The sequence below is a fragment of the Zingiber officinale genome, unplaced genomic scaffold (genome assembly GCF_018446385.1).
Source record: "Zingiber officinale cultivar Zhangliang unplaced genomic scaffold, Zo_v1.1 ctg229, whole genome shotgun sequence".
In the NCBI taxonomy this organism is placed as follows: domain Eukaryota; kingdom Viridiplantae; phylum Streptophyta; class Magnoliopsida; order Zingiberales; family Zingiberaceae; genus Zingiber; species Zingiber officinale.
The window spans coordinates 360,177-432,265 of NW_024589904.1; the positions used below are offsets into that span (position 1 = coordinate 360,177).

Here is a 72,089-nt window from a genome sequence, read left to right on the forward strand (position 1 = left end):
ACCAGTCGATTGGTGTTAAGACCAGTCGACTGTTCAACATGGGTTGAGTGAACAGAAATATTTTATTTGCTCCCAGTCAACTCCCCAGTCGACTGAACCCTACTAGTTGACTGGTAAACCCTAACACTAAGGTTTTACCCTAGTACAATCATTCATGCACTCGTCCTCATTCGCACAACTCTCGACCTTGCCTTCTTGTCATCTTCCCTTAGTCTTGCGTCCCTCGGATACTTTCCCATCTTTCATGCCTTGCCTTCAAGAGTTTCCGTTGGTCTTGTCTTAATTGTCAAATCTTTCATTGCTAAGAGGCTCCTCACCTCCGGGACTTCAACATTTGCCAAGAGCTCGTCACTCCAGGATTTCATCCTTACTAAGTCAGACTTGGACTTACGTTGCCAAGATTCCAGTTGGACTTACACTGCCAAGTCTCCACTTAGACTTCTCCTTTACCAAGATCACACTTAAACTTTGCCTTGTTATACTTGCATCCTACACATTCACAAGCGTATATCAAATATAACGAATAATCTAACTTAAATTTTTGCTTAAACATAAAATCTAAAGTCATACAGATTACACCAACAGAAGTTAGCCTATCAAAATGGGCATATAAAACACAAAAAGAAGAAGAAAATGATGAACTAGTGAGGTTGAGCTTAAACGAAGTAAAAGAACTCGGGTAGAAAAATCCTATGGTACGGATTTTATCACTTTCATGTTGAAAAGTGAACCCCATAGTTACTAAGACGTAGTAAGCTCTTCTAATGGATCTCACTAGATGAAGACAATTACATATAAGATAGCCGCTATCTTGTAAAGTCATACATGAGAACTTGTGGATCTGTTAAAATAGGTGTCCTGCAAGCCAACTGTTAGCTAGGGCTTTATTAACTCATGTAAATAAACATCGTTTATTTTAATATAATTCAATTAAATATGATATTTGTTTTATCGTTATAACCATACTAGATGCATAGATAAAGTCCTTGAATATACTATAGTGAGATGTGATAGTACATATGATGACTATCATGAAATATATCAATATTCACTATATATTCTAAACATATTTCTAGTCAATTAGGTCGCCTAATAAACAAGGCTAAAAGGTTGTTCAAGTTTGAGACTAGCATCTGTGATATAGTGTATCATATTTCATTGGTAAGGATATAGAAATGTTCAAGCATACAGATGGATGCTTATACGATGAGTTCATCGAACAACCCTCATACGAACTTTCCAAATGGTTATCATTTATCGAGTGGATAAGTCTTTGGTTGTAATTGTACACTAGCAGTCCTTATGACCCGAAATAATACTGAGACTATATATGTTGGGACTATACTTTAACTCATTTACCGACTTTATTAGGGTTATCAGGTGATGAGATTGAGTGTAGTAACAAAATATATTAGAGTTAGTGTATTTAGTTAAGGATGTATCACACACCCACAGGTGTGGATATCCTATATAATGTATTGTTTTATAGTGTATGAAGTCTTTGAGCAGAACTGTAAGATGTGCTTTAGGAAAGGAATTTCCTGGTTGCACATGTGATATCACTATAAGATACATCACATGACTGTCGAATTAATATACAACCCTCGATATACCAATGGTTGTAAATTTAACTGGGATATATGAGATGAAGGAACTAGACTGTAAGTTAACTATAATCGACTATTTTTACAAGCACTATTCAGTGATACCTAGAGAGTTATGGAGTGATGTTGTTAGACTCTCTTATCATGATTCGTTGGGTGCTAATCAGAATTAGTTCTGACATCCTATAATCAAGTAGGTGATCATTGGATGGGGTTATTAAGGGTATGCTCATAAAGGACGAGTATTATCCTGAATCATGAAGAATTGTGAACTCACGGCTAGCTGTATCCCTGAACTATTGAGGGGCACACAAATATTGGTTTCTATATTTTCTATTGAAAAAGTCAAATTCAAGTAGTTGAATTTAGTGAATAAAGTTTGATATGATCAAATAATGAATTAACAACTAAAGTTTGATTTAATCAAATATTATTGTTAATATTTAGAAAAGTTCTAATATCTAATTGGCTAAGATGGAAGAAAGAAAATGACTAGGTTTAATTTGTTAAACACTTATCTTTTCATCTTCATATTCTTTGGAGAGGTGATGAGACACATGTCTCTTTATCTTCCTTAGATAGATGAAGAGACACTTGTTTCTTCATATTCCTTAGAGAGATGAAGAGACACACATCTCTTCATCTTTCTTACAGAGTCGATGGGCTATATAAAGAGAGTGACCATCCTTGTGTAGGATCGAAAAGAATTTAGATATCTCCACAATAGCATGATATTGTCCACTTTGGGCCTAGGCCCTCATGGCTTTGCTCTTGGGCTCTCCCCAAAAGGCCTCATGCCAATGGAGATATCTTTCTCTTATAAACTCATGATCTTTTCCATGTATTTTCAATATGGGACTATGTTTGCAACCTTGCAACCCCAACAATCCCCCCCTCAAACAAAGGACCATGAGCTTCCCACGTCCGATCCTTGACCCACCAGGTCTTCCTGCCCCTCGGTCTACCCAACCTACTAGGACTTCCTTGCTTAGCCGCAACTAGGACTTCCTGCCCCTCGGTCTACCCGACCTACTAGGACTTCCTTGCCTAACCGCAACTAGGACTTCCTGCCTGGTGTCTGGTCCTCTTGATCCGAACATAGGAGCCCCCACTTTCTTTGTTCGAGGTCAATATTGTACTGACATGGTTCAATCAGACCATAGCTCTTGTGCACAGTCGGCGGTTAAACCTTGTGGCAGTCCGGGCTCTGATACCAATTGTAGGATCGAAAAGAATTTAGATATCTCCACAATAGCATGATATTGTCTACTTTGGGCCTAGGCCCTCATGGCTTTGCTCTTGGGCTCTCCCCAAAAGGCCTCATGCCAATGGAGATATCTTTCTCTTATAAACTCATGATCTTTTCCATGTGTTTTCAATATGGGACTATGTTTGCAACCTTGCAACCCCAACACCTTGGAGTAAGAAGAGAAGTGTTCTTCTTTCAAGTTGCCACCCCCCTCTCAAGAGAAAAGGATAGAAATCTTCCTTATCTTCTTGTGTCGCTACGAGCGTCTTGACAAAAATGACACTTGATCTCTAGTATGATTAAGTGTTGGAAAGGGGACTCTAATTGTAGACCTGATTAGACGGAGAAAGTACAAGTTCAAGATAAATAAAGAAGAGTTATTTTGCTAAACCCAAAATAGTTGGAGTCATCCCCAAACAAAGACTATTTGGAATGTATGTTTTCACTTATGTTTTGATTCATTTGTATATTGATGCATATATAAATAGTTTTATTTAGATTATACTTAAATGATCTAGTATGTTTAAATTAGATAGTTTTGCATGTCTAAATAAAAAATTTAAATTGACATTAGATGAATCAATCTGATGATACTTTATTTTTGTTATGCTTCAACGATCTTACTTGAATGATTATATTACAATGCATACTTCAAAGATCATGTTCATGTTTGTTTTTGAAAATACATATGAATATTCTTTTGATTTAATTGTTAAATCATAAAATAAATTTTAAACTTCCTTTGTGCATAGAGGTGTAAAAGCATGATACCCGAATTTTGCATTTGACGTTTATAGGATTTTTCTCAAGGAAGTAAATCACTTGGTTGCAAGTGGATTTTAAAGAAGAAAATGAAATCAAATGACATGATTGATAAGTAAAAAATCAGACTGGTAATTAAATGATACCGACTAAGAGAAGACCTTGATTACTTTGATACATATTCTCTGGTGTCGAGAATAACTTTCATTAGAGTATTGTTGGCTATCGTTGCTCTATAGAATTTGCTAATACATCAGATGGATGTAAAGTCAACCTTTCTAAATGGGGATTTATAAGAAAAAATCTACATAGAACGACCTAAAGGATTTTTTGTGCCGGGTAGAAAAATAAGATTTATTGATTGGTGAAGTCATTGTACGGCTTGAAACAGACACCAAAGTAGTGATATGAACAATTTGATAATGCTATGAAGGAATATGAATTTAAGATCAATGAATGTAATAAATATGTCTACATGAAAATCACAGAAAATGACTATATCATCTTGTGCGTATATGTAGATGACATATTTATCATTGAAAGTAATGATAAGATAATCAAATCTACTAAAGATATGTTGAACTCGAAATTTAACATGAAAGACATGGACCTAGCTAGTGTGATTTTCGGAATCAAAATTCTTAAAATAACAGAAGGACTTATTCTTAGTCAGTTTCATTATATGGATAAGATTTTTGAAAAATTCACTAAGGATGATACTGTATTGGCATGAATGTTGATAGATACTTGTCAACATTTATCGAAGAATCGAGGAGAAAGTATTGTAAGTACTCCAGATTGGTTTTGATCTGATTAACCAAATCAAGTTAGATTTTGCATTATTTGATACCTTATGTATAAGTGTGCAGAGACTTAGGAACATAGGAATTCGAGCGGAAGATGCAGCGAGAAATAAGGATGACACGGGAAGCGAGTCGACGGACTTGGTGCATCCGAGGATGAAGAGCTACGAAAGAGTACATTGGCAGACAAGAAAGAAGCGCGTGGTGCTTTTGAGGGATGAGAAGCAGGGGAGGAAGACTGCTTGAGGAGAAGGTCGGAGTTGGGTTCAGATGAGCTCAACTTTGAATGGCCAGAGAATCACCTAAGCGACTAGAAAAGCAACCGAACAAGTCAACACAAAGTTTACTTGTCCAGGCACTTAGACTAGGTCTAGGCACCTAGACCAGGTCTAGGCACCCAGACTCTAGGCACCCAGACTCTAGGCACCTGAACTAGGTTTAGGTGCTCGAATAAGCTTGGCCAAGTCAGCAAATGATTGCAGTAAAGATCACCTTTAGAGCCACGCCAGCAAGCCTCAAGGCACTCGAACCAGGCCCAGGTGCCTTGGTATCGATAAAACCTTATTGGAGAGTTGTTGCAGAGTGGATCGAGGTGACCAAATCCAAGCGCCTGGACCTAATCTAGGTGCTCTGAGCTGTCATGTTAGCTAACCGCTACACTCGACTAGTAGACTGTAAATAGAGCACTACACCTCATAATTCAATACAACACTCAGCAACAACTATGTACTTTCACTTAGTAATTTCATTTTCATCTTGTCTATACTTAACTACTATAAGAGGCTACTCTACCTTCAATAAAGGAGATTTTAGTGAGCTTTTAATCAATTTGGATTAACAACCTCCTCGGTTGTAACTAAGTAACTTTATGTGTTTCTTATTTCTTTTATACATTTATTTTTGTTTATCTAACAGGTGTTTGTCTTTAGTAATAATGATAGTAAAAGAAAAGTTTTAGATTGTGCTTACAAGCTATTCACCCCATCTAGCCGGTCTCATCAGGACTAACAAGTATCTCTCAGATAAAATACTCTCGAGTATTGGAAGTCCGATGTACCTGACGAGTTGTACACGATCAGACTTAACCTACACAGTAAGTAAACTGAGTAGATACATGAGTAATCCTAGTGTTGAGTACTGGAAAAGAATAACAAGAATACTAAGGTACTTAATAGTTTTTGCACACCCACACAATCCTAATCGCAACATCGCTCTATCTGTGGATCATACGATAAAGAAGGGATGTCAGCTTGCATGTACGACCTTGAGGTTGGAAGGCCAAGCTATGTGTTGTCGGTAATCGAAATACGGTCCTGGGTGGTAGCTACAGGCAGTGGCAGTGAACCGAAGAAGTGCATCGGAGTCATAGAAGCAGTCAACAGTCAGGAAGTCATGTGCCTGCATCTTAGCTGTGTGGAGGAGGAAACGTCATCTCTGGAGTAAACGGAGAAGACGAAGTGGACTATGGACATTCAACAATCTCGCCATCGGACTATTGTCTCATCCAACCTTGCAAGCCAATCAGAACACCGCCAACTACATGACGTGGTTACCCAGTTACCGAAGTTGGTAGGTGAGAGCTCAATTTGAATTCAAATCGGTATTGGAGCAGGTTAGCTGGAACGGGTCCAATAATGCGAGATGACCCATTTAACTTAAAATCCACTATAGCACCCTCTACAGTAGACCAGCTGTAGGGAGTGGGTCAACGGGGAATTAGCTTGAACTGAAGTGGACCCCCTTGAGCCAATCGGTCAAAACCCTTAGGGTGTGTTTGGTTCGGGATTATTCTTGATAACCTTGGTTATCCATTCAAGGTTATCAATAAAAACCTTGTTTGGTTTAGGTATTCGATGATTCCCAAGTAACGTTCCATGCTCGACACGTCAGCAAAAGGGTCATGCAGCCCGGAATCAGAAAACTTCAGAAAACTAAGGTTTTTGTTGATTCCGGGGTTAACGAATTTTTTTATCAAAAATATCCTCCTATAAGAAAAAACATGAAAAAAAAGAGAAAAAATGTAAAAAAATATTAAAAAATGTAAAAAATTAAAAAATGTTTTAAAAAATTTTAAATTTTTTTTTTAAAAAAATAAATAATTTTAAAAATTAAAAAATTTAAAAAAATAAAAATTTTAAAAATAAAAAATAAAAATTTTAAAAATGTTAAAAAATTTTAAAAAATTTAAAAATTTTAAAAAATTATAAAAATAAAAAAAAATTATAAAATTTTAAATTTTTTTAAAAATTATAAAAATTTTAAAAATAAAATAAAATTAAAAATAAAATAAATAAATAAAAATTAAAATTTAAAAAATGTAAAAAAATAAAAAATAAAAATATAAATAATATAAAAATTTAAAAACATTAAAAAAATAAAAAAACACATAAAAAAGTAAAAAAATATACTGGAAAAAGAAAAGTAAAAATAAATAAAAAAATAAAAATAAATAATAATAATAATAATAATATTATGTATAGTTGATTTTGTAACTGAGGGTAATACGGTAAAATATTAAACTAGGGTATTCATTAAATCCTTCAAACAAATAAGTTTTTGTTGTATTACCTAAGTTGAATCAAACAACATTTGGTTATGTTTTATTCCCTATAACCTTGGTTATGTGATTATCTGGTAATCACATAACCAAGGTTATACATGATGACTTGAACCAAACGCACCCTTAAAGTACTGTACATCTTCCTCGCCAGGAACCTTGTATTGGCAGGATGGCCCGAATGCGAGTCACGGGCTAGTCCACGGCCTAGGAGCAGCGAATGCATAAGGAAGCATTTATCATAGATCCTAGGGAGGGCCCTGTGAACCCTAGGCTTGTGAAATGTTGGTTGGACCTTTTTAAGGATACCGTCACTATAATGGTGACATGGCGCTAAATAGAGTACAAGCATAAGGAAACAGGGCAATTCTCTCACTGAAAGACATGGAACCTATTGAAAATGCCATGGGTCAATATCTTATTGGTCGATTCATTGGCCGATTTTTAGGATGGCAAGCGCTCATGGACCTCACATAGAGATGGAGGGCACCACACAAGATGTTCCATCACCACATGCCCTGGTTGGTCTTTAAGTTTGAAACAAAGGAGAATGTTGTTTGATTGCTGCAAGGAGGCCTATATGTGGTGCATGGTTGTCCGCTGTATATGAAACATAAGCCACCATGTTTTAGTTTCTAGATTGAATCACAAAGTCAGGTACCACTATAGATACAAGTATTTAGGTTGCCACTAGACTGTTGGACTACCTCGAGACTTAGTAAAGTGGCCTCAAAGGTAGACAATCCCCTTTACACGGATAGCGTCACAGAGGACAAAGATAAGGTTATCTTTGTAAGAATCTTGGTGGAAGTGGACGTCACTAAACCATTGTCTAATTGTATCCCTATCACCTTAACTGATTGCAGAGGACTTGATCTACAAATTAGCTTTGAAGCTATTCTAAAACTGTGTGTGGGCTACAATAAATTTTTAGAATTTGAGGGATATTCTAAGGCAATCATCTTATGGTTTTTACTAAATATATATTCATTATTTGAGTGTATATTATATGTTTAATTGTCTTAAACTCATTTACTGAATGTCCGCAATACAATTTATAGCATGAGAGAAATTATAATTGGATCACAACTAGAGATTATCTCTATATCTATAATTATAAACGTATTAGAATTTCCCTAGTAGTCTAATTGATGCATTCGGACATCATCAATTTTGTAAGACTAGCACAAGTTATACTTCTTAGTTCGCTAAGCAATTATTTTCTCATTGACTGGAGATATTGGGATGTCGAGAGTTAAACGTGAATGATAGTTATGGTAACTAGTTCATTGAAGTGATTCGCTGTAAGACTTCATATGATTATATATATATATATATATATATATATCTGTGAAGCTCTTACTGTAGTTCGAGTGCAAGTTTCCTTTGACTTGTGGTATACAAGTCGTTTTGGTCATAGAGACTTATACTTTGACATCTTAAACAAGCACCTCATTGAGGTGTGGACCTAGGATGATTGGATATAAGTCGAAATACCCGAAGATATTTGAATAGCCCATAGAGAATTCACGGCTCTTTGCGAGGAAATATATATCCTATGGTCACTCATTAAGATTATTATTCAAAGTGTATGACCAAATCATCACATGTTAAGAGTACGAGACTCTTGTACACATGTACGAGTAATTTGAATCCATAGAACGAGGATGTATTACTTAGGCTAGGTATGACGTAGTCAGTCTAGTGGAGACAGACATATAGACCATGTTCTGAACCAAGTGAGTATAAGATGAATGAAAGAAATAAGGTACGACTCACTGTAGCTATTGAAAGGTTTAGAATTAGTTATAAAATCAACTATAATTTTCTGGTTAATTGGGGATCATGATGTACTAGCAGGTGTCACTCATGATCATTCTATAATTAAGTAGTTAATTATGAAAGGCTAAAATAAACTGGAAACCTATTGGGTCACACGTATTAACGAGTTTCTAAAAGATGTAAGACAAGTTAAAGAATATGATTCTTAGATCAAGAGATAAATGTTTGATTGGACCATACATAAGACGAATATAAAAATATTTGTCATGATGGAAGCGTGGATGAACTACATCTCTTATGATAGAATTGAATCATATTTGGTTTAATTATGAATTAGTTATGAACTAACTTGATTTAGTTGTGAACCAAATTAAATAAACCGTGCAGCAGGCATAATAACTGATTGCAGTCAGCTCCAACTGTGTTGAGACAACTGAACAGCAGATACAAAAAGTTGCAGCTCCAGATTCCACTGCACAAAGGGCTTCAACTCCACAGCCGCAGCACTGTCAGTGAGTAGCATTTGGAATACGGCAGGTTCAAAGACCAGGGACACAACCAATTGGAAAAAAAACAAGATAAAGGACTAATGTTTGGGACTAGAAATGGAACAGGGAAGCAATAGCTACATGACACTCAGTCTTGCCATACCAACACACTTTACAAAAGTAGTGAGCATAGAAATCCATAGCGTGGCTACCATGAGAAGCGACAAAAGCAGCATTTCTGGCCAGTAATACAAAAGACTAAGTCCAGGGTGGGTTTCAAATTGCCCAAACCAGTGACCAAATCTGTGCATTAGCGACTTACCAATAGGAAGAAACAAAACCTAAACAATACCTTTGCTATGCACCAAGACATGATGCGAGACTTATTGTAATAATTAGTCAATATGCAGCCTTCACTCTCCCAACACAGAAACAGTGTATCAAAGGAACTGCCACAAGAGCTGTTGGGAATTCCAGAGAATGGGAATGACATTAGAAGCATTCAGAATGAATTAAATAGCAATGTGACATTGATACCATCAGAGAATGCAGAAACTGCAACCAAGGGCGAGCATGCCACTTCTGAACAGTAAGCAATGGAGCATCCTGACAAGCAAATTTAACTCATCAGATCATTGGAAATGCAAACGAAAATAAGGAGAATACTGAGCCTGTAGCCAACTTCATAAACCAAGCTGAAGATCTATCAGGGAGCAGCCAATCTACAAGGAACACAGAATTGGAAGATGAAAGTGAACAAGACAATCAACTTCATGCAATCAGAATCAGACTCTAGCAAAAATGGTGGATGCTCAACAGATAGCAGCAACATTGGCACTGGGAATGGGGCAGATCAAGAGCAACAGTGGACAGTGCAAACCTGGGCTAGAGCTGCAAAAAGACAGCTACCTGCAAGTCAAGCACACATCAGTATACCAGGGCAAATACTTCAACTAGTTTCAGCACTACCAGCATCAAGTTATCACCAATGCTTGCATGATCTGGGAGCAGATGACATTGAGCTGGACTCTACAGTCATGCATGGAGCTAACAAAGGTAATCTAGGGAAGTCACAAGCCAGTAAGCAAGTTATCAACAACCACCAAACCTCTGTCAGCCCAACGAGCTCATTGTCTAGTGGAACTTTTAGTATTATGGAATTTCATCAGTAAAGATAAAGGATATCGTCCCTTATTTTATGTAAAAATTATTTTTTCATATTTAAATTTCTAAATCCGTCACCACCGTATGATAATATTGAAAAAAAATGACCAAATTAAGATAAACGCTAACGAATTTCAATTATATATATAAAAAATACATTCCATGAGCTTGATTTATTTGACCAATGACAAAGTCAGAAAATCAAAGAAAAATAAGAAAACAAACAAGAGAGAAATTAATAATTACTTAAAATAAACATAACCAACAATATATTTAAAAAATGATAAATAGGACACAAAGAGTCTAAATCCGGAGAGCTGAGAAGCGGCATTTCGGCGCCGCGAGATCTCATCGCTACGAGTCGCGGGGAATCTTGGCTCGATTGACCGGACCGGACCGGACCGGTCCGGTTCGTCTAGAAATCAATCGCCTATTTCTCGTTTCTTCATCGTTACATCCCAGCGAGACGGAGACGGAGACGGAGACGGCGAGACGGAGGCGGCGATAATGGGTTCACCGGTGGTGTAGATGGGATCAGAGTTAGAGCTGTACGCTATGCGGCCTGTCGCTGTCGGGTTCGTGAAGAAGGCGGTGACGGAGAGCAAGGAGAGAAGGCGGCAGGTGTCGCGGCTGGAGGAGTCCATCAAGAGTTTGGAGGAGGAGAAGCGCAAGATCGAAGCTTTCAAGCGCGAGCTCCCTCTCTGCATGCGTCTCGTCTGCGAGGGCGGTCCGATGCTCCTCCCTTCTGTCCTTCCCTTATTTGATTTCGCCAGGATCCTTTTAGGTTAAAATTAGTGTTCTTTTGTTTGGGAATTTCGATCGCAGTGATCGAGGAGTTGAAGAGGGAGATCGATCGGTTCCGCGCCGAGGGTTTCGGGCGTGTGTTCCTGGAATTCATGCCGATTAAGGGCAAAATCAACGAGAGTAGCTCGGATTTCAGAGATAAGAAGAACTGGACGAGCTCGTTCCAACTCTTGATCTGCGAGGAAAGTAAAGATTCCAAAAACATGATAAGATGAACTTTAAAGAGGTCGGAAATACATAATTCTTTGCCATTTATTTGGGAAAAAAAATTGAATCTTTGTTCATTTCTCGGAGGATTTTTGGTCTTAATGGATTCCTTTGGTTCCGATTGCAGAAATCAGTATGTGATTCTCGGAACGGCGGAGACGCGTCCCTGCCGGTATTGGAACTATACAGCTCCAAGGCGGAAGATGAGTTTGCCGCTGTGTTGTCTGACCTCTCTGTACGCTCTACCGCGATCACTCATGGCTTTGTGACTCCGGCCATCAATAACCATCCAGTTAGTTGCCGTAAGTGTACTAAAGAATCCCTGGAAGCATCTCTGGTGGCGGCGCCTGGCACACACTGTGGCTTGAATTCGCAACAGAAGCAGCCTAGGAAGATGAGGAGGTGCTGGTCTCAGGATCTGCATCGGCGGTTTGTGCTGCTCCGTGGTGCTCATGGTAAGACCTCAGTTGAATCAATTGCTAGGAGGCCGATGGATTATTCCTACGGGTTGATGTTTAGTCCCACATCTAAAATTTCCAAATTCTTCGATCAATATAAAATTTAACTATATGACTTAGCAGTATACCCATGAGATGAAGTGATAGGATTCTAGGATCCAGGAAAATCCCCGGGTCACTACCGCAGTGATGCGGCCGTGTAATTACGGTCCATTAAATCGGATTGTGTCCCATTACAGGGAGGGCTGAGACACGTGTGGAGCCTTTCAATCTGATTGTGGATTCATGACCGTTCTGATAGTAATTTACTTGGCCTTATAAATGGGTTAACAGAACGGGGTTTATATTCTCATGGGTAATTTTTTTTAAAAAAATATTAAATAAACTATTTTACCAAAATATATTACCTATTTTTTTTTGTTTTGGATGCTTTTACCATTAAATCGGATTGTATCTCATTGACCCATTTTTTATTTTGGATGCTTTTACCATTAAATCGGATTGTATCTCATTGACCCATTTTTTATTTTGGATGCTTTTACCATTAAATCGGATTGTGTCCCATTACAGGGAGGGCTGAGACACGTGTGGAGCCTTTCAATCTGATTGTGGATTCATGACCGTTCTGATAGTAATTTACTTGGCCTTATAAATGGGTTAACAGAACGGGGTTTATATTCTCATGGGTAATTTTTTTTAAAAAAATATTAAATAAACTATTTTACCAAAATATATTACCTATTTTTTTTTTGTTTTGGATGCTTTTACCATTAAATCGGATTGTATCTCATTGACCCATTTTTTATTTTGGATGCTTTTACCATTAAATCGAATTGTATCCCATTGTAGGTATGGATTCATGATCGTTCTTTTATAGTAATTTACATGACCCTATAAATGGGTTAATAAGACGAGGTTTATATTCTCATTAGCAATTTTTTTGAAAAATACAAATAAATTATTTATCAAAATATATTACCTATTTTTTGTTTTGGATGCTTTGCCATTACATGATTGTATCTCATTGCAGGTGTGGATTCATGACCGTTCTCTTATAGTAATTTACTTGGCCCTATAAATGGGTTAACAGGACGGGGTTTGTGTCTATTAAATCGGTTTGTGTCCCATTACAAGGAGGGCTAAGACACATGTGTGGAGCCTTTTGATCCGATTGTGCTTCATAATTGTTCTTATAGTAATTTACTTGACCTTATAAATTGGTTAACGGAACGGGGTTTATATTGTCATGGGTATTTTTTTTTTAAAAAAAATATCAAATATATTATTTTATCAAAATATATTACCTATTTTTTTTTTGTTTTGGATGCTTTTACCATTACATCATATTGTACCTCATAGACCCATTTTTTATTTTGGATGTTTTTACTATTAAATCGAATTGTATCCCATTGTAGGTGTGGATTCATGATCGGTCTCTTATAGTAATTTACATGACCCTATAAATGGGTTAATAGGACGAGGTTTATATTCTCATGAGCAATTTTTTTTGAAAAATATCAAATAAATTATTTATCAAAATATATTACCTATTTTTTTTGTTTTGGATGCTTTTGCCATTACATGATTGTATCTCATTGCAGGTGAGACACATGTGGAGCCTTTTGATTCGATTGTGGATTCATAATCGTTCTCTTATAGTAATTTGCTTGATCCTATAAATGGGTTAACAGGATGAAGTTTATATTTCCATGGGCAATTTTTTTGAAAAAAATATTAAATAAACTATTTTATCAAAATATATTATCTTTTTTTGCTTTAGATACTTTCATTATTAAATCAGATTGTATCCCATTACAGGTGTGGATTCACTATTTTCTTATAATAGTTTACTTGGCACTACAAATGGGTTAATAGGACGGGGTTTATATTCCATTGTGGATTCATGGTCATTCTTATAGTAATTTACTTGGCCCTATAAATGGGTTAACATGACGGGACTTATATTCTTATGGGTATTTTTTTTGGAAAAAAAATCAAATAAACTATTTTATCAAAATATATTACCCATTTTTTGATTTGAATGCTTTTACCATTTAATCAAATTGTATCCCATTACAAGTGGGGATTCATGATCGTTTTTTTATAGTAAGTTACTTGGCCCTATAAATGGGTTAATATGACAGAGTTTATATTCTCATGGGCAATTTTTTTTTAAAAAAAAAAAATCAAATAAACTATTTTATCAAAATATATTACCTATTTTTTGTTTTGGATGCTTTTGCCATTAAATCTGATTGTATCCCATTGTAGGTGTAGATTTATGACTGTTCTCTTATATTACTTATTTATGGTTTCCGTAACGTTGCAGAGTTGCAGACCTGGTCTGTCCCACTGCAGACCTGGTCTTCCTTTCTGCAGACCTGCTCAAACAGACTTGGTCATACTGCTCTGCAGACTTAGTCTTCCGCTCTGGTCTGCCGCTCTGCAGACCTGTTCTTTCGCTCTACAGACTTAGTCTTCTGCTATGGTCTGTGGCTCTGCAGACCTGCTCTACCGCTCTGCAGACCTGTCCTGTCGCTCAGCTCTGCTGTGTTACAGAAATCAGTCCTTGCTGTTAGTCTGAGATTATCTGCTCAGATCATTTCGACTGTAAATTGAATTTAAATCCTGTGTAAGTTTTAAATTCAACTAAATACCCATAAATCTCCTGTGTAAGTTTTAAATTCAACTAAATACCCATAAATCCCCGACATTAGATTGTTTGTGTCTAATAGACATGATGCGAGACTTATTGTAATAATTAGTCAATATGCAGCCTTCACTTGTAATAATTAGTCAATATGCAGCCTTCACTCTCCCAACACAGTAACAGTGTATCAAAGGAACTGCCACATGAACTGCTGGGAATTCCAGAGAATGGGAATTACATTAGAAGCATTCAGAATGAATTAAATAGCAATGTGACATTGATGCCATCAGGGAATGCAGAAACTGCAACCAAGGGCGAGCATGCCACTTCTGAACAGCAAGCAATGGAGCATCCTCACAAGCAAATTTAACTCATCAGATCATTGGAAATGCAAACGAAGATGAGGAGAATACTGAGCCTGTAGCCAACTTATAAACCAAGCTGAAGATATATCAGGGAACAACCAATCTACAAGGAACACCGAATTGGAAGATGAAAGTGAACAAGACAATCAACTTAATGCAATCAGAATCAGACTCTAGCAAAAATGGTGGATGCTCAGCAGATAGAAGCAACATTGGCACTGGGAATGGGGCAGATCAAGAGCAACAGTGGAAGTGCAAACTCGGGCTAGAGCTGTAAAAAGACAGCTACCTGCAAGTCAAGCACACATCAGTGTACCAGGGCAAATGCTTCAACTGGTTTCAGCACTACCAACAGTTAGTTATCACCAATTCTTGCATGATCCGGGAGCAGATGACATTGAGTTGGACTCTACAGTCAAGCAGGGAGCTAACAAAGGTAATCTAGAGAAGTCACAAGCCAGTAAACAGCAAGTTATCAACAACCACCAAACCCCTCTCAGCCTAAGAACAAAAGGAGCCACTGGTCAGAGGAAAAATAGGTTTTTGGCAACCAAACAGAGAGGGGCAGCAGAAGACAAATCCGGCCTCTCCCTGCCCAGCAGTGTGGACGGTATGGATGATAGAGTTCAGACTAGAAATCAAGTGGCAAGGTGGCCAAGGCCGTCTATCTCCACATGAAGCTAGCCTCATGGAATGTGAGGGGCTTTAACCAAGCCCCCAAAGAACGAAGTACAGAGCTTCTTTCTGAAACACAGAATCACAGTGATGGGTATTTTGGAAACTAAATTGACAGAGAAAGTCTTTCAAGGAAAGAAATTCAAATGGTTCAAGCACTTGGAACTGAAACATCACATGAAGGAGGACTCTTCTATAAGTAGAATGCTGGTTATTTGGGACCCCCGGAAGGTTAATTTTGACATAGAGGAACTGCATGAGCAATACATTCATGGTAGTCTATTTTGCAAAATGAAACAGAAAACTTTCCTCATTACATTCATTTATGGGCTGCTCAACATCAGAAATCGGAGAACCCTATGGGAGGGTCTCAATGAGATTGGTACAGATCGAAAACACCTTGGATCTTACTTGGAGACTTTAATGCACTTCTTTCAGTGGCTGATAAACAAGGAGGCATTCTGATTATACCTTACCAAGTTGCAGATTTTCAGGACTTTGTCATGCAAAATGTGCTAGAGGACCTTTCACAGGAGGTGTCTTGTAAGTAAATTGGATAGATGTATGGAATAGATCTATAGAATACTTTTCCTTGGACTAGAAGTCAACTTCGATACTGTTCTTGCTTAGCGCTTGTAGGAACAGCACGACAAAGAAACTCTCTGCGGCTAGACTAGACTGGACCTGTAAGTGTACGGATAGGATGAAATCCTGGTCAAAAGAGTACTAAACCTAACTTAAATTTAAATATAAATTTAGAAAATGAATAGAATAATTGATATAAATTTTTTTACATAAAATATAAAATTTAAAATAAATTTTATATTTAAAGAAGTTAATGTAGATCCTCTTATAGTGACTTGATTATGTATATTTTATAATTGTATATATTTAAAATTTTAGATAAAAATAAATATATAGGTTCAAAAGTATACGATTCCAAAAAGGATAGGATACCATATTAGTATTTTTATCTAAATTTTTGAGATTCCCAATTCATCACCTACCCATGATAATATTGAAAAAAATAACCAAATTAATATAAACACTAACGAATTTCAATTATATATATAAAAAATAGATTTCACGAGCTTGATTTATTTGACCATTGACAAAGTCAGAAAATCAAAGGAAAATTGTTTCCTAGGAAAAAAAACAAGAGAGAAATTAATAATCACATAAAATAAACATAATCGACAATATATTTAAAAAATGATAAATAGGACACAAAGGAGTCCAAATCCGGAGAACTGAGAAGCGGCATTTCGGCGCCGCGAGATCTCATCGCTACGAGTCGCCGGGAATCTTGGCTCGATTGACCGGACCGGACCGGTCCGGTTCGTCTATAAATCAATCGCCTTATTTCTCGTTTCTTCATCCTTACATCCCAGCGAGACGGAGACGGAGACGGAGGCGGCGATGATGGGTTCACCGGTGGTGTAGATGGGATCAGAGTTAGAGCTGTACGCTATGCGGCCTGTCGCTGTCGGGTTCATGAAGAAGGCGGTGACGGAGAGCAAGGAGAGAGGGCGGCAGGTGTCGCGGCTGGAGGAGTCCATTAAGAGTTTGGAGGAGGAGAAGCGCAAGATCGAAGCTTTCAAGCGCGAGCTCCCTCTCTGCATGCGTCTCGTCTGCGAGGGCGGTCCGATGCTCCTCCCTTCTGTCCTTCCCTTATTTGATTTCGCCAGGATCCTTTTAGGTTAAAATTAGTGTTCTTTTGTTTGGGAATTTCGATCGCAGTGATCGAGGAGTTGAAGAGGGAGATCGATCGGTTCCGCGCCGAGGGTTTCCGGCGTGTGTTCCTGGAATTCATGCCGATTAAGGGCAAAATCAACGAGAGTAGCTCGGATTTCAGAGATAAGAAGAACTGGACGAGCTCGTTCCAACTCTGGATCCGCGAGGAAAGTAAAGATACCAAAAACATGATAAGATGAACTTTAAAGAGGTCGGAAATACATAATTCTTTGCCATTTATTTGGGAAAAAAAATTGAATCTTTGTTCATTTCTCGGAGGATTTTTGCTCTTAATGGATTCCTTTGGTTCCGATTGCAGAAATCAGTATGTGATTCTCGGAACGGCGGAGACGCGTCCCTGCCGGTATTGGAACTATACAGCTCCAAGGCGGAAGATGAGTCTGCCGCTGTGTTGTCTGACCTCTCTCTGTGCTCTACCGCGATCACTCATGGCTTTGTGACTCCGGCCATCAATAACCATCCAGTTAGTTGCCGTAAGTGTACTAAAGAATCCCTGGAAGCATCTCCGGTGGCGGCGCCTGGCACACACTGTGGCTTGCATTCGCAACAGAAGCAGCCTAGGAAGATGAGGAGGTGCTGGTCTCAGGATCTGCATCGGCGGTTTGTGCGGCTCCGTGGTGCTCATGGTAAGACCTCAGTTGAATCAATTGCTAGGAGGCCGATGGATTATTCCTACGGGTTGATGTTTAGTCCCACATCTAAAATTTCCAAATTCTTCGATCAATATAAAATTTAGCTATATGACTTAGGAGTATACCCATGAGATGAAGTGATAGGATTCTAGGATCCAGGAAAATCCCCGGGTCACTACCGCAGTGATGCGGCCGTGTAATTGCGGTCCATTAAATCAGATTGTGTCCCATTATAGGGAGGGTTGAGACACGTGTGGAGCCTTTCAATCTGATTGTGGATTCATGACCGTTCTGATAGTAATTTACTTGCCTTATAAATGGGTTAACAGAACGGGGTTTATATTCTCATGGGTAATTTTTTTTAAAAAAATATTAAATAAACTATTTTACCAAAATATATTACCTATTTTTTTGTTTTGGATGCTTTTACCATTAAATCGGATTGTATCTCATTGACCCATTTTTTATTTTGGATGTTTTTACCATTAAATCGAATTGTATCCCATTGTAGGTGTGGATTCATGATCGTTCTTTTATAGTAATTTACATGACCCTATAAATGGGTTAATAGGATGAGGTTTATATTCTCATTAGCAATTTTTTTTTGAAAAATACAAATAAATTATTTATCAAAATATATTACCTATTTTTTGTTTTGGATGCTTTGCCATTAAATGATTGTATCTCATTGCAGGTGTGAATTCATGATCATTCTCTTATAGTAATTTACTTGGCCCTATAAATGGGTTAACAGGACGGGGTTTGTGTCCATTAAATCGGTTTGTGTCCCATTACAAGGAGGGCTAAGACATGTGTGTGGAGCCTTTTGATCCGATTGTGCTTCATAACTGTTCTTATAGTAATTTTCTTGACCTTATAAATTGGTTAACGGAACGGGGTTTATATTGTCATGGGTAATTTTTTTTAAAAAAATATCAAATAAACTATTTTATCAAAATATATTACCTATTTTTTTGTTTTGGATTCTTTTACCATTACATAAGATTGTACCTCATTGACCCATTTTTTATTTTGGATGTTTTTACCATTAAATCGAATTGTATCCCATTGTAGGTGTGGATTCATGATCGTTCTCTTATAGTAATTTATATGACCCTATAAATGGGTTAATAGGACGAGGTTTATATTCTCATGAGCAATTTTTTTTGAAAAATATCAAATATATTATTTATCAAAATATATTACCTATTTTTTGTTTTGGATGTTTTTCCCATTAAATGATTGTATCTCATTGCAGGTGAGACACATGTGGAGCCTTTTGATTCGATTGTGGATTCATAATCGTTCTTTTATAGTAATTTGCTTGACCTTGTAAATGGGTTAACAGGACGGAGTTTATATTTCCATGGGCAAATTTTTTGAAAAAAATATTAAATAAACTATTTTATCAAAATATATTATCTTTTTTTACTTTGGATACTTTTACTATTAAATCAGATTGTATGCTATTACAGGTGTGGATTCACCGTTTTCTTATAGTAGTTTACTTGGCACTACAAATGGGTTAATAGGTTATAGGACGGGGTTTATATTTCATTGTGGATTCATGACCGTTCTTATAGTAATTTACTTGGCCCTATAAATGGGTTAACAGGACGGGGCTTATATTCTCATTGTAATTTTTTTTGGAAAACATATCAAATAAACTATTTTATCAAAATATATTACCCATTTTTTGATTTGAATGCTTTTACCATTTAATCAGATTGTATCCCATTACAAGTGGGGATTCATGAAGTTTTTTTTATAGTAAGCTACTTGGCCCTATAAATGAGTTAATATGACGGGGTTTATATTCTCATGGGCAATTTTTTTTTAAAAAAAATCAAATAAATTGTTTTATCAAAATATATTATCTATTTTTTGTTTTGGATGCTTTTGCCATTAAATCGAATTGTATCCCATTGCAGGTGTAGATTTATGACTGTTCTCTTATAATAATTTACTCGACTCTATAAATGGGTTAATAGGACGGGGTTTATATTTTCATGGGCAATTTTTTTTGAAAAAAATATCAAATAAACTATTTTATCAAAATATATTACTCATTTTTTGTTTTGGATGCTTTTATCATTTGATTGTGGATTCATGGGCATTCTCTTATAGTAATTTACTTGGCCGTATAAATGGATTAACAGGACGACGTTTATATTTTCATGGAATTTTTTTTTGAAAAAATATTAAATAAATTATTTTATCAAAATATATTACCCATTTTTTGTTTTGGATGCTTTTACAATTATAATTAAATTTTTTGTTAATGACAAATTAATCAAAGGGATATATCTTGATTTAAATAGCAATTATTTGATTTACCAACAAATAAGTTTGTTTAACTTAAAGATGCAATTAACTATATACGAAGGAGATGAAAAGTTTTTTTTATCGCCGAGGAGAGTTGTTAGGTAGGTCAGGTTAGTCCATTAAAAATTTATCATCTTATAGGGTGGGTTGGATATATAGATCCACCAAGTGAGTTGGAAAATCTCTAATTGAGACCAACTCAAAATGGATTGAGTTGGATGAACAACCCATAAAAAAATAAAAAATATTAAAAAAAATGATCCTTATAATTTATCTAGTTCGATGATTTCATAAATAAACATGTCTAAAAAATCTTTAATAAGATTTTAGATTCTTGATTTCATATTTAAGCATATTAGTCATAGCAATTGGTAAAAAAATTACAACTTTTACTAAAATAAATATATTTCAACATAAATTCACAACCCAATTTTGAATTTTTTTTTTTGATTTGCTGTCCAACCCAAGTCTGTCATGGGACGGTCCACATGGATCAGCAACCCACATGGACTGGTCCATTTAGGTCCATGTTTAAATGAATTAATAAAATTTAACTCAATTTATTTAAATTAATTAATAGGACGAGTCAACTTAACATGCAATCTAAATTGATAATTTTTCTCTTAGTTATTTATTTGTGACTTAAAGTAAAAGACTGATTGATAATCAAAGACTGACTTTCATATCCAAAAATTGATTACTGGTGTGACTTACTAAGACGACACTTATTCTTTGGATGTTGATATAATAGCTACACTACATATCAGACAGTAGAGCATACTTGAGCCATAATAATATTGAAAAATACAGATACATATGCATAGAGAAGTAAAAGAAATCTCATTAACCAATTAAGCAACGAGTGTCTTTGGTATGCACCGTGATCGACTCTAGAGAGTTCAGAATTGCTCTCGAAACATGGTTAAGTTAGTTACTATGGGATAGATATTACTATAATAAGGGGTCGAATTTCGATGAAGTCAAGAAAAATACCCTCCTTATAATGATCAACTATAACTTCCCGATTCACTTCCTTACATATGGACGTGAAACTGATCATATGAAGCAAGTCAAGAGGGGAATGTCTGAATTCGTTACACTCGGCCAAGTATCAGATCACACTCCATGCTCAGTGTCCATTATGGGAGACATGGAAAGCAGAAATAAACTTTTCAAATATTACAAAATATGGACTACTACAACATGGTGATGGATAGTAAATGGGCTAGTTTGAACACTGAAATCCAAGGGGGCACGACACAATACAGATTCAAACAAAAACTCACTGGTCTAAAGGCATAATTTAATCAATTCAATAGGCTTCATTCTCAGCACATTAAAAAAATGTTAGTTAGAGTCCTAGAGCCAATCATTTGATGATTGTATGGACTCATTGTATCATATTCTTGTATATTAATAAAGGCATTTGTTTGGTTATTATACTTATTTATATTAGTGCCAAATAGACTAAGTATAATAGCGTCCTTAGTAGAAGGTTCTTACCTATATCAATCGATTGGTTGAATCGATAGTGAGATGATATAGGGAACACTACTCTAAATCATTCCTAGTCGAGTATTAACATTCAGGGACAATGTTAATACAATAAGACTAGCATGTAGGTCAGCTCGATGACTTGATCTCACAAGTCATGGATATAGAGATATCAAGCTGACACATGGGTATGCATTAGAGAATGTATACTGAATGACCCGCCATGAGAAAGTATCATGGATCGTTATATGAGTGTTATATACTTTCTCATGTGGCTATTAGTATGACTATTAGTCCTTAGACCTGAAGTCACCATGGATCCCTACATAAGGAGTTATGTACTTTGGTTTCGTCAAACGTCACCCGTAACTGGGTGGACTATAAAGACGATTACTGGGTATATAACGAATTATGTAGAGGGATGTGAGTGATGTAAATGTGATCTATCCCTCCCATATGACAGGAGCGACATCGGTATTCTTGATAGAGTGAGACCACTAAGTGCATGACCATGCCCAAATGAGTCAACATTAGATGTTGAGCTCATTTGATCGAGTGAGTCTACTTGGAGTTCAAGATTTAGATTGATTAGAGGATGACACGGTCTATGCCTCATATTGATCAATCTAGATGTCTAGGATAGAAGGACAATGTCTCATATATTGTGAGGAGTCACAATTAGTAGTCACAAGGTGATGTTGGATCTCGACATTCTTGTAACTTGGGTAGTAATGATGTGTTGCTAGATACCGCTCATTACTTATGCTCCTAAATGGGTTTAGGGCATTGCCAATGTTACAAGAACCTATAGGGTCACACACTTAGGACAATTAGATGGAGATTATGTTCATATGATGAACCAAGAGGACTAGATTCATTTGATGGATCCAATTGGATTAAGAGTAATCCAAATTGGGCTAATTGAGTTAGACTCAAGATGATTCAAGTATTCAATGTGTCTAATTTAGATTATGACTTATTAAATCAATTTAATTTAATGAATTAGATTCATTATATTAAGTTGGCTTGAATCAAATGGTTGGATTAGATCAACCATGGTAGAGATTGAGTCAAGTTTGACTTGACTTGAGAAGGAAGACCAAAGATCAATTTTGACTTGACCTTTTGCCACCTCATTGGTGAGTTGGCATTAGGTGGACCAATGATGATGTTCCACATCATCATGGTGTGCCACCTCATTGTTAGGATCCTTTGTACGGCTAGAGAGGGGGGGTGTGAATAGCCGCCCCAAATCGCTCTCGTTTCTTCCTACAATTAGGTTAGTCGCAGCGGAAAATACAAAGAAACGAAAGAGAAGAAAACCAAACCTTAACACGAGGATGTAACGAGGTTCGGAGATTAGGGCTCCTACTCCTCGGCGTGTCCGTAAGGTGGACGAGTCCGGTCAATCCGTCGGTGGATGAGTCCCCGGAGAACCGGCTAATACAATATACTCCTTGTGGGTGGAGAAACCTCGCCACAAACGTTTGCAACAGCAAACAAAGAGTACAAGAGCAGTAAGAAAAGCAATACAATATGAACACAATCGCACTCTACCAATTGCTTGCTTTCTTGTCATTGGAGGTGAAGCGGCAACTTCACGGCCCCTCTGCAGCGAACCAGTAGGAAGCTCACGCGAAGCTTTGGAGGAGCTCAACAAAGCTCAAGCAGAAGACTTAGAACGGCAAGAAGGAAGAAGAGTCCTTGCGCGGAGCCCTCGACCCCTTTATACTGCGAAGAAGAGCGAAGAAACTGGCCGTTGCGTCGCGGCTAGAACCTGATCGGTCTAATCCACAGACGCATTCTGTTTGTCACTGATCGGTCCCGGACCGATCAGGTGTCGCGATCGAAGCCCTGATCGGTCCGTGGACCGATCGGGGAACCTCTGATCGGTCCATAGGCCGATCGGGCTTCACTCCTCACGCCGCGATCTATTCTGATCGGTGCGGACCGATCGGGCCATAAATGGATCGGTCGTGAGACCGATCCACGGTTCAGGAGTTCCCGATCGGTCTCCGGACCGATCAGTTACTGTCGATGAGCCAGATCGATTACGATCGGTCACCGGGCCGTCGAGAACAACGATATCCTTTGGATCGGTCACGGACGATCCAACTCCTCGGTTTAGAGTGCCCTCTCTAACCTAGTTCGGAGAACGAGCTACGAGCCCTCTCGACTCCATATGCCAAGCTTCACTCACTTGGACTTCTCAACACGGATGTCCGATCACCCTTGATCGATCTGGATTTTCCTTGCCGGCTTCACTCACGGGACTTTCCAACTGCCTCATTAGATTTTCCTGCCTAACATCCAGTTAGGACTTTCTCATTCACCTAGCTTCACTCACTAGGATTTTCACAGCCTCACTTCATTCACCAGGACTTTTCCATAACTGCCTGGCTTCACTCACGGGACTTTCCTTCTGCCTACTCAGGACTTCCATACGCCTAACATCCAGTTAGGACTTTCCAGCTTCACTCACCAGGACTTTCCAAGCGCCTAACATCCAGTTAGGACTTTCTCCTAAGCTTCCTCACGGTCTTACACTAACATCCCAGTTAGGACTTTCTCCTTGCCTGGCTACTCACCAGGACTGCTTGGCTTCACTCACGGGACTTTCCAATTCACTAGCTTCACTCACTAGGATTTTCCAATGCGGCTTCACTCACGGGACTTTCACCTTCACCTAGCTTCACTCACTAGGATTTTCACAGCCTCACTCAGATTTCCAGTGCCTAGCTTCACTCACGGGACTTTTCCCGTGCAAACTCCTGTTTGGACTTTCCCGTGCCAGTCTCCATACTTGGACTTTTCACGTGCCAAGCTCCTGCTTGGACTTTTCCATGCCAAGTCTCCATACTTGGACTTTTCGTCCAAGCTCCTGCTTGGACTTTTCCGTGCAAGTCTTCATACTTGGACTTTTCCGAATCAGATCAACCAGGTCAACCTTGACCTACGGTTGCACCAATAATCTCCCAAACATCTATTCTTGTCCCATAACAAGAATAGAACTCTCTCACAAGAGTCAAACATCAACATGCAACTCAACTAGGTCAATCTTGACCTAAAGTTGCATCAACAATCTTCCAGTCAAACATCAAAATACAACTCGAGTCAAGTCAACTCGAGGTCAACCTTGACCTAAGGTTGCACCAACAATCTCCCCTTTTGATGTTTGACAAAATCATAATCAAGTTAGGTTAACGATAACCTAACTTAGGTTTTCAACCATCTTCCATGTCCGATGTTCTTTCCTTGAACATTCTCGGACATTTTCCCTTAGGTTAACCCGATAACCTAACTTGGGTTCTCGATAATTCTCCCCTTTTGACACACATCAAAGGTATTCCAATGTTCTTCCTCGAACATTCCTTGACATTCTTTCCTAGCTTAGGTTAAACCGATAACCTAACTTGGGTTCTCTAATAATTCTCCAATGAACACTCTCCCTTTTGACACACATCAAAAGAAAAAAAAGGAGGGTATCAAGGTCAAGAGTTTCTTCTAATGAAAGTCCCATACCTTTCATTGAAACTCTTATTTTCCCTTGATACTAAATTCAACAATCCACTTAATGATAATCCCATATCACTAATCCTCGAGGAGTAAAACTCCCCTAAAAGCCAACTCCCCTTGACCATTGCACAACAAGGTCTTGGAGAGTTTCCACCCTTTATAAATCTAAACACCAACTGTCAGCCGAAATTTCAGACATGCAGTCGAATTTCAGCACATTGGCACGCTATCAGACCTCACTGGATCGGTCACCAGACCGATCCACAGCACTCTGGATCGGTCCAGTGACCGATCCAGCCCTCCCTGGATCGGTCCAGCGACCGATCCAGACACTGATCACAGGGATTTCTGATTTTTCTTCTCCCGAAATTCAGAAACCCCTAATAAATTCCAGAAAATTCGAAAAATTGTGAAATTTTGAGGATACATTCCTCATAACATACATTATCATGGAAAAATAGTTTTCTATGAAAATAGTTTCCATTTTCAAATCTTGATACAAAATTCGAAAACTTTGAAATAGTTCAAAGTTAAGTCATCTTTGTATCATCTTGCTCAATGAAGAATGCTATCACTAGGAAAGCTTCATCAAGGTTTTTCAAATCAATTTTAAAATGCTTTTAAAACCATTTGAATTTAGGACCATAATCTTAGGGCTAAATGTACATGACTTGTACACAAGCTTTCCCTATGATCCCTATTTTCTTGAATTAGGCTCATCTAGGTACAAAACCTATGCACCTTGATCCTAACTCATGATCCTAATATCTCACACACATCTAAAGTGTATCAAACACATCCAAGTCAATTTTGATGTGAGATATGGGTTAAGGTCAACTTAGGCTAAGTTCTCATGCATTTTCTAAACACCAATTTGATCTCAATATCAAATTATATGTTTGTCCTTAAATCAATTCAATTGATTATTAATGCAAGAGATGATGACATGGCATAAAATGGTATCATAAATGAAAACATGTGCCAATGTCATGATGTCATGGCATAAAGTTTGAAACTAAACTAACACATGACATATAAACTAGCCTAAGCATTATCATGACATTTCAAATGATAATAAAACTAAACATGATGTCATGACATGTGAGGGTAAACAATCATGGCAAGATTTAGCATAAATAAATATACCTAGATTACCTATCTAAGTATCCTTAACCACTTTGCTAACCTAAAATTTAACCCTTGATTGCCCAAAGTGCTCCAAGAAAATGTCAAAACCCAAATTGGCATTTCTTGATCTCTTGTTTGATTTATATCATTTGAAATTCTACAAGAATAGCACTTCTAAATTAAGGCCCGGATTGCCTTGATTACCTAAGAGAATATCAAAATCCCAATTTGATATTTCTCTAGGTTTTTCCAAATTGTGTCACATTAAAGTAAGATTAATATATTCTCACTTTGGCACACTTTACTCTTCCAAGGAGTGAATGATAAAGATTATTCCATTTCATTTTCAAAGGTTTCCAAAAACCTTGAAAATGCTCCTTGAGTGTCAATTTCCTCAAAGTTGGGTTAACTACCCTTCTTATTGGAGTTGACACTCTCTAACCCATTTATGGGGTAGAGAAGATGCTCCTAGGAACCCAATACCTATTTGAGCTCATTGGGTTCACTAAATATTCACTAGGGATGACTTCCCTAGCAACCCTCCTAATGACCCTCTTAGGCTTTGAAGCCTTGGTCATTTGGGTCTCGTCAAGGTCAACTATAGGGGTGACTCCCCTTGTAACCTTGGTAATGGTCTTCCTAGCCCTAGGTTTTGTTCCATAATCGAATGGAACATTATGATAAGTGGGCTTGACCATTTGGGACTTAGGTTTGTGACCCAAACCTTTCTTGTCCTTGGACTTGGGTTTTGACTCTTAAACCCTAGAGATGACTTCTCCATGTTCTTAAGAGTCTTTTCCAAAGTATCAAGTCTTGACTTCAAGACTTGATTCTCCTTCTCTAATACCTCAATTTTTGATTTATCACTCTTCCTTGAGGTATTCCTAGGCATATGTCTAGTTGATTTAGGATTCCTACCTAGGTTATCCTTAACCTTAGAAGTGTTAAACCTAGAGTTAGCATTCCTAGTAGTATCCCTATCTAGGCTGACATGTTTAGCACCTAAGCACATGTGTTGATTTCTAGTGTTAACATGCTCATCATTATTGACTAATGCAATAAAATTACTAGCATGTATCCTACTAGAATTGCACGAATGAGCCTTAAAAGATACCTTAGGGTTTGCCTTAGCTCCCCCTATCGATGTGCTCGATCTCTTGTCCTTGCGAGGTTTCCTCCCCTTCGGACATTGGCTCCTATAGTGTCCCCGTTGCTTGCATTGAAAGCACACCACGTGCTTCTTGCCTTTGCGTGTTGGGACTCCGGCTTCCTTGACCTTTGGTGCCGGTGGAGTCTTCCTAACTCTCTTTGGACATTTGCTCTTGTAATGTCCACACTCCCTACACTCAAAGCATATTATATGTAACTTATTTGAAATTGAAATGCTTGAGTTACCTAGGTTTGGGCATGGGTGTGAGCTCTCTTCCTCATCCCTTCCGGAGGTAGATGCCTCTTCTTCTTGCTCCGAACTTGAACAAGAGGAACTCTCCTTCTCTTCTTCCTTGGATGTTGAGTAGCCCTCAACTCCCAATTCGCTCCCTCCATGATGTGAGCTACTTGGCTCACTTAGCTCCTCTTCATGGCTTGAACTTGAGCTATCCTCATGGAACTTTGCCAAGTTGTTCCACAACTCCTTGGCATTGTTGTATTTACCTATCTTACACAAAACACTAGTAGGTAATGAAAATTCAATTGTTTTAGTTACCTCATTGTTGATCGTGAATTGGTGGACTTGTTCCTTCGTCCACTTGTTCTTCTCTAGAGGCTCTCCTTCTTTATCCATTGGAGGAGTAAACCCTTCTTGTACACAAAACCAGTTCCACATATTAGTCCTAAGAAAATACATCATCCTTACCTTCCAATATGCGAAGTTGTCGTTGTAGAAGGGTGGAATGGTGATGTCTTCTCCAAATTGATCCATCTCTAGCTTGTGCTCCCACGGGTGTGAATCCGATGAAGAGCGGCCTCGCTCTGATACCACTTGTTAGGATCCTTTGTACTCGGCTAGAGAGGGGGGGTGTGAATAGCCGCCCCAAATCGCTCTCGTTTCTTCCTACAATTAGGTTAGTCGCAGCGGAAAATACAAAGAAACGAAAGAGAAGAAAACCAAACCTTAACACGAGGATGTAACGAGGTTCGGAGATTAGGGCTCCTACTCCTCGGCGTGTCCGTAAGGTGGACGAGTCCGGTCAATCCGTCGGTGGATGAGTCCCCGGAGAACCGGCTAATACAATATACTCCTTGTGGGTGGAGAAACCTCGCCACAAACGTTTGCAACAGCAAACAAAGAGTACAAGAGCAGTAAGAAAAGCAATACAATATGAACACAATCGCACTCTACCAATTGCTTGCTTTCTTGTCGACTGGAGGTGAAGCAGCAACTTCACGCGACGCCTACAACGACGACAGGAAGCTCACGCGAAGCTTTGGAGGAGCTCAACAAAGCTCAAGCACGACAGCACAGCAAGAAGGAAGAAGAGTCCTTGCGCAGAGCCCTCGACCCCTTTATACTGCGAAGAAGACAGTGAAGAAACTAGCCGTTCCGTTCACTAGAACTGATCGGTCTAAGGACCGATCAGCCTCACAGAAGCAGTCTGTTTGTCACTGATCGGTCCCGGACCGATCGGTGTCGCGATCAAGCCACGATCGGTGCGTGGACCGATCGGGAACCTCTGATCGGTCCATGGGCCGATCAGGGAACCTCCCCGATCAGTGACTTCTGTGCTCGCCGATCGCAAATGGATCGGTCGGCGGACCGATCCACGTTTTCTCTCAGGTTCCCGATCGGTCTCCGGACCGATCGATCGATGAGCCGCGATCGATTACGATCGGTCACGGACCGATCGAGAACCAACGATATCCGGATCGGTCACGGACCGATCCAACTCCTCGATTTAGAGTGCCCTCTCTAACCTAGTTCGGAGAACGAGCTACGAGCCCTCTCCGACTCCATATGCCAAGCTTCACTCACTTGGACTTCTCAACACGGATGTCCGATCACCCTTGATCGATCTGGATTTTCCCTGCCCGGCTTCACTCACGGGACTTTCTCTAGCTTCACTCAGGATTTCCACTGCCTAACATCCCGATTAGGACTTTCTCATTCACCTAGCTTCACTCACTAGGATTTTCACGGCTTCACTCACGAGTTTCCAATCTGCCGGCTTCACTCACGGGACTTTTCGGCTTCACTCACGGGACTTTCCTTGCCAGCTTCACTCACGGGACTTCCCAGCGCCTAACATCCAGTTAGGACTTTCCTATTGCCTTCACTCACGGACTTTCAACCGCCTAACATCCCAGTTAGGACTTTCTCACTGCCTGGCTTCACTCACCAGGACTTTCCACACTGCCTAACATCCCAGTTAGGACTTTCTCACTGCCTGGCTTCACTCACCAGGACTTTCCCACTGCCTGGCTTCACTCACCAGGACTTTCCCATTCACCTAGCTTCACTCACTAGGATTTTCCCGAATGCCTGGCTTCACTCACCAGGACTTTCACCTTCACCTAGCTTCACTCACTAGGATTTTCACCTGAATTCACTCACCAGGATTTCCCGACTGCCTAGCTTCACTCACCAGGACTTTTCCCCGTGCCAAACTCCCTGTTTGGACTTTCCCCGTGCCAAGTCTCCATACTTGGACTTTTCGCGTGCCAAGCTCCCTGCTTGGACTTTTCCAGTGCCAAGTCTCCATACTTGGACTTTTCCAGTGCCAAGCTCCCTGCTTGGACTTTTCCGTGCCAAGTCTTCATACTTGGACTTTTCCCGAATCAGATCAACCAGGTCAACCTTGACCTACGGTTGCACCAATAATCTCCCAAACATCTATTCTTGTCCCATAACAAGAATAGAACTCTCTCACAAGAGTCAAACATCAACATGCAACTCAACTAGGTCAATCTTGACCTAAAGTTGCATCAACAATCTTCCCAAGTCAAACATCAAAATACAACTCGAGTCAAGTCAACTCGAGTCGGGTCAACCTTGACCTAAGGTTGCACCAACACTCATGGGAGTTACAACTCTTTAATGGCTCCACATTAATTGCACTTAATGTGGAAATGGGAGTTACACATGAGAAGGTGGCCGGCCACTTGAATGAGGAGAATAATTTTCATTTTGAAAATTATTCCATCATTCATTCCTTCTTCTTCCTCCTAGAGTTCTTCTTGCTCTCTCCCTCTCCTCCTTCCTTGGCCGAACCACATAGGTGCTAGCACACCTTGGTTTTTGGTCACCTCCATCTAGTGTGTCCGTGTAGATACTTCTAGAGGACCGTACGCTTGACGGTCTTGAGATCCGGCACCATTTGGACGAGCGGGATTCGCGTGGGGCGCGCATCAAGGGTAATGATCTTAACTTTAGTGTAGATCTAAAGTTTTTACAAACTCGTACAAGAAAAAGGTTTTTCGAAAAGTTTTGTTTCTGAATCTTTGCACGAGATCCATGGCTTTGGGTGACTCGGGGTTTCCGCGACGCGGAAAAGCGATTTTCGCGGCCCGATGAACCCAACAGAAAAGAGCAAACCTTGCATGGGAAGAGCTCCATCGCATGCAACAAGTGGCATATTTGAAGAAAACTACAAACTAGTTAGGAAACTGGCTGGTCAACTGAGCGGGGCTGAATTCCTCTTCTGTGCGCAAAAGGCAAAGTGCCAATATGTAAATGAGGTTGATCAGAACAATGACTACTTTTATGCATTAGTCACGAGAATCAACAGGTGTAGAGAGATAGTGGTATTGGTGCAAGAAGTATCAAACGATCGAATCTAAATTTTGATTATGACAAAGGGTTTAAAGTTAAGTTGTCTTGTGATCTAACAAGTTTGAGTGAGTGTGTAAAAAAGTCCTAGTTGAGACTAGGCAGGTGGAAAGTTCTAGTTGCGGTTAGGTAACGAAGTCCTGACCCAGGGAACTAGGTAAAATCTTTGCAGGTTGAGGACTTTAGGCGAAATTCTAGAGTCGAGGACTCTAGGTAAAAATCCCGTGGGACTCGGATATCAGGTGGAAGACTGGACGGGTCATGGATCGGACGTTCAGCATGAAGTCCTAAAGTCTCAGACGCTGAGCAAAACTCCAGACGGTCTAGAGGACCGATCTGGCAAGAGGTAAACTGTCATGAGAGGAGTAGGTGAGGACATGTTTCTTAAAGAAGGAACAGTAGACGTTGGTCCTACCTAGAGTTTTAGCGAAACTCAAAGTCAGGATTGGACAGTTCAAAGTGTTGGTCCCTTGGCGGCCAACTAGAAGGGGGGTGAATAGCCTGCACAATAAAATCGAATACCTTGCTCAAACTTTATAGTCTAATTAGAATAAACACTTGCATAAAAAAAATTAATAATCTAATTAAAGAAAGAAAGAGGCACATAATTTACTTGGTTTGCAATCAGATGATTGCTAATCTAAGGTAGTTAAAGCTCACTATCGTCTCTTTTAGGTGGAGAAGCCTCTTACAGTAGTCAATCTCACAACGACAAAGCTAAATTGAATTAGAATTGATTACAAGTGTTGTTTTGAGCTACTGGGATCATGGTTGTATTTATAGTACTGGTTAGGGCACATTGAGGGGGATAAAATTTTATCTCCATCGCAACGGAGCGCGTCACGTTGCGTTTGGATGAAATTTCATGTCTAGGCACCCGATACGGGTCTTCTGCTCCAGTTTCGCTCGCTTGGGTTCGGGTCTTCCTCTCCGGTTTCGCTCGTTTGGGTGATTTTGACCATCTGGAATAGGGCTCACCCGAACCCATCTTCTTGTCTTCTCAAGCAACCTTCCGCTCCGGCTTCTCATCCCTCGGAAACGCCGCACGCCTCCTTCTCGTCCGCCAGTGTACTCTTCCATAATGCCTCGTCTCTCGAACGCACCGAGTCTGTCGGCTGTCTCCTGTGCCATCCTTCTTATTAGTTGCATCTTTCGCTCGATTTCCTATGCTTCTAAGTTCCTGCACATTTAGATACAAACTATCAAAATAATAACATGACCTAACTTGACTCAGTTGATCACATTAAAATCATCACGGGGTACTTATAATATCTCTCTTTTTTATCACATCAATAACAGGACCTGTGTATGTCGAATGCCGGACCGGTTAGGGCAAAATTTGCCTAAGCCAATGAACCAACGTTTACCATTTGAATATTTTTGCTTGTTGCTCAAATATAACAAATGCATTAATCGATGATTAATGAAGAATTTGTAACTTCCAACAAGGGTCTAACCTCCTATATAAGGAGGTTGTGACCAAGAGCAAAGTAGAGAGAACTAATAGCAAAGATTTTTCTCCACCTTTGTTCTCCCAAATCTTCTCTCCACTGTGCATTCCGCTCAGTGGTTTACCCATGATAGTAATCGGGTACTTTCTAAGTTTGTCGCGAACAATCAGTACTTGATTGTGTACGTGGTTATGTCGTTGCATCTTGGAAAATGAACGTCCATCATAACCTCAAAGCACAACCGAAGGAGGACGGATCTATTTTAAGAAAACTGCTTGAAAGCAGGCCTTGACATCTTCTTTTCTGCACTCGAGAGTGTCCAGTCAGGAGTCTGCAGTCAGGACTCTCTAGCCGAGACTCTTCAATCGGGACTCTCCAGTTGGGAGTATGTAGTTGGAAGTCAGCACTCGGGACTCTCCACTTGAGACTCTTTAGTCGGGAGTCAGCACTCAGGACTCTCCAGTGAAAACTCTCTAGTCGAAAGTTAACACTCGGGAGTTTGCAATCTTCTGTAACTCGGTCTCTGCAGTTTTCTGTAATTCAGATTCTCAAATTGGGAGTCTGCACTTGGACTCTATACTTGAGAGTTTGTACTTGAACTCTGTACTTGGGAGTTTGCACTCTGGTATACAAGGTAGCTTAGTTTTCCAACCAACTTAACCATCCCAAGCAATTCTTTCTTCCATGCTTGGTAGTTTGAGATTATCTGTTCAGGTCAACTTAACGGATAAATCTGATTTGATTTATAATTTCAATTTGAACTACTCCTCTATCTCCGACAAAATTGTTCAAGAAATAGTCCACCATTTGATGAGCGATCAAGGAAGAGAAAGATTACTTCTGTTGATTCATATGGAAGTAAAGACAAATTCAGTCGTCGACATTAATGTCAAGGAAGTTGTTTCCATAATTGATCGTTCAACTCCGGTGATTGAAAATAAGTTATTTTACCAACAAAATATGAATGAGAAACTCTATAAAGCTCTAGTGTGTATTGGTGTTGCAGATAAAAATGTACTTGTTGAGTATTTATTCCTAAGAAAAGGAGAAGATGATGCTTTTCATAGGATGTCCATAAGAAAAGGGGTTGAATTTTCTAAACATGATATTGTCTTTTAGATTTTGATGACTATGTCAACATGAATAACCATAATTTTACAAAGCTCTAAAATATAAGTATAAGAGAGTGAGCTACATATGTGGTATAAGAAAGTATAAAATTTGTAGATTAATATTTTGGTTGACAATAATTTTGTCATGCTTGCACACTATTTTCAAGAAATGTTTGTGATTGACAATTTCTTATCTTTATTTTGGTCAACAATTTTGTAATACTTGTAAATTATTTTCAAGTAAACTTTGTCATCCACACTAAGTTGACAATAATTTTATTATATTTATAGACTATTTTCAAGTAATGTTTTTATTGATAATTTTTTATTTATATTTTAGTTGAGAGCAATTTTATATTGCTGGTAAATTATTTTTAATTAAAGTTTGTTGTCAATATTTTTTATTTGTAAATTAATGTTGAATTATTTTTAGAGTGTATTTGATTATCATATATAATTTTAATTATGTGATTATCAGATAATCACATAATTAAAATTAGAGGGAATTAAACATAATCAAATATTATTTGATTCAAATAATATAAGAAAAATTTATTTATTTAATTTTTTTAATAAATAACTTAATTTAATATTTTACTGTATTACTTTTAATTATAAAACAAATCATTTTACATTTTTTTTCCTTTTCTTTGTTATGTTTATTTTTTTATGTTTTCCTTTTATTTATTTTTTTACTTTTCGTTTTTATGTTTTTTTAAAGTTTTTTTTATGTGTTTTTTATTTTTAATTTTTTTTTCCTTTTCTACGTTTTTTTTCTATTTTTTTAATTATTTACAGTTTTTTTTTTTGGGTACATTTACGTCTTTTTTGTTTTAATTTTTTTTCATTACGTTTTTCTTTTTTTTTTCTTCACATTTTTCTCTTATCGAAAGAATTTTCAATAAAAACAATTCAATATCGAAGGATATTTTTAGTAAAAAAAATTGTTAATCTTGAAATCAAGACAAATCTTAGGGTGTGTTTGGTACACGCGTTTTCCATTTTTATTTTCTGAAAAACGTGCATTTTCTGAAAAATGGTATTTTGTTTGCGTTTTTCGTGTTTGTTTTCTAAAAAAATAGCTAGCGTTTTCTAGAAAAACAGAGAATGAGAAAAAATCGTTTTCTGTTTTCTAGAAAACACGTATTTTCCAAAAAATGAAAATGAAAAATACATGTACCAAACACACCCTTAATTTTCTGAGGTTTTCGATTTCGGATTGCATGTCCCTTTTACTGACATGTTAAACATAAAACATTACTCAGGAATCATTGATTATCTTAATCAAATAGAATTTTCTTGATAACCTTAGATGGATAACCAACTTTATCAAGAATAATCCCTAATCAAACTTATTCTTAAAGTTAAGATTAAGAATTTCAAATTGTAGATTATATTTTAATTAATAATAATTTTTTAATAATTAAGATAAAATAAATATTATTTTAAAATTATATGTCGTACTAACATTATAATATAAAATTTTCCAATAATATAATATATTCAATTGTAATATTATTCTTATTGAGTTGAATTATTTCACGATTAATTTCAAGCAAAAATAAATAAATTTAATATTCAATTTTAATATTATTCTTATTGACTTGAATTATATCAGCACGACTAATTTCAAGCAAAAATAAATAAATTTAATATTCAATTTTAATATTATTCTTATTGAATTGAATTATATGAGCACCATTAATTTCAAGAATTTTTTTTTTAATATTATTCTTATTGAGTTGAATTATATCGGTACAATTAATTTTAATATTATTCTTATTGAGTTGAATTATACGGGCCCGATTAATTCCAAGCAAAAAATTAAATAAATAAAGCCTTATGTATCATTAGCTTATAAGTTGAGAAGGATAAATTATTTTAGACAATAAATAATTTAAATTTCATTTTATTTATTTAAATAAATAATTTAAGGAATTGAGGTCTTACTCGTAAACAAACATAGCAAATTATGAATTTATTTCTCTTCGCATTTCCTAGGTTTGTTTCATTATCAATGATTGATTTTAATAAATATCGATTTTTAAAATGACATGATTTATCATATAAAAACTAGTCACATATTATTAAAATTAGCGTCAGCACGAGAACTCTAACAATGAACAATTATAATGAACTCTCCTTTATAAATATTATATTAATTTTTATACTAGATATTAAACTAATAACAATATATTAGCACTCGATGTTAATCAAAAGATAGCTATATTTTTAACGTAAATATTTATAAAAATTTATTTGTTTACAATGTTGTCAATCCTAAAATATAAAATTAAGAATAATTATGACAGTTTATAAAATTTTTTAATAAATTTTAAATTTATTTTTAATATGAAAAAATTAATGTGATTTTATTTTAAGTTTCATCCGAATTAATTATGAAAGGATTTAGATTCTTAATTTAATTAAATAATAAGACAGGGCGTGGTAATGATAAAATAATTTAGGGGATCAAACAAAATAGAACAATATTTATTAAAATTTTATTATGGCTAAAGTGCCATTACTTATTTTTTTTAACCATAAAACACTTTTATTTTATGATAAGATTTCTTCGATTGTCTATAAAAGAATATTGAATATTTTGACAATAAACTTAAATAAATATCTTTACGGATATGATTAATTTATTTTATAAAATTTGAATTTTAATCTTCACTTTATTATTTTAAAAATAAATTTAACTTTAAATTTGCTTACATTTGTTAAATATTTTATAAATAAAAAAATATTTTTTATATTTAAATAAAAATTCTAAATTACATTATTGTTTTAATTATATATATGCTTTACTAATCGTGTTCAAATTTATCTAATATGTAGGGGTTATTAGTTTGAAATGAGAAATTAGGAAGGGAAAATTATATTAGATTTTATGATAGCATATAACCTTCTATTGATTAATAGTTTTTGAAGAAAAGAGAACAATACTTAATCACATTCAAAAGTGAGAATAATAAATTTCAAATTTACTTTATTATAATTATAAAGAAAAATAAAAAAATTTATAAAGATTATAAAATCATCACTAAAAAAAGCTTAACTACCTAACATAGGTTGTAGTGTTGAATATACGTTTTAAACATAATATTAATAGAAATAAAATATATACGATTCTTAGAATTAAGTAGTGGAGTTAAAGGATGAGAAGCAAAATATATTTAAGGAGAAGGTAGAAGTACAAGCATTAGGTAAAATATACGGTGACTCTAATACGACATGAGATAAGATGGTATCAAAATAAAAAATAGTAAATGATCCCGTCCGGAAGCTGAGTCGGACAGACCATCGGGTGAGGTGGCGAGAATGTTGACTGAATCGCGACGTCCCGGAGGGGGGGGGGGTGCTGAGATGGCTCCCGTGTTGACCAAGTCTTCGAAAGTCCTCTGGTCAACGCTACCTGCAGCCAACGATTGGGTTAACCAGGCCCCTGGTACCCCGATACTCTGTTGATGCGGGAAGCATCCGACGATTGAACTCGTGTTTTGATAATGGCAAAGGATTCAAAGTTAAGGTACATTGTGATCTAACAAGTCTGCTTGAGTATTTCAGGAAAGTCCTAGCTGCGGTTAGGCAAAGGGAAAAACCCTAGGGGGTGGTAACCCTAGGTCATAGGGGGAGATAACCCTATGCAGAAAGTCTTGGCAGGTCGATGGCTTCAGGCAAAAGTCCTAGGGGGTGGTAACCCTAGGTGGAAAGTCCTGGTGTCGCGAACCAGGTGAAAGACTGGACTAGCCGGGAAGCGGATGTCCAGCAGAAAGTCCGGGAGCGTCGAGTGCTGAGAAAAAGTCCAGTCGATCTGGAGGATCGCACTGGCAACATGTAAATCTCCTAAGTGAAGTAGGTGAGGACGAGTTCCCCGTAGAGGGAACAGTAGGCGTCGGGTCGACCTAGGGTTTCCGATCGGAAATCCGAAGTCAGACTCGGACAGTCCGGAGACTGTCATTATCACAACTATTATGTTTTATGTGCTAACTTTGTGCTGCATAGTATATTTGGGACTAATGTATCTTGCAGGGACCAAATAGCAAAGATTAACCTCGGATGAACAGTGTCCGAGGCGCCTCCATGCAAAACCTGAACTGGCTGCGAAGCAAGCTTGGAGGCACCTTGAAGGAAGCCAAGGCGCCTTGGACAGCTTGATGAAGGCGCCTTGGAGAGGTTGGAGGCGCCTTGAACCTGATAAGGTTCGACTAGTTCAGCACTTATCACTGCGGCTGACTCGGCTCATTCAAGGCGCCTTGGTGAACAGTAGAAGACCCCTTGAACACCCTTTATAAGGGATCTCGACCAGCAGCTCAATTCAACAATTTCCAAGTCTTCTGTCTCCAACGTGCTGCTCTGAAAGATGCCCGAAAGTGCTACTACAAGTTTACGACGACCCGAAGCTCCGAGATTCTATTCTTGTCGTCGGTATAATTAGTTTTTGCATTTACTTGTACTTCGTCTTGTAATCCTTTTATCGAGCTTATAGTTGTTGCCCACGCAAAGCGATCAAGGATCGCGGGTCTTCGAGTAGGAGTCGATCAAGGCTCCGAACGAAGTAAAAATCTCTTGCGTCTGTGTATGTTTGTTTTTATTCTGCTGCATTAACTCTTACGTTTGTTACGATTCCGATAATCGAACGAAATAGCCGCGAGCGCTATTCACCCCCCCTCTAGCGCGTCTCGATCCAATATACTCGAGGCAGATTCAATGAATATATGAGTACCAGACTAAGCCATAAAATAATGAAATGTGCATAGAATATGAATAGAAAACGTACCCTGCCCCAGGGGGGAACCCTCGGATGGGACGCGGCTAGAATTGTCGCGACCCGGAAGAGTAGATGATTCTGAGCAGGCTGGCGAACTGGATCTGACGACGAGAAGCCGGACGCGGCATGGGACCGGAAGATGAGCTGCAGGTCGTGATAAAACACCGGCATACAGGTCGGGAGATATTAGCGGCACGTAGGCCGGGACATGAAATCGGCACGCAGGCTGGGACACAAGATCGTTACGCATGCCGGGATAAGACACCGGTACGCAGACCGGGATAAGACACCTGTACGCAGACTGGGATAAGGCACCGACACACAAACCAGGAAACGAGACCGACACGCAAGTCGGGATATGAAATCATCACAGACCGGGAAACGAGATCGACACGCAGGCCAGGACAAAAATATCAGCACGTGGGCCGGGATACAATGGCGACACGAAGGTCGGAACATAAAAGCATCACACCAGTCCGATCAGAACATAATGACGAGGGCTCAGGGCCCGATCGACATCGGAGGCGTACGACATTGCGGGTCAAGCGCCGGAAAACTAGAAAGACCGATCTGAGGTGCCGGCAACGGCGCCGACGGCCAGTGAAGAGGCGGCCAGTGACGAGGCGACAGTGAGATGGCGTCAAGCGATGGTCGATGCGAGAAGGACGTGGTTGTCGTTCGCAAGGCTGTTCAGTAGCTACATCGCGAGGAGAGGAAAAGAGGTGGCTGCCGGCGGTGAGGGAGAAGGCAGCAGCAGCGCCTATCTTGTCCAGCGGCGGCATCATGAGGAGGACGAGGGGAGCAGATGGCGGCGAACCGCCCGGTGGCCACGTCGCAAGGAGAAGGAGGACGAGAAGGCTGTCGTCGCTACGAGGAGGAGGAAGAAGCGCTGCGAGGAGGAGGAAGAAGAGAGGGTTGTCGTCGCTATGGCCGGCGCTGCGAGGAGGAAGGAGCGCTGCCAGGAGGAGGAAGAAGAGAGGTCTGTTGCCGGCGTTGTGAGGGTGGCGGCGAGAGAGAGGGAGCGGCACAGTGAGGAGAGGGAGAGGGAGAGGGAAAATGTTCCTATTGGCGGCGGAGAGAAAGAGAAGGAGAGGGAGGAGTGGTGGAGGCCAACGACCGCGCGTCGGCGCCGGCGAGGGTGTCACCGGAGGGAGGAAGAAGGATCTCTTCCTTCTGTTGGCAACGGACTCCCAAAACACGCACGAACAAAACTCCCCCCTCCCTTTGCTACAGTGTCACACCTAAAACCCCAAAACTCCACACATGTCAAAAGACAAAATTGCCCCTCCTCCCCATCATAATTCCTTTCTTGCCCTTAAGCCATAACCGTATCAGTAGATAAGAGTATATTCGGTAAGTCAAAGGGACATGCACTACTAAGTAAGGAATCTTGATGGTGGAATGAGAAAGTATAAAAGAAAGTGAAGAAAAAATGAATAGCTTATAAGGAATTATATGTTTGTAAGAACGATGGAAACTTAAAAAAAATATATAATAGATAAAAAAGAAGCTAAGAAAGTAGTGAATGAAGCAAATAATGAAAAATTTGAACAATTATAATAAATGTTCGGCAATTTACCAAAGGACGCACGTGGAAATCTAAATTTATCAAAAGGCGTACACTACTTTAGTATTTACCAAAGAGCACACTTTTTTAAATACATTTCCTATTTTACCCTCTTGATAATTTGACTTTTTCTATTGTTTTTCTTTTCTTCACTATATTTCTCTCCTCTCTCTTCTCTGTCGGCAGAAGATAGGAATAACATTAGTCAATTTTTAATCACATTTTAATACATTTAAAGAAGCCAAAATAAATAATGGACACCATATTTGGACTCCTTACAATTTTAGAAATCCACAGGAACTGAAATGGGTGCAATCGGAGCTTTCTAGGTCGATCAGTGGGTTTCGGTCAAAACCCACTGATGGACTTAGAGAATTTCGATTGCACTCATTTCAGTTTCTATGGATTTCTAAAATTGCAAGGAGTTCAAATATGGTGTACATTATTTATTTTTACTTTTTATAGATATTAACAAGTAAAATCAAAGAATCGGCATAAAAGCCTACGTTGGGCCTAATATCATTCCATATCAGGCCCAACGTGGGCCTGATTTGAGTTCATATCAGGCCCAATGTGGGCTTTTTTGTCGATTCTTTAATTTTACTTGTTAACATCTATAAAAAGCTAAAATAAATAATGGACACTATATTTGAACTCCTTGCAATTTTAGAAATCCATAGAAACTGAAATGGGTGCAATCGGAGCTCTCTAGGTCCATCAGTAGGTTTTGACCGAAACCCACTAATCGACTTAGAAAGCTCCGATTGCACCCATTTCAGTTTCTATGAATTTCTAAAATTGCAAGGAGTTAAAATATGATGTCCATTATTATTTTTGGCACTCCTAGTGGTGGACCAGAAGTTTTAAAAACCCTAAATATCTCTTTATTTCTTTTTTTCTTTTTTTATTTTTTGTTGTTACTATGCCTGATATCTCCCATATCAGGCCCACATTGGGCCTGATATGAAGAGATATCAGGCCCAACGTGGGCATGATATCTCTTCATATCAGGCCTAAACAAAAAAAAAAGAAAGAGAGATTTAGGGTTTTTCAAAACCTATGGTCTACCACTAGGAATGCCAAAAATAATAATGGACACCATATTTTGACTCCTTGCAATTTTAGAAATCCACAGGAACTGAAATGAGTGCAATCGGAGCTTTCTAGGTCGATCAGTGGGTTTCGGTCAAAACTCACTGATGGACCTAGAGAGCTCCGATTGCACTCATTTCAGTTTCTATGGATTTCTGAAATTACATGGAGTTCAAATATTGTGTACATTATTTATTTTGGCTTTTTATAGATGTTAACAAGCAAAATCAAAGAATCGGCATAAAATCCCACGTTGGGCCTGATATGGAATCATATCAGGCCCAACGTGGGCCTGATATCATTCCATATCAGGGCCACGTTGGGCCTGATTTGAGTCCATATCAGGCCCAATTTGGGTTTTTTTGCTGATTCTTTAATTTTGCTTGTTAACATCTATAAAAAGCCAAAATAAATAATGGACACCATATTTGAACTCCTTGCAATTTTAGAAATCCATAGAAACTGAAATGGGTGTAATCGGAGCTCTCTAGGTCCATCAGTGGGTTTTAACCGAAACACACAGATTGACCCAGAAAGCTCCGATTGCACCCATTTCAGTTTCTATGAATTTCTAAAATTGCAAGGAGTTAAAATATGGTGTCCATTATTATTTTTGGCACTCCTAGTGGTGGACCAGAGGTTTTGAAAATCCTAAATCTCTCTTTATTTTTTTTATTTTTTTTGTTACTAGGCCTGATATCTCTCATATCAGGCCCACATTGGGCCTGATATGGGGAGATATCAAGCCACATTGGGCATGATATGAAAAGATATCAGGCCCAACGTGGGCATGATATCTCTTCATATCAGGCCTAAACAAAAAAAAAAGGAAAAAAAAAGAAAGAGAGATTTAGGATTTTTCAAAACCTCTAGTCCACCACTAGGAATGTCAAAAATAATAATGGGCACCATATTTGGACTCCTTGCAATTTTAGAAATCCACAGGAACTGAAATGAGTGCAATCGGAGCTTTCTAGGTCGATCAGTGGGTTTCGGTCAAAACCCACTGATGGACCTAGAGAGCTCCGATTGCACCCATTTCAATTTCTATGGATTTATAAAATTACAAGGAGACCCACTGATGGACCTAGAAAGCTCCGATTGCACCCATTTCAGTTTCTATGGATTTATAAAATTACAAGGAGTTCAAATATGGTGTACATTATTTATTTTGGCTTTTTATAGATGTCAACAAGCAAAATTAAAGAATCAACAAAAAAACCCACATTGGGCCTGATATGGACTCAAATCAGGCCCAACGTGAGCCTGATATGGAATGATATCATGCCCACGTTGGGCCTGATATAATTCCATATCAGGTCCAACGTGGGCTTTTATGCCGATTCTTTGATTTTACTTGTTAACATCTATAAAAAGCCAAAATAAATAATGTATACCATATTTGAACTCCTTGTAATTTTAGAAATCCATAGAAACTGAAATGAGTGCAATCGGAGCTCTTTAGGTCCATCAGTGGGTTTTGACCGAAACCCACTAATCGACCTAGAAAGCTCCGATTGCACCCATTTCAGTTCCTGTGGATTTCTAAAATTACAAGGAGTCCAAATATGGTGTCTATTATTTATTTTGGCTTCTTCAAATGTATTAAAATGTGATTAAAAATTGATTAATATTATTCCTATCTTTTGCCGACAAAAGAGAGAGAAGAGAGAGAGAAATATAGTGAAGAAAAGAAAAACAGTAGAAAAGTCAAATTATCAGGAGGGTAAAATAGGAAATGCATTTAAAAAAGTGCGCTCTTTGATAAATACCAAAGTAGTGTACGCCTTTTGGTAAATTTAGATTTCCACGTGCGCCCTTTGGTAAATTGCCGATAAATGTTTGATACAAAAGAAGGGGAAAGAGACATTTATAATAACTAAAGTGAGAGAAAGGAAGACAAGACATCTTATCCAAATAAAATGTATTAAAGATTAATATAACGGGGTACTAGTAAATTATGGAGAAATAAAAGAACGATGGAAGATGTCTTTTCATCAACTTTTTTAATGAAGGTTTAGGTGACCAACTCAATTTAGGTAATTTAAGTAAGTCAAATGAGTATAAAAATTTAAAATTTTATCGTAGAATTCAAACTTCAGAAGTAAAACAAACTTTAAATGAGATGCACAATGGAAAAGCCGTTGGACCAGATGATATTCTAATAGAGGTATAGAAGTGTCTAGGGAAACAAGGTATTAAATAGCGTACAAAATTATTTAACATGATATTGAAAAAAAATTATCTGATCAACAGAGGATAAGTTCTCTAATTCCCTTATATAAGAATAAGGGAGACGTACAAAATTGTGTAGACTATAGAGGTATTAAACTAATAAGTCATACTATGAAACTTTGGGAAAAAATAATAAAAAAAGATTATGAAAGGAGACCATGGTGACCGAAAATCAATTTGGGTTTATACCTGGAAAATTGACAATAGAAGTTATACATCTTCTTAGACAATTAATTGAAAAATATCGAGAGCAAAAATAAGATCTACACATGGCATTCATTAACTTAAAAAAAACTTATGGTAGAGTTCCAAGATAAATTATATGGAGAATTCTAGAAAAAAGAGGGGTTAGTGTAACATATATTGAATTAATTAAGGATATGTATGAGAATATAACTATTGGTCCTGTGTGGTCGGTAAAAAGGGATGAATTGCCTGTAAGTTTGAATTTAACACTTCTATTGTTTTTTCAGCTTAGCAATGAACATGTGTTAGCTAATTTAAAAAATAATAACATAAAAGAAGTAAGAGACAAATAAAATTTTACTTGGTTTATAACAAGAGAAGTTGCTAATCCAAGACAATGAAAGATCACTAAGATTCTCCTTTCGTCGTAGGGGGAGAAGTCTCTTACAAGCGTTGAAAGCACAAAAATTGAAAATATAATAAGAAATTTGAAGTACAAAAGTGTTGTATTAAAATTAGGTGAACCAAGACTCTATTTATAGTGCTTTGGTCAATTCTATCCATTGCTAACGTGGTGGACTCTGGGCGCCTAGATGGTGATCCGGGCACCTCTAGCATGGTAAACTCTATCTTACGCAACGGCTAGACGATGGAGTTTTTTCATGTTCAGATGCTTAGACCATTGCTAACATGGACTCGAAGGTGATCCACAACAATAGATCTACGACGATGCCCCTGTTCGGCGCCTTGGTAGTCCGGGCACCCATATCGGTCAACCATGGGATAACCGTCCGGAGCCTTCTTGGGTCATGGCTTCGTATCTGGTCGCTTGGATAATCCTATGGTTTTCTAGAGTTGAGCTCATCCGAACCTAACTCTGGCCTTCACCTCGAGCAATCTTTCGCTCCGGCTTCTCGTCCCTCGAAAGTGTCGTGCGCGTCCTTCTCGCTCCACTGTGTACTCTTCCTCATCTTCTCGTCACTCGGATGCACCAAGCCATCGACTCGATTTGCGTGCCATCTTTCTCATCCGCTACGTCTTCCGCTCAACTTTTTGTGTTTCTAAGCTCATGTACACTTAGACATAAGGATCAAATACACAGGATCTAACTTGACTTGGTTGATCACATCAAAACTAACACGTGATCCTTACAATAACAACCAGAGTAAAGACTTCTGGCGGATAAACTAAAGTATTTCTAATAAAAATAGGGTTACATCAAGGATCAACTCTAAATCCCTATTTTTTGACACTAATTATGGACAAACTCATTGCACACATTCAAGATACAGTACCGTTGTACATGTTGATATTGTTTTAATAGATGAAATACGTGAAGAAGTAAATGCCAAACTAGAATCTTGATGATAAATATTAAAAGGGAAAGACTTTAGGCTTAGTAGAATAAAGATGGAATATATGAAATTTAAGTTTAGTAATATTAGACGTAATGAGATAATTGTTAAGATATGAGATGACGAATTGTCCAGAACTGAGAGCTTTAAGTATTTAGGATCATTTTTGTAAAATAATGGAGGGATTGAGAGAGATGTTTTATAAGATTACAATCATGATGGTTGAAATAGAGTAGAGCGTTGAGTGTTTTATGTGACCATAAAGTACTTCTAAAACTTAAAAGAAAGTTCTATAAAACTACAATTAGACCTAATATGATATATGGAGTTGAATGTTGGGCTATGACTCAAACATATGAGCAGAAGATGATAGTTGCAAAGATGAAGATGTTAAGGCGGATGTGTGTACATACAAAGATGGACAAAATAAGAAATGAGAGCATTAGGGAGAAATACATCTATTGAGGAAAAACTTCGAGAGACACGTTTAAGATGGTACGAGCATGTATTAGTTCGAATCCCTTGATTCGTAATTCCTTGTCCCCTCCTAGTCCTCTACACATTTTGATACCATTTTATTTAGTGAATTCATAAAAAAAAAGTGAAAATATAAAATATCTCAATTTTGTGCATAAATTATAATTTTTTTATTTTTTTTACTTTATAAATATATTTAATGAGATCTTTTTTCTAACTTTGATCCTTGAAAAATAAAAAACCTCATAAATATATTTATAAGGTAAAAAATACTAAAAAAATTATAATTTATGCATGGAATTGAGGTATTTTATATACTTATTTTAGAATAATAATTTTAAGATGTGCATTCAATAATAAATAAAAATATCTTTCAATTATTTTGAAAATTTATAAGAGAATAAATAAAAGAATAAATTAAATGCCAACCAAGCCCTAGTCGATCTACTTCTCTTCCAACGTTCTTTCCAGATCTGATCCAAGACAGAAATTTGTAGTCCAATCGCTTCACCCACCGCCCTGAAAGAGGAAAGCTCGCCACTTAGACTGGAGCAAACCTCGTCGAGTCTTCCGTTGCCCTGCCCGTCCTCTGCAGCGGAGGAGATCAGAGGAATAAGGAGGTCTGAGATCTCTACTTGAGGTATGTTTTCCCTCTTCTTGCGTTGTTATGTAGTAAGGTGGGCTTTTGCGATGAGGTTGGGTTTCGTCCCGTAGAGCCTTGGATTTTATCTGGTTTCGAGGGGTCTTGGAGCTTCGCTAGTGTTTTTTTCCCCTTCTTATTCTCGTTTTAGCTCTTATTGAGATCGATATTGTCGGTAAATTTCTTTCTCAGTTTAAAGAATGCATTTTTATTTCATGTTAATGTTCCTCCGATGCATTTGTACACTGAAATGATGAAATCTGGAGAGGATTGTCATTGAAGTTGTTTGAAGAGATCAGATGCTTGGTTTGGTCTTAAGATCCCTCTTCTCTACCTGTGCACAGGCACGGCAAGATTGATGGATCTCTCGAGGAGGCTCTCCATGTTGAGGCAGGTGTCCAGCAGGAACCAGAGAGGGAAAGTGGGGCTTAAGATGAAAAATGTCCTTCAGATATGTCTTCTGATTGCCATTTGCATCTGGCTGCTCTATCAGATTAAGCACTCGCATGACAAGAAGGAAGCGTTCAAAGAGACGAATGCAAATGGTGGTGGAAGGCTGTTCGATATTAGAGCATTTGGCCGGAAGGATCCGCCTCACATAGCTGAAGTAGAGGGCATTGGGGGGGAGAAGGGCGATGAAGAGGTGAAGAATGGTTCTATGAAGGCAGGACATGGAATCCAGCAGGAAGAAATCGAGGACGGAGGTGGATCCAATGAGGAACTCGAGGATGACGATGATGAGGCAGTTCATAAGGCTCGAGAAATAAGTTTTAAAGAAGACGATGTATCTAGTGAAGTAGCTCATACTGTCCAAGAAGCCTCGCAGGCATCAGGTGAAAGAAGCTTTAAGGCCGACGATGCATCTAGTGAATCAGACGATAAGAAGAAGAAAGATGGAGAGATTAGAGATGTGCCTGAATACCAAAAGGATGAATTTGGAATTGCAATGACGAAGAACCTCAGCGAGCACGAAACCGATGATGGGAAAGAGAAGGTGCAAGAGACTCAACATTCTGAGTCACATGGAGGAACGAAGAACTTCAACAGAAATGAATCGAATGCCACAAAGGAAGAAAATTCAAGTATTAGTCACCAAGGAAGTTCAACGGCTGTTAATGAAACAATTTCAACCAGAGTTGGAACTCCAATCCCAGACATTACCTCTTTCCAAAACAGGACAACAGTTGAATCAAAAAATGAGGATCAACCACTTGATACAGAGTCAACAGATGCAGGTGAATTGGTAGCAAATTCAACATATTTTTCCAAGCATAAGATCTATTTCCAGAAGAACTCTACTACTGTATCTGTAGAGTTGGTTGCATCTCCAGCTAACCTGACAATGAAGTTGGATCCTACTAATTCTACAGTTTCACAAAATCAAACACCTGTCGTTCATGAAGAAATGAATACAACAAAGATGCAAACTCAAAGGGAGGAAAAGCCAAACCTGAAGAACAAACTGATGGAGCAGAAGCCCCTTAAAGAATCTTCAGCAACGAATGGGGATTCACTGACAACCCAAGAGAAAAACAGAGATGTGAATGGTGATCAATCAAAAATTTCAGACATCCAAAACAGAGCAGATAGCAGTAAACAGGAAGCTGTGGAGAAATATAAATAGAAATAGAAACAGAAGATGGTGAAATGGCTGCAGAATGTAATTATTGTAGTTCCTAGCAGCAGTCATTTCATTGTTCTTCCTTGAGCTGTTGCAAATGGAAAGCTGATGCTATAGCTTGCTTGAAACTTTGTGATGAATCTTATTTGATAACTTGGCATTTTACTTGTTAGCAATCTGCTTGTAGTTAAAGATTGCATTTTGACAATTCAAGGAATGAAATTGTAGGACTTTGATGTGTCATGCACAGTTTAATTTTTTTTTTTGGATCTTATCCGAGGTGTGCAGTTGGAAAGTCGGGGAGGTGGCGACTGTGCTGACTGGGTAAAGACCTCGCTCCTCTCTGCAAAACAAATCAAACCAGGGAAGGGGTCTTTGACGTTGGCCCTCCGATGCTCAAGTTAAAAACAAAAAAAGAGAAATTGAAAATAATAGGGACAGAGATGAATCTTACTTTCTTCATACTTAGCATATTCTTTTTTACCTTTCTTAGTGATCTTCCATCTTCCATATTAATCACCGACAGAAGACATCTTTACCTTGACTTTTTACATTCATGGAACTAGTATTAATCATCGGTAGAAGACTATTTTTGTGTTGGCTTCGTTGCATTCAATGATGAAATGTTCTTTTTTATTTTCTCTTCTCCTTATTAAGTATTCAGCCTTTTCCTTTTTTATTATTTTATCGATTAGTTATTAATACGTGCAATGATGGCCCGCTCGGCCTGCTCTCCTGCCGACTGGGCTAACCAGACACTGGTTCATCCAGACGACCGACCGAACATTGGTTCCTCCGATCGGTCGATGTAGTCACTTCCCACTTGGGTCATGCGGACGAGCCTTGCTTAAATCCTGGTGTTGACTGCCTTGACTTTGACCTACTTTGTGGTAATTGACCCGTGTCAGGTAGGCTCCTCCTTATTGTCGCATCAAGAATGAAAGGAGGTTTTTGTTGTATTAAATAACTTAATGAACATTGCATTCTAATATCTCTGAAGCTTACTAATATTTTTAATAGCTATGCGGGAAGAGCAAAAAAGACACTACTACCACTTGTTCTCCACTGAGCATGCCATAGAGGGAAGGGAGGGCTCCTCCATCCACAGATCCACTGAAGTGAGCTTCCCCCCGTGCCACTGAATGTCTGTGCTATTCCTCATCAGATCCTATCCTCCTCCACTATCGCATTGTAAATATGATAAGTGAATCACAGCAGCTATCCAGGACAACTCAAGAGTTACGTGAAACGAAAGCAGTTCTATTCTTTCAGTCTTGCTCGTAATTAGAGAAAAATTGACGGACCATGGCTCGGGTTGGGCTGGCCTATTTAATGTGTCAGCCGTGCTCAGGTCGAGCTGGCCTATTAAGCATCGTCCGTAGTCCGGCCCATTGACACATGTCATTGACTCATCCTCTTGGTCTAGAACAATGGTAAATGATAGAATGAAGATAAAGGTAAAATTTAAAAATTTATGATAATAAATATATCTAAATAAAAATTAAACTTAATATCTATCAAGGAAGTGAAATGATAGAGATATCTAATTTACTATTACTCAAAAATAACAATATCTTTCATTTTGATCGGAACATAATACAGATGAATGCATCGGCATTTGAACTTAATAAAGCAAGGAGTATAATAACACCAACTTAATCAGTGTGACAACGTTAGGTACGGTTTCTCTTCTCCAATCTCAACGAGCGAGAGAGGGGGAGTTGGAAAAGGGAAAGAGGGAGAGTTTGAAAAAAAAACTAACATTTTTATTTTGCAATGTATGAATAAAAAATTTCTAATTTATATTCTTATCGATTAGTAAAGAAAGTGTTACCAACAAATGAGAAACGTAATTGAGAATGTTAGAGTTGAGAGATATTGAAGAAGAATAGATTAGATCTTATACAATATCATATATAATTAAAAATAAATTTAAAATATTAAAAAGAGAGTTCCTTTGTAACTCTATCTATTAAAACTATAATGAGAACTTTGCAAAATATAAAGTTTTGATCAGAGAATGAGATGATGCAAATCCTTTATCCCGTATGCTCTATTCTTTTCTCTTCTCTTAAAAAAATATACTTAAAAATATATTTAATATATTAAAAATAATGGGCCATAATAAAAGTTATAGTCCTATGTATAGACTTTAATAACCTATGCCTAAAGTCGGCCTTGCCAGTGAGATCCTGTTCAACTTTATTAATGCCAGTCAATATTATATTATAGCAATTATGAATCATAGCTATTACAATATATGCACAATTGTTGGTTAATAGCATGTTGTATTATAATTGATATTAGGCAAGATAGTGATTATTCTACAAACTGATGACAAGGGGAATTTGAGGAGAAAACAAGAGAAATCGTCGAGAACAAAGAGAAACACGTCGTTATCTAGGTTTTACCAAAAAAGGAAACTTTATTTAATATAGAAATAATCCCTCAAATAGTTAAATAAGACGCTTATATAGATAAACCCTAATCCATAAATACTCGACATACCAAAAATATCCTAAATATCATAAAAATAAAAATTACTAAAAATAGTAAAAAATACGTTCGATAGATCTTAAAAGGTACTAAATAGTATTTTTTGGACCTAAAACTCGGTAGTTATGAGTTCCACCCAGTAACAAATAAAGATCTCTGAGAGGGTTACGTGTAAGCATAGACAGAGCTTTATTTCGAGTCCTGAGTCAAAAGTTATGACCTATTGAAGATTGGGTACTTCTATGTTGGTCCTGCATCAGTTTCCCTAAGTTGAAAAGAACTCGTTTTCAAGTTCGTAGTAGTATCATCAGTATCTACAGAATGAGGAGTCAAGTGTTTCACATTGAAGACAGCAGAAGTTTTCAAATGACTAGGAAGATGCAATTTGTAGTCATTGTTGTTGATCTTCTGTAATATCTCACACAGTCGAATCTTCCGATCATTCAGCTTATTATACTCATTAACAGGGAAACAAATATGAGTTAATATAATCCAGATAAAATCTTTGACCTCCAAAAGTATCTACTTTAGAACAAAATTGTCCTAAGTATGGAACAGGGGCTCAGTCCAGAACCCTAGATGGGTTTCACCCATAGACAATCTCAACATGACTTAAACTAGTGGTATTGTTTCTCGATCTATTATAGGCAAACTCTGCTTAAGGTAACGCTAAGTCTCACTGCCTCGACTTAGTTCTTGTTAGACATCTTAGAAGATTGCTTAAATTTTGATTCACCACCTCAGTTTGACTATCTATTTGGAGGTGATAGTTCGATTATGTTTCAAGTTTTCCTATAAGCTATTCAAGAAATGGCTGAACTTGGTATCATGATCTGAAGTCATGGTCCATGGATTGAGGAATGTCATGTAAATACACTATCTCTTTGAAAAAAAGTTGGGCAATTCTGATAGCATCCATAGTCTTCTTGCAAGCTACAAAATGTGTCATCTTTAAAAACCTGTCAACAACAATAAGAATAAAATTCAAGGTTTGTTGTGTGCAAGATAATCCCAATATAAAATTCATGTTGACATTGAACCAAGGAGCTTCAAGAACAAATAAAGGACAGTACAATCTAGCATTGATGAGAATACCCTTAGATCGCTGGTATACATAACATCAGTCTACAATGTAAGTTACTTTACTAGTTAACTTTGACCAATAAAAGTTAACAGAGATAAGAGTCATTGTCTTATCATGACAAAAGTGCCCCTTATTATAAAGTTCACTGATAATTTGTTGTCTCAATGAACAATCTGGAACACACACTACACAAAAAAAAGGTCTATAGGTACGATTTTAACAAACTATAGAAGTGATTTTCAACCGATCCTAAAGCTTTTGAATCGGTTACTTCATTGATCCAACAACCTATGCTCCTAGCATCAATGGCATTGGTTATAGAAACCGGCTGTGAAAATAGAAAAACCGTTGCTGATGTCTCTATAAAAGCAATTATCAACCGCCTTGATGGGCTATAATGCTAGCTGTCCTTAACCAATCCAAATGTAGTTTGATGCGGTTGCTAACCACACTTGTTAACCAGTACAAATGCGGTTAATGACCACTTCTGTTGGTAGGTAGTAGAAGCTGACATTTAACTGATTCCGTATAGTGGAGTGGTTTGTAACCGCTCCGGAAGTAATTCAACAACAGTTTGTAGTTGCTCCTATGTGTCATGTTTAGGAGTGGTTATTAAGTCGCTTCTAAATTCATCTGTCTGGATTGATTATTTACCACTTCTGATAAGTGTATCAGCAATGGTTTAAAATCATTCCTGGTTCAAATGATGGACCCCAATGAAGCTCCTATAATCATTCCAGTTTTCAAATATTTTTTTTACAAAATATTTTGAATTCCTAATTTTTAATAATCAATACAAAACATTCAACAATAAAATTAAAATACCAATAGATTAGCCAACAAAACATTCATATTTATTCTTTCAATTCACAAAACCAATAAGAAATTCATTTATAAAAATCTACATACCCCAAAACAACACAACACAATAGCACAAGTTGCAACATAATTTAAAGAAACGTTTCTCTAAAAGTTTATCTAATTATTAGATGGTGGCAAAAGGCGAATACGCTCGTCTCCAGCACCCCCGCCAACCCGTCCCAGGGCCAACACGGAGGATGTAAATCACGGGTGGCTACTAGCATTTGGAATAGTGACTAGCACATAAGGGAGACATTTACCTCAGCTTTGTCAAGATTCGAACCCCAGACCTTATGGTTGCAACACCTCAGGCGCTTGCCACTAGACAGTCCCAAGGGACTATCTAATTATTAGATGGATCTGTAGGTGGTGAAGGTGTAGGATCATTTCCTTTTGCAATGGTAGAACATCTACATTTCGTTGCATAATCTCTACCGTTATAGCTGCCATCTATTAAAAAAAAAGATATTAGTTAAAATGATGCATTTATTAGTTCAAAGAGTACAAGGCTGATGTTGAGAAATGTTAAAGTAAATGTCACTATGGTAAGATCGTAGTGGCAAGTACCTCTTGGGAGAATTTAGGAGTCACTTATCAAAAGTAGGGATTCAATCACAACTAACTGCACCTGGTACACTCCAACAGAATGGTGTAGTAGAAAGAAGGTAAAGGACTCTTATGAAATAATTAGATAGATGATGAGTTATTTAGAAAATTATTAAATTTGTTTTAAGGATAAACTCTGATAACGAAAGTGAACATAGTACCTTCCAAGTTAGAACTCTCTACTCATATAGAATTGCTGAATAGGTGAAAACCTATTTTGAAGCATATTCGGATTTGGGTAATCCAGCACATATGTTAAAGAGAGACAATGATAAGTTGGATAGGAGTTCACTTGTTTGTAAGTTATCCTAGATAAACAAAAGTAGGTTTATAGTCTTAAAAATCAGAAGGTCATTGTTAGCATCAATGACTGATTTTTTAGAAAAGGACTATATAATGAACCACGTGCTCATAAGTAAATTTGTTCTTAAGGAAATAATAAAGGACATGTCTAACCTAGTACCAACTGTACAAGATGAGATACCACAAGAAAACTGTAACACGTATCACAAATTGATACACAATTACAGAAAGTGTCTTATTGTAGTGGGAGGGTTGTTATGCAACCTAAATAGGTTCATGTTTTGGGAGAGTTTTTGGACTCGATCCCTGGAGGGCATGAACCTGATCTCCGGTCATATGATGAAGCACTCCAAGATAAAGATGCAGCATCTTGGCAAAGAGTAATGAATAAAAGAATTAGAATATATGTATTCTAATAAAATCTGGAAGCTTGTAGAATCACCAAATGGTGTAAAAGCCGTTGGGTATAAAAAGGTCTATAATAGGAAAAGAGGGATAGACAGGAAGGTAGTAACTTTCAAAGCAAGGCTTGATGAAAAAGAAAACTTTTTCATTGGTAGTCATGCTTAAGTCTATCCGGATTCTTTTATCTATTTGGCAAGAGGATGTCAAGACAGCATTCCTTAATGGAAGTTTTGAAGAAAGCATCCATATAAAGCAACCAGAAGGGTTCATTGCAAAGGGCTAAGAGCATCTTGTATAAGCTCAATCAGTCTATGGACTGAGGCAAAGCTTCAAGGTCTTGGAACATCCGGTTTATCAAAGTAATCCAGATCTATGGATTTATTTAGTAACTGGATAAGTCTTGTGTATACAAAAGGTGTGATGGAAGCGTGGTGGTATTTCTTGTACTATACGTAGATAACATTTTTGGTACTTGGAAACAATATCAAAATGTTGTCAGAAGTAAGGGTATGGTTGTCCAAATAATTCGATATAAAGGACTTGGGAGAATGTATATATTTTTGAGATCAAAATAATAAGGGATCGAAAAAAAAATATATTTTACTTATCCCAAGCTTGATACATCGGAAAATCCTTGCTCGTTTTAAGCATGCAAAACTCCTCGAAAGGTTTCTTACTTTTTAAGGATGGAGTAACTTTATCTAAAGATATGTCTCTGTAGACATCAAAGGAGATAAAGGAAATAAAGGCAGTTCTTTATGCTACGGCTGTTGGAAGTCTAATGTATGCTATATACGAGATCAGAAATCTGTTTTGCCAAAGGCATAGTTAGCAGATATCAAAGTAACCCTGGACAAGGACAGTGGACTGCAGTAAAGCATATATTGTAGTACCTTAGAGGCACTAGAGATTATATGCTAGCTTACAAGACAGTTAATTTGGTCCTTGTGGGTTGCATGGATTTTGACTTCCAATCGGATAGGGACAATAATAAGTCAACCTTGGGGTTTTGTGTTTACTTTAGGAGGTAAAGTCATAACTATGGAAGAGTGATAAGCATAGGTGTTTTTGGACTCCACCATAGAAGCTTAGTATATGGCAAGCCTCGAGGTAGCTATAAAAGTGAATGACTAAATAATCTCAAGATAGACTTAGATATGATTTACGGTTTGTCAAAGATTATTACAATTTATTGTAATAATCTTGGTGCAATAACAAACTCAAGAAACCATAAGTCTATAAAGGCAAGTAAACACAATAGGCGCAAGTACCCCAATACGAGAAATCGTATAAGCGAGGAGAAGTTGTTGCCTAGATTGCATCGGTGATGACCTATAGATCCTTCCACCGAGGTCCTTAAGGCAAGAGCTTTTGATGGACATGTTGAAGGGTTAGGAATCAGATGTACAGATATGGCAGCTTAGTCTTTTAGTATAAGTGGGAGATTGTTAGGGTGTATACTAAAAGCCTAGCTTTTGGTATAAACATTTATCTAGTAATAAGAATCACATTGGTCAAATGTCTACATTTATGATAAATGTAGTTGTTCAATTAATTTATATTGTAGATAACATGGTGTGTGGTGTCACACACAGAGGATCATGTTATCAGTACCTTATAAATTATAAACAGTAGCTCACGACCAAAATGGAAAGGAACAAACCATTAGAAGGTTGTAGTGTAATTAGGTATCAGTTTATCTTGACTGTATAATTACACTAGTACACTTAGAGTGTATTGAGTAGGACCATTTGAGGTCGTTTCCTTTATACTAATTTTATAAAGAAACAAAGACCTCGGTTATTATGGAAGTGTGTGCTCTTAATCCTAATATAATAACAAGCACATATATTTGATATTTATTTCTTTAATTTATCAATGGGTGAGATTTAGTTCGATGAATCAATAAGCCCGATAAGTTGGGAAATGATATCACTTATAGTGTGTGTTGTTGATTATAGAAGGAAACTGTGTCCTAGAGATACTAGGTTGATAATGTCCTCAAGAGGAGCTCATAAGGATTGTCATGTTAAACCCTGCAGGTGGACCTAGTCCGACATGATGATAAGGTTGAGTGGTACTACTCTTGGACTAAGATATTAATTAAATGAGTTGTCAGTAACTCACTTAATTAGTGGACATTCGATATCTTAAACACAGGGAGACTAACACACTCATGATAAGAAGGAGCCCAAAATGTAATTTGGGATTGGTGCGGTAGTTCAATAATAGTTCTCTAGTGGAATGAATTATTATTGATAAAATTAAGTTGTGTGTTCGGGGCGAGCACGGGATGCTTAATTTTATCGGGAGACCAAAACCAATTCCTCCTCTCGGTCCCTATCGTAGCCTCTTGTATATAGAGATTTATACCCACCACATACCCACCTTCTTACCCAACCAATAGGGGCCGGCCAAGCTAAGCTTGAAGCTCAAGCTTAGGGCCGACCAAGCCTAAAGGTTGGCCTTAAGGTGGCCGGCCAATAGCTTGGAGCCCAAGCTTAGGTGGCCGGCCACATCATATTAAAATGGATTTTTTATTAAAATTATTTCTTATGTGGATATCATAGTTTTAAAAGAGAGTTTAAAAATTAAATCTTTCCTTTTAAAAGCTTTCTACAAAAGATTAAGAAAAGATTTGAAATCTTTCCTTATTTGTAGATTGAAAGGAGATTTTAATTTTAAGAAAAACTTTCCTTTTTAACCATGATAATAATTTAAAAGAGAAGTTTAAAAATTAAATATTCTCTTTTATTAGTTTCTACAAAAGATTAAGAAAAGATTTGATATCTTTCCTTATTTGTAGATTGAAAAGAGATTTTAATTTTTAGAGATAACTTTCCTTTTGGAAATTATCCACATGTTTAAAAGAAGAATTTTAATTTATAAAATTTCCTTTTTATTAACCACCATGAAGGGAAAATTATTGAGAGAAATTTTTTATAAATTTCTAGAGACAAATTAGGAAGTTTTAATTAATTAAAACTCTCCTTGTTTATAGCTTGATGGTGGCCGACCATGTAAATTGAGAATAGGAAAATTGTTTTTAATTAAATAAAATTTTCTTTTTCATGGCAAAAGAATTAAGGAAGTTTTTAATTAAATTTCCTTATTTGCCAAGTACAAGGATTATAAAAGAGGGGGTAGAGGTGCCTTCATGGGTGATCAACTCTATTATTCTTCTCCTCTCTTTTCCTACTTGGTGGCCGGCCCTAGCTTCTTCCTCTTCTCTTCTTCTTATGGCCGGCGACAACCTCTCTTGGAGCTCTTGATGGTGGCCGGTTCTAGCTAGGAGAAGAAGGAGAGAAAGGTGGTTTTGTTTCTTGCATCCCTTGGAGCTTGGTGGTGGTGGCCGGACCTCTACTTCTCTTGGAGAATTGTGGTGGCCGAAACTTGTAAGGAAGAAGAAGGTGCTTGGTGGTTCTCATCTCGGAAGATCGTTGCCCACACAACGTCCGAGGTTAGAAGAGGAATACGGTAGAAGATCAAGAGGTCTTTTAGAAGGTATAACTAGTAATTTTTCCTTTCCGCATCATGCTAGTTATTTATGGAAATAATACTAAATACAAGAGGCATACGATTCTAGAGTTTCGAATTCATTTTCGATATAGTGTTCTTTTGTTTTTCTTTTCCTTGTGATTTGATTGTTCTTTTCGGTTAACCTAAAGTTATTTTAGGAAATTAAATATTAGCTTTCTATAAAAGGTTTTGTCTAGTCGGTGGTGGTTGCTCCCATATCCAAGAAGGCCATGTGCCTCGCCACGTCAGTACTGGGAACCGATTATGGAAATTAATATTTAATGGAATTAATAACTTAAGGTGACTTGGGTCGAACGTGTTAAGTTCTGTAGGAGACCCAAGTCAAAACCTAAAAGAACGAATAGATTAAGTTTTGGATCAAACGTGTTAAGTTCCGCAGGCGATCCAAAATTTAATTTAAAAGAACACATGGTAGCTAGGAAAAGGTTCAGACCTTTGTACAAAATTTTTGTACAGTAGAACCTCTAGGTTTTCCGAGTAGCAACCAACAGAAGGCGCCTTCAAGGCAGCTTGAAGGCGCCTTAAGCTGTTTATCCAGCACAGCTTCTTTTCCAGCTCTTTTGCGTTGGCTTTCTTCAGCTTCCGACGCTCCATTCTTTTGGGTGATTTCGGCCAACCGAAATAGTGTTCACCCGAACCCAATTTCCGGCCTTCTCTCGAGCAGCCTTCCGTCCTGGCTTAACGTCTCTCGAACACCGTGCACGTTCTTCACGCCCACCAGAGTACTCTTCCCCAGCTCTCTCGTTCTTCGGACGCACCGAGCCTGTCGGCTCCCTTCCCGTACCGTCCTTCTCGCTAGCTGCGTCTTCCGCTCGACTTCCTGCGCTCCTAAATTCCTGCACACTTAGACACATGGATCAAACAAAGCAGGACCTAACCAACTTGATTGATCACATTAAAACTACCACGGGGTCCAACAATCTCCTCATTTTTGATGTGCATCAACCCAAATTCAAGTTAGGATAAAACATAGACATAAAAAGTAATTTTAAAGGAAATTACTAAACTAACATGTTAAGCATAAATTTGCAATTAATAAAATTGCAACACAGTGTAGAAAAAATATTTAAAATTTTTAATTTTCCTAACTCCCCCTAAACTTGTACTATTTTCCTTAACTTGTAACCTTTCTCTCCCCCTTTGATCACAGCAAAAAATGGGGTGATAACTCAAAAATATTTTAGAAAAGAAATTTGGAACGGCAGATAAAATTTCTATTAAAAAAAATTTCTAAGTAAGAATGAGGTTTTTGAAAACAAATTTTCTAAGTCAAATAAATTTTTGAATATCCCAAAAAAAATTTCAAGGAAAAATTAGGTTAAAAATAATTCTTAGTAAAAATAACTGAGATAAAAAATCTGTGACTTTTTCACAATAATTTCTAAGTCAGAACCGATTTTTTTAGAATTTTTCAAAAAATGTTAAAAAAAACTTTCAAAGCATTATTTGATTCATGTTTAATGCTTTTTCAGAAAGTTAATTAAACATTTTCTTTCAATATTTTAGCTTCCAGGTCGTGGCGAGGCACTAGGCTTTCTTGGTTATTGGAATAACAACCACTTCCTTAGACAAAGCTTCCATAAAGAATTTCAATGTTTAATTTTCTCACTGTAAGCTTTTAACTAAAAGAGAAATTTAAACTAGCAAAGATTTTGGAACCCAATAAAGGTTCCTTCTTACAGGGTTGGTCAAAAACTTAGGGGGTACATGATTTTTGGACACTTTTCTAAGTTGACCCTGGTGTTTTCTAATGCACTAATTTAATTATCCATAAATTCTTAATTTTGATTTAGGAAATTTATTTAAGCATGCATCATGATATTTCAATTTCTCAATTTCTAATTTTAAACTTTCATTTTCTGATTTAAATTTATCTAAGATATTATTTAATTCATCATTTTCTTTTTCTAATTGATCTAATTCTTTGGACAGAGACTTGATAAATTTAAAAGACTGAGTCAGGGTTAGATTGCGTACCTTACTTACCTGATCTGGTGACGCTCCCCCTTCACTGTTGCTTTCTTCTTTTGATGTTCTCCCCCTTCATCGATGCTCATCTCTGAGCTAGACATTTCTTCTAGCTGATGGTTGGTCATCAGTGCTATCCCTGAGAATTCTTCAACTTCTGATTCGGAAGACGACGAATCATCCCACGTGGCTTTTAGGTTGTGTTTGGGTCGAGCTGAATTCTTGCTCCTTTCCTTATCCTTCTGTTTGCTCTTCAATTTTGGGCAGTCCTCCTTGAAATGCCCTTCTTCGTTGCAATTGTAGCAACGAATCGTTCTTTTCTTTCATTGATGCCTCTGCGATCTAAACTTATTAGTATTAAAAAATTTATTGAAGCATTTTACCAGTAGTGCCGCTTCGGATTCGTCGACCGAGGCTTCTGAGTCAGAACCGTTTATTTTTGCCTTTAAGGCAATGTTCTGACTAGTCTTCTCCACTCCATTGGGCTCTGAAACTCGAAATTCTTGAAGTTCAAAAGTGGAAAACAATTGTTCTAAAGTACTTACCTCGAGGTCCTTAGAGATGTAGTATGCATCTACTAAGGAGGCCCATTCTGGAGTTCTGGGGAAGACGTTGAGCGCGTACTGGATAGAGTCCCGGTTCGTTACCTCTTCTCCAAGATTGGTTAGTTGCGTGATCAACTCTTTGATCCTTGCTTGGAGCTGCGCTACCTTCTCGCCTTGGTTCATCCGGAGGTTCGTCAACTGGTTCCCGAGGATATCGCGTCTCGCTAGCTTTGCTTTGGAGGTACCTTCGTGAAACTCCAGGAATTTTTCCCAGAGATCTTTCGCGGAGTCGTAGCTTTCGATCCGATTTACCTCCTGAGGCGGCAGAACGCTGAGTAGGTGGAACTCAGCCTTTCCGTTGGCGGCGAAATCTGCTTGCTCCTTTTTCGTCCAGGTGTTTTCCTCCTTATCTTTCGGAACTGCATAACCATATTTCATTATTAAAAGAATGTCAAATTCAGTTTTAAAAAATACCTCCATTTTGTGCTTCCATGTGGCGAAGTCTCCGTCGAACTTCTGGGGATGGATGTTTGCTCCGGCCATCGTCTTGATCGTAGTGCTTCAGTTGGCGGTTAGTCCTTCTGAGGCGGTCAGGCTCTGATACCAATTGTAGTTGCAGCGGAGGCCGACAAGAGGGGGTGAATTGCTGAAAACAAAAATAAACTATACCCTCCTCGTGCTTTTAACTCAATTAGTGCAATAGTAAATAAAGCAGTAAAGTAATTAAAGCAGTAAACGGAAAAGAAACAGGAATTTAACCTGGTTACAACCAAGGGGGTTGTTAATCCAGGGCAATGAGAAGCGCACTAAAAAGAATCTCCTTTACTGAAGGCGGAGAAGCCTTTTACACTTTTGAAGCTTAGAACTATTGTTAGGAATGGCTACACAATGGATTGCTTGAGTTGTTTTGAATTCCTAGCTCCAGGGGCCTTTAAATAGCCTCTGGAAATCTGATCTCGAAGGTCCAAGGCGCCTCCAATAGGGGTCCAAGGCGCCTCCAAGGGGTCAGCGGATAAAACTTTATCCGCTGCGCAAACGGTCTGTTTGACCAGGCTTAAGGCGCCTTCATCAGCCTTGATGGCGCCTTAAAGCTAAAGGCGCCTTCAAGGCAGCTTGAAGGCGCCTTAAGCTGTTTATCGAGCACAGCTTCTTTTCCAGCTCTTTTGCGTTGGCTTTCTTCAGCTTCCGACGCTCCGTCCTTTTGGATGATTTTGGCCAACCGAAATAGGGCTCACCCGAACCCAATTTCTGGCCTTCTCCTCGAGCAGCCTTCCGTCCTGGCTTAACATCCCTCGAACGCTGCGTACGTTCTTCACGCCCACCAGAGTACTCTTCCATAGCTCTCTCGTCCTTCGGACGCACCGAGCCAGTCGGCTCCCTTCCCGTGCTGTCCTTCTCGCTAGCTGCATCTTCCGCTCGACTTCCTGCGCTCCTAAGTTCCTGCACACTTAGACACAGGGATCAAACAAAGCAGGACCTAACCAACTTGGTTGATCACATCAAAACTATCACGGGGTCTAACAATAACATCAGTTAATCATCCATAATAGTTTGACTCATGATCATTATTATTATGATTCACTGCACCATGACACCACTGTTTTGCTCTTTTTTGTTGCTTTGAGATTCCACTATACGAAATGCAAAACTATTTATATTGAACCAATGGTAACTAAATGCTACATGATTTGGACCGCTAGAAAGAACCCTTAGACTAGGTCATCAATTCAATCATTTGTTCGATCAACCTGTAATATATTGAAGTTGTAGCTTGGTTAAGAAATAAACATTTTAAAATATAACATATCTATTTATCTATTATCATGTCATTTAATAATAATTTACGATGTGAAACGTATACGTCTGGAAAACCATACTGCAAATTGCATTGGAACCATATCATCCAACGGATAATTATTTGGACGACGGCTATGCTGAAGTCTTCTCTTCAATTCAGTTTTTAGTTTTCTGTTCAGTTATAACATTAATAATTATTAAATTTCATTATTAAAGAAACAATAAAATGAAATTAAAAATTTGAAAATAATACTTACTCACGATATTGTTGTAGTGTTGCACAATTAGAAAGGATATATCTATGAACTTGATTCAGAGTTTTATGATCCAATGTAACTACTTGGCGCCCTTTTGTAGGTCGTCCCACATATGGGAAACATTGGTAATGAAGGAAACTTAACACTTGGTGCCTCTTTATGTCGTGTTCCATGATTGCATAGCGAGTTCGTACCCTCCAAATAATGAGAACAAAATATGACACATTCATTTGCCAAATATGCTTCTACAATGTTGGCTTCTGGTCGAGCTTTATTTTTGACAAAATTTTTAAGCTTTCCTAAATATCTTTCTATTGGATACATCCACCAATAGTCTACAGGTCCAGCTACTCTTGCCTTATATGCTAAATGTACCACTAAGTGCACCATAACTATAAAAAAAGATGGTGAAAAAAATTCTTTTTAGCTGACACAATGCCACCACAACCCCTTCTTCAGTCTTTTGTAATTCATCTTCTCATAAGGACTTTCACACACTATCTTAAAATATTCACACAAAATAATAAGTGGTGCAATTACCTTTCTAGACAACACATGACGAAGAGCAATTAGAAGAAATTGTTCCATTATGACATGACAATCATGACTTTTTAGACCCATAATCTTACTACGTCTAACATCCACATACTTTGAAATGTCAGATGACATACCATTAGGGATACGAATATCTTTCAAGATTGAACAAAATATTTTATTTTTAGCTTTGCTCATACAATAACATGCAGCTGACAAATATTCTGTACCATCATCTTGACTTTGTGGCCATAAGTGCTTCATAATATCTAAAATTTTCATGCCTCTAAGTGCGGCTGCAATATCTTTGCTCTTGTTGGAATCATCCAAAAGTGTCCTAAGAATATTATCATAAACATTTTTCTCAATGTGCATAGGATCCATATTATGTCTGATCAAATTAAATTCCCAGTACTATAAACTAAAAAATATGCTTCTTTTTCTGAACATTTGTTCGATCGACTCTGTTTTTACCCGTGCAGATAGTTTTGATGCATTACTCTTACCATAAACCATATTTCTATTTTGGGTCATTTGTAGAACTCCAGTTCCAGACAAATGGCTTCAAATCTAATTCACATCGCTTTGGCTTGCCATAACTTGTCATTGTTCACATTTCTGCTTCTGGGGTTAAGAACTGACAATGCCCTCTATATGACCATTTCTTGCCATGCTTTAAGTATAATGCATTTGTCTTATCAGCACATGTTGGACATGCGTTCTTAGCATATGTGTTCCATCGAGACAAATATCATAAACTAGGAAAGTCACTAATGGTCCAAAGTAATGCTGCCTGCATTTGAAGCATTTCTTTCTTGCATGCATCATAAGGTGCAATTCCATTTTCCCACAAGTCTTTCAATTCAGTCAATAAGGGACACAAGTAGACATCAATGTCATTTCTTGGTGCTTTTGGACCAGGAATTAAGGTGGATAGAATTATAGAATGAGATTTTATGGATTCCTAAGGTGATAAATTGTGCAACATCAGAACAATAAGCCAAGTACTATACAAAGTACTTTGATTTTTAAATGGATCATGCCCATCTGTAGCGAGCCCCAAATGTACATTTCTAGGATCATATGTAAATTCATGATGTCGTTCATCAAATGCCTTCCATGCTGATGAATGAGCTGAATGTCTTAGATTCCCATCCTCAACTCATCACTTAAAATGCCATTGTATACTTTCAGACATCTTAGATGGCATCAATAGTCACTGCAATCTTGGTTTTAATGGAAAATACCAAAACACCTTGGCCGGAGTTTTCACCAAAAGATGTTTTTTTCCCACCAATACGTGACCTATTGGGTTGTTTCTATAAGTTTTTCCATCTTGAAAGGTTGCACACTTTGCAAGTCTGTTCCTTCTCATTTCCACCCCAATAAATCATGAAATCATTTGTACATGTATGTATTTTTTCATAATGAAGCCCTAATTTAGAAATCATTTTCTTTGCCTCATAAAAAGAATTAGGCATTTGTACTTCAGGCGGTGGCACTCGTCAAAGAAAATCCAATAATGTTGCGATGGATTTATCACTCCATTGTCCACTCACTTTCAACTGAAATAACTCAACAAAAATTGTCAATTTAGAAAACTTAGTGCATCCGACATATACCGGTTGTTTCCCTTCATCTATTAATCGATAAAAATCTTCTACATTTGACTCCATTGGCATATGACTTGTTGATGCACCCGAGTAATTTTCATCACTTGCAAATAAAACTTCAGGTATCTTAAATGTTTCAACTTTTGTTTTTCGTGCCATGAGTATATGGTTAGTTATCCTAGGAACATGTTCCAACGAAGTCTGAAGCCCACTGCTCATGCTTTACTGAGAGGTCGTAATAGGTAGTTTTTCTCCATGATAATCCCAAATACGATAATCTCATAGTATACCATTTACAATCATATGTCCATGTATTGTTTCACGATCATGATTCAATGAGCTTATGCATTTGTAATAAGGACACGGTTGCGTGCCTCCATGAGTTGTATCAGCATATGCAAAACGTAAAAAGTGTAGTACTCCCACCCGATACTCAAAACTATCACGGTGGCATTCCATCCATGCTTTCGGCATTATGCAATCCTCTTCAAATATTTTTAAAATTTAAAGAATTAAATATTAACAAATAATTTAAGCAACAACTAAATAATTTAACAAAATAACTTTGTATTGTTTTAAAATATACACACACTATTACTCAAAAAACTATATATATATATATATATATATACATTATCAATTTCATGTTTAATTACAAGAGCAACTACCATAGTTCTCATATTAATCTCTTTGTTTCTTAAACTAAAACAGGTAAGGTAACAATATTTTCTTCCCATAAAACCATCTCTAAAATCAAATATTTGTTGGAAATGGAAGAATTTATTTTCCTTTTTTTCCGGATAAGAGAATAAAATTTCACCTACAATCACTAATAACTAAAAAGCATGAGAGATAAAAATAAAAGTGCAAAATTTGGTACATGTATCTAGCTACAAAAGATCAATTCATGATAACTAGTAAAATAATAAATCTCATAATCTTTTACTCTTTAAATAAACAAAATACATTAATTCAAAATTAAATTGCAGTTATTATTCTTGGTCAAGATGTACAATAAATAGATAAATAAAATTTACTTGCTAGTCCTAATTAAAAGAAGCCATAATAAAATGTTCATAGATTACTTTCTTTTCATATAAGTATAAATTTGTAAGTGTTATTGGAGTTCATAAGGATTAAATTTATTCTTACTTGACATTTTTTCAAAATTTTAACTAGATAAGTATTCAATTTGAGCTTTTATCTAGAATCAATTAAGATCCATTAAGGAAGAATACGTCATCTTATAATTTCACTATTATCTCTATGACATTTATTTTGTCTATGAAAAAATGAACATGAAATCAAAAACAACAAAGTAATATACTAATATATAATATAAATGAAAAGAAATTGCACTTATAATTTTCTTAAATGCATAGAGGAAGAAGAAACTCTAGATTCTTGGGGTCTCTTGGCGTCGCTGCTCCTTGTTGTAATTTTGAACTCACAGCTGTGAAGAGAGGAGTTGCATATTAAGAAAAAAACACAGGTAAGTACGCTAAGACTTCCAGAACCCTAAACCATAGGATCCCAACCAAGGACTTTGTTGTTCATTCAAATAGGTGCATCGAAGGCGCAAAGACAAAAAGATATTCATCAAATTAAAAAGAGTGTTTGGAAATCAAAGAATGGAGTGAGTGATAAACGCAAAGAATGACTATACCTTGTTCGAACGGAGGATTAATGGAGATTTGGAGCTTCTCGGTGTGAATAGAGGAAGAGGATGGGAGGAAAGGTTGCGTGAGCGTTGAGGAGGGGTTGGGAAAAAAAACCGAGGAGAATAAAAATAGGAAAAGAAAAAAATGATATAAATAAAATTAAATAAAAAAATTTAAGGACCACTGGATTAAAATAAAACAAAAAGGAAATTGATATAAATATAATTAAGATTTCATAAAATAATTATTTATTAAAAATTAAATTTAATTATTGATTAAAAATTAAATAATTAGGATGGGTCATTGATTAAAAATTTAATTACTGATTAAAAATTAAATTAATTATTATTTATTGTAATAATTATCAACTAAATTTTTATCAGTACTTTTTTTAATAAAAAAATTAAATATTACCGACTAAATTTAATTTTATCAGTAGAAAATTATACATTATTGGTCAAATAGATTTGGCTAGTAAAAAATTAAATATTAGTGGCCAAATCAAATTTTCGATCAGTAAATAAATTAAATATTACCTGCCAAATCTAATTTTAACAGGTAAAAAATTACACATTACCAGCCATATTAAACTTGAGTCGATAATAAATTAAAATTACCTGCCAAATAATTTTTTGCCTGTAATTAAAATTATTTACTGGCCAAAGTAAAATTTGGCCGGTAAATCTTTTATTTACCAACTAAATTCAATTTTTCCTGTAGTGAAGATGGGAGAAACAGGAATGTAATCGACCCACAAAATGAATATTTAAGGGTTTTTCCAACCTAATTTTTGCCGCGGTTACATACTACTTCTATATGTTCCCATTACAGCTATAGAAGTGGTTATAGAAACCAATCCTACAATATGTCTTTCATTGCAGTCACAAATCGCTTCTAAAAATGATATCATGTAGTGGGCACATATGACAGTTGCAAATTGTCTAACGTAGGGTTGGTTATGTGAACCGCTACAACACACAATATATAGCAACATTTTCTATAAAACCGATTCAAGCTATAAGTGAGATTGTTTGACCGATTCTAAAAAATCAGTGCTGAAACCTCCAATTTTTTGTAGTGATACAACCATAATCCATGAAACATATAATCATTATGCAAAATAAAATGATGGCGACGACAGACATGTCTATGCAGTGGCGGATCTAGGGAGGAGCGGGGGTGTGCTTGAGCACCCCCTTGCTCTCGGAAAATTCCACTAATATGCTGCAGTCCGAGGGGCAGCGAGAAGGAAGACAATCTCCAGCTCCCTTCTTTGAGCACCCTCTTCCTTTTTTGTCTTGATCCGCCATTGTGTCTATGTCTGCAAAAACTTCGAAGCCTGCAAGTTTGGTACTCATGGTGGTAAGTAAAGAAGAGCGACGACTCAGGGCATCTATGACATAGTTCAGGCTATCGGCTTGGTGTCTCAATGTAAAGGCGAATTCAAGAAAATAAGTTATCCACTTGGTGTAGTGTCCGAAATCAATCCCTGCTAACTCCATGCATGATTAGAGTAAGTTACAACGTCTAATTTAAATAATGTAGATTTATTAATGATAATTATAGATTATGTGATTTAAATCTCAAGATACCTATGTTTAGGAAATTTTAGAATAAATTTCGAATGTGTATAAAATTTATATAATTTAATCATTGGTGATAGGTTTATAAAATTTATATAACTCCCTAAATCCGAAGGTATATAAAATTTATATAAATATTTAGTGATTAAGCATTCAATTCTAAATATGTATAAATTTTATACATATTTGAATTATGAATAAAATTTGTTTAAGGTATATGAAATCCAAATATGTATATAAAAATTTATATGATCTAATATTTGTTGTTGAACCATTCAAATATTACATAAATTCGAATAGGTATATAAATTTATATGATATAATATTTGTTGTTGAACCATTCAAATATTATATAAAATTCGAATAGATATATAAATTTATGTGATCTAATATTTATTGTTGAACCATTCAATTATTGGATCTAGACTTGGTGCAATATATATATATATATATACACACACATGTAAGGCTCACTGGCGGCCGGCTAGGGGGTGAATAGCCCCTGCACAAAATCAAACAAAAGAACCTTTCTCGGACAAATAACTTCGTTAAAGAGCACTTACATTAAATAATAAATAAACTGAAAAGCAGAGACTAAGAGGTTTTACTTGGTTATAATTTGGGAGGTTGTTAATCCAAGGAATAGAGTATCACTAGTTTCTCCTTTAGGCGGAGAAGCATCTTTACAACAGTGAAGGCACAGAAAATAAGAAGTTAAACAAAAATTGAGATGTGTACAAGTGTTGTTGCAAGAATGCTTGTTGTATTTAGCTTCTTGGACCAAGGCTGTATTTATAGCCTTGGTCGGTTCCAGGCGCCTAGAGTGGTTCCAAGCGCCTAGAGTGGTTCCAGCCGCCTGGAGTGGAATAAAAACTTGTCCCCAATGCAATAGTCAAAGACCACGTCGAAATGGCTAAAACTTGGGTTCCGGGAGCCCCAAAGTGAAAAGTCAACTTTTAGTTGACTTTCTCTCTGGCCTCCAGCTTCGGCTCCACTTGCTTCGGTCTGGGTCTTCCGCTCTGACTTCGCTCGCTTGGGTGATTTCGGCCATCCGAAATAGGGCTCACCCGAACCCAACTTCCGGCCTTTTCCTCGAGCAAGCTTCCGCTCCGACTTCTCGTCCCTCGGAATCGTTGTGTGCTTCCTTCTCGTTCGCCAGCGTACTCTTCCGCAGCTCTTCGTCCCTTGGGCGCACCGAGCCCGTCAGCTCTCTCCCATGCTGACCTTCTCGCTAGCTGCATCTTTTGCTCCTCGAGCAATCTTTCGCTTTGGCTTCTCATCCCTTGGAAAAACCGCACGCTCCCTTCTCGTCCGCTGGTGTACTCTTCCGCAGCACCTCGTTCCTTAGACGCACTGAGCCCGTCGTCTCTCTCTCCTGCGTCGTCCTTCTCGCTAGCTGCGTCTTTTGCTCGACTTCCTGTGCTCTTCAGTTCTGCACACTTAGACACAGGGTTAAACACAACAGGACCTAACTTAACTTGTTTGATCACATCAAAATAACCTTGAGGTACCAACAACACACCCCTATGGGATTTGGGAGAGAGGGAGGATTTGTGAGGAGATTGCTAGAATTTCCGCCAACCTAGCCTTGAGTCCCACCAATCCAAACCCTAAGGTGAGGAGAAGAGGAGGAAGTTCGGTAACAAAGAATCAAAGACATGTTCTAAAATATTTTATGCAATATTCAATTCATATAATGATGTTTAGGTATGGTAATTCAATCATGTTTAAGATAATTTAGTATGTCATGTTAGTTTCAGTTGTATATTTTTGTATGATATAAATTCAACCATGTTTAAGATAATTTAGTATGCTATGTTATTTTTGGTACTATATTTTTGTCTGCTATAAACTCAACTATGTTTAAGATAATTTAGTATGTTATGTTAGTTTTGGTTTTATGTTTTTGGATGCTATAAACTCAACCATGTTATGGTAATTTAGTGTATATGTTAGTTTCAATTATATGTTTTAGTGTGCTATGAAATCAACTATGTTTTCTTTGATAACTTAGCATGTTAGTTAATTTCGGTTTGTATGGATCAGTATATATGATATGAATTCAATCATGCTCTTAGTAACTTAGTATGTTAGATTAGTTCAGAATTTATGAATATATATGTGATGGATTTTATGATAATATGCCATGTGTGTTTATGAACTTGTAAACAATTACTATAGGGTTCGGAATTTATGTCTGCGCATGTTATGGGTCTTTTGATAAAAATGTCATGTGTGCATGGATATGTTCTTTTCCTCTAGCATATATTCATTCTGTGTACTATATAAACTGATTGTCCTGATCTTCTCACTCGTATATTGATACACCGACATTGTTTGATTTATGGAAGAGCTTGTGGAGATTGGTGACTACACTGCTCTCCATTCTTGCCATCGGACATGGATATCTTTCTCAATGGCACAGACTGAGATGACATTGGTAATGAAATGTCAGCCTTTCTTGATTTGCTCTTGGTCTCTTGCTTCCTCCTACATTGTGATTTTATTTTTGTAAAAGTACAGTAAGGGCTTGTTCCGCTCAGTGACTCACTAATATGCTTCTCTCTTTCTACTTTTGTTTCAGTTGAGTATTTTGCGGATCCTATCACCAGCCCAAGCTCGCAGTTAGATGAATGATAGAACATAGAGTGGATCGCTTAGGTCAAGCAAGCACATCATTGTCTCTCAAATAAGATCTTAATAGGAAACTATATTCCATTCTTTAAGTCAAGCAGCTTATTAGCAGATTTTATTAATAAGTTGCCATAGCACTCATTTGTTTGATTTTATTCCTTTGTACTATTTGCAGGTGTTTTTGTCCAAGTTGTCTCAAAATCTAGACAGGCTCTAACGCCTGAAACATTAAGTTGAGATGGTTAGGTTCAGATTCTTCTTTTGTTTTAGAGGAAAAAGTTATTGGTTGGTATCCAAAAAATCAAACAAAGAGTTGATTATTTCTGTCTTTGTACATCAATGATGATGTTGGTTTTAAAGTAACTTCCGGACTGTTTAAATTGACATTCCATCCTAAGCCTGCTAGTGTTTCCAAATTGTATTATCTTGGTTTAAGAAAGTGCAATCATATCGGTTACAGAGATTTTGAAATGGTTTTGCCTAAAAAAATTATGTCTAGTTGGATATTATCTCCGTGAAATTGTCCATATCCTTTTGCCTGAATATGAATTTTAATGTGTTTAACAAAGTCTTTTATAATCATATTGAAATTAGGACATAAGTAATACCAAGATTGGTATTCATATCTACTTCAATGAGGCCAATAATGACTTTTTCATTATCAGAAAGTCTGGTATCATGTAATACTAGGAGCACTTTGCTTCCTAGCCTAGCTCTCGTAAGTCCTCTAAGTCCAAATATAATTAATCCTAAATAGATATAATTATGTTTTTTGAGATATAGCGTTTTGACTGCTTCTTCTATCATAAGGTTAAGTCTAACTTCTCCTTCATCAGGGAGATGAAGAGCTTCTTGTTTATGATGTCTATAGACTGATGTTGAAAACGTTAAAATTCCTTGACTATAAATTTTTTTTGGGTTTAAAGTATTTAATTATTCATTTGAGAAAATAGTTAAGTCTTTGTCTAAGTCTATTATTTCTTCTAGTCGATGAGGGTTGATGATAGAAAAACTATTCTTCCGGTTAGGGTGTCTAACCAAGAAGTAGTATTGTATTTTGTTGGTCTAGCCACAAAAGAAGGTCCATTAAAGGGTTCAGTTCTTGTTATATAGTCATCAATCCTAGTAAAAGTTAGAAATTTAGAAGTGACTGGTGGTATCTTAGGTACTGCTTTCCCTAAAGATAATTGACTTAAGTCTTTGTTTAGCTTTGTTAAAGATTCTTTCCAATCAGTGGTTTGTGAAAAACCAAGACTAAGTTTTTCTAATTGTAACAACTTATTCTCAATTAAGGAGAGTCGGTAGTGAAGTGAGGTTACTAGGGCTATGATGGTGTTGTTTTGTTGTACTTGTATTTGATCTCCTCGCCCAGTGAGTTCTAGCTGGCAATAGCCATCTTCCTTAGTGATTGAGAAATATTTAGAGTATTCCAAAGCTTCATCGTAGTGTGAATTTTCAATGCTTAAGTCCATTAGAATTTTGCTAGCTATAGCAGCTTACAAGGATTACGAGATTTGGTAAATGGATGTTAAAACTACTTTCCTTATGGTTCAACCTCTCGATTTTATAAAGTCTGAGAACACCAATAAATTATGTAAGCTCAAGAAGTCCATTTATGGACTAAAGCAAGTATCTCGGAGTTGGAATCTGCGATTTGATGAAGCCATTAATTAAAGATTTTTCTTTTGTCAAGAATCCAGAAGAACCTTGCATTTACAAAAAGGTTAGTATGAGCAAGATTACGTTTCTAGTGTTGTATGTTGATGATATACTTCTTATAGACAATGACATTCCTAGCCTATAATCTACCAAGACTTGGTTGGGAGAGTGTTTCTCAATAAAAGATCTTGGGGATGCAACCTATGTCTTAGGTATTAGAATATACCGAGATAGATAAAGCATGTTACTAGGGTTGAGTCAAGGCACATACATTGACAAAATACTGAATAGATTTTGTATGCAGGACTCCAAGAGAGGATATTTACTAGTGTCACATGGTGTGCATCTTTCCAAGGCTATGTATCTAGGAACACAAGAGGACAGAAGTAGAATGGATAAGATACCTTATGCTTCGGCTATATGGTCCATAATGTATGCTATGATATGCACACGATTAGATGTCTCATATGCATTAAGCATGATGAGTAGATATCAGTCAGATCCTGGAGAGCGTCGTTGGACTGCGGTAAAGACTATCCTCAAGTATCTTAGAAGAATAAAAAACATGTTCTTAGTTTTCGGAGGAGATGAAGAATTAATCGTTAGAGGATATATTGATGCAAGTTTTCAGACAGATTAGGATGATCTGAAATCGCAGTAAGGATATGTGTTTTGTTTGAATGATGCAGCTGTTTGCTAGAGGAGTTCCAAGCAAGAGACAGTTGCAGACTCAGCAACTGAATCCGAGTACATAGCAGCTTCAGAGGTAGCAAAGGAAACTGTATGGATCAAGAACTTCATAGGGGAGCTTGAAGTTGTTCCTAGCATTGTTGATCCAGTTGTGCTA

The 72,089-nt window shown here is 37.2% G+C and overlaps 4 protein-coding genes across 7 annotated transcripts; all 4 read left to right on the forward strand.

Annotated features, from left to right (window-relative positions):
* The first annotated feature begins 10,747 nt into the window (after positions 1-10,747).
* On the forward strand, positions 10,748-16,168 carry LOC122037004. 3 transcript variants are annotated; one of them, XM_042596456.1, is made up of 4 exons: positions 10,748-11,136; positions 11,235-11,439; positions 11,548-11,875; positions 14,208-16,168. In XM_042596456.1, the coding sequence occupies exons 2-4, from the start codon at positions 11,425-11,427 to the stop codon at positions 14,297-14,299; spliced, it is 435 nt and encodes a 144-aa protein (XP_042452390.1). In that variant the 5' UTR covers positions 10,748-11,136; positions 11,235-11,424; the 3' UTR covers positions 14,300-16,168. The 3 variants fall into 3 exon arrangements, with proteins under 3 accessions (XP_042452390.1, XP_042452392.1, XP_042452391.1); XM_042596458.1 differs by having other exon boundaries at positions 10,750-11,136; positions 12,909-16,168; XM_042596457.1 differs by having other exon boundaries at positions 10,750-11,136; positions 14,686-16,168.
* Positions 16,169-16,834: 666 nt separating this feature from the next.
* LOC122037001 lies at positions 16,835-19,545 on the forward strand. 2 transcript variants are annotated; one of them, XR_006127486.1, is made up of 3 exons: positions 16,835-17,210; positions 17,309-17,513; positions 17,622-19,545. XR_006127486.1 is itself a non-coding variant. In XM_042596450.1 (2 exons), exons 1-2 carry the CDS (start codon positions 17,499-17,501, stop codon positions 18,057-18,059), a joined length of 453 nt encoding a protein of 150 aa, XP_042452384.1. In that variant the 5' UTR covers positions 17,217-17,498; the 3' UTR covers positions 18,060-19,545. The 2 variants fall into 2 exon arrangements, 1 of the variants encoding a protein (XP_042452384.1); XM_042596450.1 differs by lacking the exon at positions 16,835-17,210 and having other exon boundaries at positions 17,217-17,513.
* A 19,625-nt stretch (positions 19,546-39,170) lies between these two features.
* LOC122036976 (zinc finger CCCH domain-containing protein 13-like) lies at positions 39,171-39,824 on the forward strand. The gene has a single exon (XM_042596407.1). The coding sequence runs from the start codon at positions 39,171-39,173 to the stop codon at positions 39,822-39,824; it is 654 nt and encodes a 217-aa protein (XP_042452341.1).
* Positions 39,825-45,869: 6,045 nt separating this feature from the next.
* Positions 45,870-47,939, forward strand: LOC122036998. Its single transcript, XM_042596448.1, has 2 exons — positions 45,870-46,075; positions 46,420-47,939. The coding sequence occupies exon 2, from the start codon at positions 46,434-46,436 to the stop codon at positions 47,697-47,699; it is 1,266 nt and encodes a 421-aa protein (XP_042452382.1). The 5' UTR covers positions 45,870-46,075; positions 46,420-46,433; the 3' UTR covers positions 47,700-47,939.
* The last annotated feature ends 24,150 nt before the right edge of the window (positions 47,940-72,089 follow it).

Excerpts from the sequence above, each read along its gene's own strand:
- LOC122036998 (XM_042596448.1), top strand. The coding sequence starts at position 46,434 with ATGGATCTCTCGAGGAGGCTCTCCATGTTGAGGCAGGTGTCCAGCAGG.
- LOC122037004 (XM_042596456.1), top strand. Across the intron at positions 11,876-14,207 it reads GCTGCTCCGTGGTGCTCATG|AGTTGCAGACCTGGTCTGTC; the intron begins GTAAGACCTCAG and ends GTAACGTTGCAG.
- LOC122036976 (XM_042596407.1), top strand. The coding sequence starts at position 39,171 with ATGGTCGATGCGAGAAGGACGTGGTTGTCGTTCGCAAGGCTGTTCAGT.